The 72,089-nt window shown below is 38.7% G+C and overlaps 2 protein-coding genes across 5 annotated transcripts in view; one reads left to right on the forward strand and one right to left on the reverse strand.

The window, feature by feature from the left end:
- Nucleotides 1–74, forward strand: part of NOB1 (NIN1/RPN12 binding protein 1 homolog (S. cerevisiae)) — a 7,295-nt gene extending 7,221 nt beyond the window's left edge. Inside the window, exon 9 of the transcript XR_775152.1 lies at nucleotides 1–74. This exon is cut by the window's left edge and continues 3,528 nt beyond it. The gene's annotated coding sequence lies outside the window, so the exon portion shown is untranslated.
- Nucleotides 75–3,508: 3,434 nt separating this feature from the next.
- NFAT5 (nuclear factor of activated T-cells 5, tonicity-responsive) lies at nucleotides 3,509–45,946 on the reverse strand. 4 transcript variants are annotated; one of them, XM_010579535.1, is made up of 15 exons: nucleotides 45,825–45,894; nucleotides 38,414–38,526; nucleotides 33,261–33,322; nucleotides 32,242–32,800; nucleotides 27,061–27,253; nucleotides 22,204–22,394; nucleotides 20,044–20,216; nucleotides 16,034–16,168; nucleotides 15,809–15,861; nucleotides 13,666–13,798; nucleotides 12,936–13,031; nucleotides 9,333–9,481; nucleotides 6,393–8,832; nucleotides 4,953–5,199; nucleotides 3,509–4,034 (listed from the first exon to the last, which is right to left on the reverse strand). In XM_010579535.1, exons 4-14 carry the CDS (start codon nucleotides 32,769–32,771, stop codon nucleotides 4,961–4,963), a joined length of 4,332 nt encoding a protein of 1,443 aa, XP_010577837.1. In that variant the 5' UTR covers nucleotides 32,772–32,800; nucleotides 33,261–33,322; nucleotides 38,414–38,526; nucleotides 45,825–45,894; the 3' UTR covers nucleotides 3,509–4,034; nucleotides 4,953–4,960. The 4 variants fall into 4 exon arrangements, with proteins under 4 accessions (XP_010577837.1, XP_010577836.1, XP_010577835.1 ...); XM_010579534.1 differs by lacking the exon at nucleotides 38,414–38,526 and having other exon boundaries at nucleotides 45,825–45,912; XM_010579533.1 differs by lacking the exons at nucleotides 33,261–33,322; nucleotides 38,414–38,526 and having other exon boundaries at nucleotides 12,936–13,013; nucleotides 45,825–45,946.
- Nucleotides 45,947–72,089: the final 26,143 nt, after the last annotated feature.

Here is a 72,089-nt window from a genome sequence, read left to right on the forward strand (position 1 = left end):
CAGTAACTTCCTGCCAGAGGAGATGTTTACCTAATAACTGCGTATTATGTGTTATTCACATGGGGGTTTTTTATATATATATATACACACACACATAGTGTATAAGCGGACAAGAGAATGTATGCAGAAGTCACAACTGGTGGCTAGCAGGTACGATTCCCTAGATTTTAATCTGCACCAGCAAATCGCTGTTCTGTAAACCACCATGCACTACGGACGCTGTGCAGATAGTGGACCATGGGTGCTTTAGAGGTATATACAGCTGAAGAGTATAGCCCACATCTAACATGAAGGTTTAGCTTTAACAATTCTTTTAAGAGCGAGCTCAAGCAGCAGAAAAAAAACCAAGATACAGAAAACCCATCCCAGCAATGCAGCTCTACAGTTTTTCATTTTTCACCTAGTAATATCTTCTGTACTTAATTGCTGCTTTGTGGATATAATAGTAACTTCTCCTTTATAATAATGTCAGAAACTTGATATTTATAGAGACTACTATCTCAGTATCTTCTAACTTTCTCAACCAAAATGGACTAGATGTGATGCCACCGCCTCATCTCTGTAGGCAAGCACTCCATCTGCTCAGAGCTAACAGGCATGCCAGTGTGAGCATGCAGAGGAGTAAACACAAAGATTTTAAAAAAAAAAAAAAAAAGCAGAGTAAGCTCCAATTATCAGTATCAACTGCTTAAATTACAAAAGTAAATGTCCAGGACTGATAAAATACAGATGTGGCTCACGCTGTTCTTGGGTCTTTCTGCCATGAAATCCTGCAGCCTGTCTTTAAGCTCTTTATTGGCTTATCAAACCTCTCTTTATCCTCTGTAACAGCTGTTTGCAAGCAGCAGTTCAAGCACTAATCAACCACTGAGCAATCTCTTCATTCATAAGACAAATACTTTTTGTAACCAAATCACATGTTCAAAGTGTTGTACATTTAAACATTGACCTAAAATGAACAAGATAAATTTAACATAAGAAAAGAAAGGTGTTATCCGGAAGTGAAAAATGGGATAGCACAGCCCTTTTTTTTTTTTGTAACTTTTTTTTTTTCTCTCTTCTCTTCATAAGCGACCTAAAATACACACACAATTCAAACATACCCTCCCCCTGGAGCTGTAGCAGTCTTGGTATGAAGTTCTCTTTTGGACACCCATTGTTAAATGGAGAATTGGTCCCTGGTGACTTGGCACTGACCAACAGCACTTCAACGTAAGGATACACCCCTTCAGAACAACGGAACAAATTGAAGCAGCACACAAGTGAATTTATAATTCCTATTACTTCTGTGTATGAAGGCCCCAGATGACACCCAACAGCTTGTCCTGGGACTGCGATCCTGCAAAAGCCACCAGTTCATTTTCGAATAACTGGCTATCGACTTCCACAACCATCTGGAAGTTGTTTCGGTCCATAATTCTCAGTCTTCTACATAGCCTCATATAGCTTTTAGTCAATGCTGCAAGATTGCTGTTTTCATGTCATGAACCATAACAAGATTTTGTTAATATTTTGTCTTAGCGGGAAAAAGAAAAAAAAAAATCACAGAAAGAAAAAGTATGGTTCAGGGTTAAAGCAGCTCTGGACATTATGAAGCAGGGAATTCTTTTTATCATGATTAAAATTTTAAACATTTTAGCATAATCATAAATTAAGAGTTAAAACACAGAGGCGCTAATAATAAAATATTAAATAGACAATGATAGTGGATAAAAGCTGAATGGCTCATTCTGAATGAAACCCCATTATTTTATATATGCCTAAATGCCTACGGGTTTCCTTACTAGATCGTATTGCTGAGTGACAGACACATCAAAACACGCAGTGAAGCTTCTCATAGCCAGCTGGAACAATAAATTGCCTGATGGAATGGCGAGAGATGAACAAGTTATTTATGTTGCAAAAAGTACTTAAATACTCAATAAAGACATAACAAACCCCACCCCACCCCACTGTTATCAGACGCCACGTTGTGGTAGAACATCAGACAAACTCACAAATTTACCACAAAAATGTGTGGCAAAAAGAATATTTTATATATATGTATATATATAAATTTTTATATTTATGCCAATGTACTCACTCAGTACAAATAGCAAAATAGTATACCATTTCCTAAATACAAAATATAGCTTTCCAAAAAAATGAAACACACATTAGATATAAACCATCCAAAACTTGAACGATTGAAAACTGTATTCAAAATTAAATGACCCAGAGCAGGTCTCTTTCTGAAAAGTTCCCTTCATATCGGCAAGAAGCCTTACTACTGAAAACGTAATTCAATGCCTCTCAATGAGAGAGAGAAAGAGAGAGACAGAAAGAGAAAGTGAACGTTATGACAGACTGACGAACAGGAAAATCCATTAAAACAAACAAAAACTCTACACGGCTCAACTAAGCACACACGTTAAGGGAAAAACACACAGTAAACAGACTAGAGTAACTTAAAAACCATTTACAGACTATTCTTTGTTATTTAAAATAACAAAAATGAAAAATGACATGATACCAACTACACTCTACCAAGGCATAATCGCCATACATGACAGCTGTTGGGCTCTAACTGCAGCAACAGCTTTCTACGTGCAGAAGGAGAAGAAACAAATGTCTGAATGAGGCTGTAGTGAGATATCACAAAACTGTCTGGATAGTTGGAGCACCCAAAAAATTCACATGCCTCACAATACAACTGCATGGTCTGGAGTGGGTTGTTTTTACATTCTGTAACATCAGTCAATTATTATTTTTTTTTAAATTGAGACATGACAATCTAGAAACTAGACGTGGGGACTGTTGGTAGAAAAAAGAAAATCACTTCAAAACTGCAGTGAGCTCAATATGCTACAAAGATGCAACAGCTCAGGATGAAGTGAAATTTTCAAGAATGTTTAAAAATGATCTAGTTTGCCCCCTACTTGGACTAAAGTTAAGCTGAAGATTTACATCAGTAACAGCTGGAAAATGACTGGTTATAGGGGATTCCTGCATTTAGAAGGTGGTAGAGAAATTGCTTCCTCTCTCCTTAATCCTTGATTATTTGTCAAAGCTTCTACTGACTAAGCAATTTAATGCCATGGATTCCTAAAAGCTGCTTCTGATCTTTAAAGCCAGTAGGATATTTATGTCTCTCTTAAAAACGCAATATGAAACTGAGGGAGAGAGAAGGAAAACCATGAAGAGAATGAAAGGGAGAAGGCTGGTTTGAGAATGGCTAATGCAGCTTTACAGAGTTCTAACCCATACAGTCAGAGTGAGAGACACAGAGGAGTTCCTTCCTCAGCCAGGCAGAAAGTTCTTTTCAAGTTGACGGTATTTTAGAGGGTAAGATTTTAAAAGTAAAATTTAACTGAAAGTTCCCCTTCATTTCTTCATTTTGTTAGAGCCACCAAACCCTTGCTCTATATACAGTTACATGTAAGAGACATGGAAAACCGTTAATCACATTCTCAGATGGGAAGCACCCACCTCTGGCTATCTACAGCAGCAAGCAATTCTCTGCTCATTACATTGCCACCTACTGCAATTAACAAATCGCAGTATTAGCTCTCCCACTCAACTGTAAAACATGCGATCCCTTCACTTACTGACAGTTATGAGTCATGGCTCATGTCACAGGCATTTGATGTTTCTGCTTCACAAGCTTTTCTAGTCAAAAGAGGGGATGTCAAGAAGGAAGAGGAGGAAAAAAAGTAAACGTGGTAATGTGTATTACCTTCTAACAACAATAACAACTGACCAGATATGCTTTAAATTCAAAGAGCACCCCACTGTTAATGAGGTTCAGGAATCTGGTAACAGTACAATCCCATGCCCTAGTAAAACAAAGCATAGCTTTTCAGCATTATTGGCACTACAAAACCCAAATACTATGGTCACGGCCTTAGGTGCTAGACGCTGCAATTGGCCATGTGTGTGCTCTTGAGAGAAGAGGGCCACTTTTTGACAGAAGCAATCAGTTCCACATGGCCTAATCCAGAGGCGGAAGGTCTGACAGGATCTGGAAAATCATCGCTTTTTTCTTCACAGAATTTCTGCAGGAAAAAACATGCAAGCAAAAAAAATTAGGCATAACTAACAAAAGTAATTCTCTTACTTCTATGTAGTTCCTTCATCTTGAAAGTGTTCCTCACAAGCAGACATGAAACTATGAGTGACTATCAGAATGCAGCACTCTTTCATAGAGGCAGATTACTGTCCTTCCACTTTTTTTTTTTTTTAAAGTTCATGACTTCATATGCAAAACAGTTCAGATTAGAAAATGAAGTGTATCACTTAAGTGAAACTTATGGGGGATTTAGGACGGCAACACAATTAACTAGAGCCAAGTTACACACTGTGGACAATACTACATTGCAGAGTCGTCCTGGTTCTTGGTACTCATTTGTAGTCAAAGCCTTTCACCTCTCTGAAAAAGGCACCTTCTAAAAGCAGAATGTTTCCTAGTAACAGCTGATCGTTGCAGCTCATTTTTAACAAAGACTCAGCACGTAGCACACTCTCAATAACTGCCATATTCTACCGAAACTTGTTTTCACATTACATTATTGTAACCCAGGAGGCAACTTCAGAATAGTACAGAATTGAGGTGTTATTTACTCGGTAAGCCTTAAGTTTTTAACTACAGCCATATTTTGTAACGCTTTTATCTGCCAAGCTGTCAAGTGATCTACTCTCCTTCCTAACAAAGTACTATATCGTAACAGCAGATGACAAAACATACAGCAACTGAACAACAAGACCCAGTCTCAACCAACCGTTTCATACAAATTCTGACCTCTAACTGTTTTTAAAAACTCTTTATTCTAGACACTGGTATTATATTCTTAATTCAGCATTACCGGTATTTTGGCTAACCTATTAAAGCTCGGTAATACATTCTGAAGTAAAGACTTACTGAACAGAAGTATGCATGGCAGCAAAGAACCCAGAAACCCAAACACATTACTTACTTGACTAATTAAAATGAGCCAGCCATATTGTTCCCCTGGTTTTGCAATGACACAAGCAGATCATCTATTTTCTCAATATTCTGATTGGTTGCCATAGCTGAAGGTAGCGGAGAAGTCTCAGATATCTGCTGGGAGAGAAGCGTTGGCACTGCTGCTTGTCCTTCGCTCTGTGGCTGACCTGGCTGACTTATAGCCATCAACTCATCCGGCAACGTAGCTGGTCCAGAAGTTAGCAGCTGACCACAGTCTGTTAAGCAGTAAGTGAGGAACAAAGGACCATTTAAATTAGGTTAGTACATGCAGTGAATTAGCCAACTTCTTTACATATATCCACATTGACTATAAACTGTGTAGAAAGTTACACGTGCTTTTGTTCACGTGACCACCTTTGCTCACCAATCCCTCAGGGTAGCAGAGGTTCAAGGTGTACGTATTGAATAGATGGCCTCTGTACTATGACCAAACGCTATTAACATCCCAGAGGACTACACTTAGCTAGAAGAAAAACAAAATGCATAGCATAAGAGAAGTACTGAATATGCCTATCCTTTGTCTGTCTTAATTGCAGATGTGTCTTTCGAAGTTCAGCCAAGGTATCCACTAGCTCCTTCTATAAATCTGTAAATTGTGTCTCACCTCCTAGCATTAGCATTATCTTCAGCTTCATGGAAAGGCTTGGCTGTATATGGCCTGACTGTCAAAGAGTCCACACAGCAAAGCACAGACCAAGTACACAGCTATGGCTTCCCGTCCAGATCTTTTACAAGCTGTTGCAATCATTATCTGCATCTCTTACTTCTGGAGCTTCCCAGGTATCTACAGCTCTTTACAGACAGATGAAAGGATCTACGTCCCAAAGAACTTGTCAGAGAGGCTAGATTCAGAGATGAGATATGGAAAACTGCAGGCTTATAAAGTTAAAGGGGTTTCAAAGGCACTTCAGGAGACACTTTTCTGGACTACACAGCTTCAAAATCTTTGCTTTTCTTCAACAAAGTGTGGAGAAAGCCTCTGCATAAATTGTGGAAACCAAATGCAGCAAGAGAAAGATTACTGGAGCTGTCTTAAGCAGGAATAACCTTTTTTTCCTTTTAACGTGTGCATACATGTATTTTATATATTATTTGTGTGTTGTTAATAATATTATATATATACACACTTATTTCTATATAGATATACACACAATTCTAAGGTGGTTTTGTCACGTGTTTATCTTAAGTGTAAGACAACCAAGAACTATTTAAGCTAAGTTCTCATGCACAATCAGCAACATTCAGAGCAACACAATGAGTATATATATTCTTAATTGTAGTGCTACATTACCTATTCCAGAATTATTTATTTTTTTTAATATCTTAGAATTGAACAAACATTGTCTTGTGGACTCCAATGAGTAGCTCTTCTAAATTGTAAACTCAGAATAGGGCATCTATCACTTACTGTTTTGAATGCCAAACAGGAATATTCCTGATGTTTGCTGAGATGAAGCAGGAGAATTCTGCAGCTGGTTGATAGCACCTCCTGCTGTGTTGTGAAATAAAGAAGCTTGTTGCTGTGGAGGAGAAGCAGTTCCTTGCATTCCTGCCATGCTGTTTTGAGAAGAGTACATAGGAGACTGCTGCAGCTCTTGCTGGCTCATACTATTCTGCAAGGCAGACATGGAAGCTGAAGAGATGAAGAGGGTGACTTGTTGCTCTTGAGAACTTGGTGACCCTTGGACCAACTGAATCTGGGGCGAGTTATGGAAGATGGCTGGCTGCTGTGTTTCAGCCTGGTTGGATCCAGGATTCTGAAGAGAAGACACTGTAGTCTGACTCTGGAATTGCATGGGCTGCTGCTCCTGGTTCATTGATGCCATGTTAGTCTGTGGATGAAAAATAGACTGGCCTTGCTGCTCCTGGTTGGTAACTGGGTTTTGATTTGGATTGAAAATCATGTTTTGCTTTTGAGAAGCAATTGTACTCATTGCATTTTGATTACTGAACATAATGTTCTGCTGTTGTTGCTGCTGCTGCTCTTGAGACGGAGGACTACTCTGAATAGCAACTATTGAATGCTGAGGCTGGAAGATAGCTCCTTGTTGGTTCTGAGGAATTGAACTGGACTGGATGGAGCCTAATGACACTTGAGACTGAAACAAACCTTGCTGAGCAGGCTGAGTCTGGGGCTGTTCTTGGGGAAGCATAGAACTCTGGATATGAGAGATCTGTGTCTGCTGTTGGAAAGAAGTCTGCTGTTCAGTATTTGTTGCTGTCTGAAGAGGAGAGATGGAATTTGGGCTTGTAAAGAATGACATCTGTTCTTCCTGAGTTGCAGGGTTGCTCATTGAACTCTGGGAAAGGAACATGTTGGCAGACTGCTGGTCTTGAGGAACTGAAGAGCTCTGTAATACACCCATGGCGTTCTGCGAGTGGAACATTGGAGGCTGCAGTTGGTCTGAGGAATTAGTACTGGTCTGGTTGTGAACAATGGAATTTGGACTGTGAAAAATAGAGCCTTGTGTTTCCTGTGATATATTCTGAGTATCACCAATAGCATTCTGAGTGTGAAAAAGCTGAGCTTGTGAATGTGGAGACTGCTGCATAAAGCTTCCCGACTGAATAGACATGATTTCTCCGCCTTGCTGGAACAGACCACCTCCTTGTTGTTGAGTTCCACTTGCCTGAACAGTCATCATGTTTTTGGTAGATGAAAAGATATTAACTTGAGATTGACTTTCTCCACTATGCTGCATTTGAACCATGGTCTGAAATACAGTACTTTGCATCTGTTTACTCTGTCCTGAAGCTTCTTCTCCATCTGCAGAATTTGATGCCTGAAACATAGTAGGTCCATTGTTGGAGACCTGCTGCTGAGCAGTAGGAGTAGTCTCACTTCCAGAAACACCAGGAGATGAAGAGAATAATTCACACTGCATTTGCATGTCTTCGCTTGTTGATAACCCACTCATGATGTGAGAAGCCTGCTGGTAAACAGGTGACTGTTGGAGGGCTCCATTCCCTGAAGTTGTTGAAGAGAACAAATCAGACTGCATCTGTGTTGCAGCTTGGCAAATGTTTTGTTGGATTCCTATCACCATTGCTGCAGAAGTCTCCATTGCCTGCTGCTGCTGCTGCTGCTGTTGTTGTTGCTGTTGGTTGGACAATGCATTTTCAGGCTGTGAATGAACATTTTCAGCTCGTCCAGGCAAAAGGTTCTCTGGTCTGGAATGGACAGTTGTGTCTGATGAGGAAAATATCCCAGGATTTACGCTATTTTGTATCTGGCTAACTTGCTGAAAGATATCTGCATTTAGCTGATCTTGAACATCCTCACTGCTGTCTGAACCAGAAAACAAAACAGAAGATAACTGCTGTTGAGCTTCCAATACCTGCTGCACCAAGTCAACATTTCTATTGCTGCCAGTGGCAGTGTTTGTTGGAAAATTTCCAGCTTGCAGTTGCTGTATAGTGTTCTGTAACTGACTCACACCACTTGCTGATGAGAAAATACTTGATGAAATCTGTTGCTGCAATGCCTGTGCTGGTTCTGAGAGCGTAGACTGTTGTTGTTGTGATGCATCGGTTAATTGTGACAAAGTGACTACTGTGCCATCTGATTGCAAGACTTCCCTGGTTTGGGAATCTCTTGTTTGGAACTGTGCAGCTTGCTGCAATAATGCATCACTGTTCTGCAGCGGACCCGGAGTAGAAACTGCTGAAAAGCTACCAGGCTGGGAAATGTCCTGCGTTTGGATAGTAGTTAGTGTCTCTGGATTATACACCTTCGGCTGTATTTGTTGCTGGTTTTCATTTTCAGAAGGTAAATGGGAAGCAGAAGTTGATATGCCAGACATACTGTTTTCCAATGTTTGTTGAGTTGGTCCAACCACATTTGAAGCCTGAAAAGAGCAATACATGTAGCAATTCGTAAGCTTACTCAGGTTATGCTTATAAAATCTCCACCAATCCACTACGTTCAGGGAAGATCAGACATAAGGTTTGATGGCTACGTATCTCTCCATACATAATCAAACAAGTATGCAAATGACTAGCAGTGGAAATGCTACTTCAGGGAAGGAGTCAAGGTAAAATTTAATGAAAACAATACTGGGAAGTGATTGAAAAAATATTCTTACAGTAATTTACTAGTTCTGTGTCACAAGATAAAAAAATTCATCATGGTATCACTAGCCAATCAATCTGTTTGAAGATAAGTTACTTTCAAAGGAAATTATCTATTATTTTAATCATGCTCTGTGATCATATGTTTTGCCCAGACCGACATCAGACATGACTTTTTCCCTTGTGTTACTCTTCTCCACTATTAGACCATGGACTGATGGGTAGATGTAACTATGACTATTAAAAGCTACTATCTGCAGATCACAATCAAACTTACCTTGAAGACAGGGGGAGATCTTTTTTCTGCACTTACTTCCATTGGAGCCACATCTTCATTCTTAATCATACTGCTTGGCATGAGTGGAGTTATCAAGGCACTAGGAAGAATGTTTACCTTCTCTAGGTTACAACCAGTGGCTTTCACTGCTGCAGTCACAAATAAAAATAAAAGGAGGGCAATGGAATGTTAATGTTCACTATACAAAGAGTGGGTTTCTAGTGGTGGCCTGCTTCCTGTTTCACTTTTCAGCCCTACCATTAAGAACTCCCATCCTCATATAAGATGCTAATATGCAGAGAGATCATTGCAAACATTTCAATACTTCAAATAATCCTAGAAAACCTGAAACTTTCAGAGGTTATTTTTAAGACCAACAGCAATGCCACAGTTTTGTTTTTCTTCCATTTCTTATCTTCCTAGACCAGGACAGCCATCCACCAACTGCTTAAACTACAAACATAAAAGCTTAAGACATCTTTCCACAGATTATCAGATTTTAAATTTTACTGCACTTTTAACTATACAACTTCTCTATTTAATTTTGAAAAAATATCTGTTTTCAGATAACCATGTGAACAGAGTGCTCAAAGCATTCATACTGTACTTTTATCCTGTTAAAGGACTAATCAAGCAAAAACTTGATAAATCTGCATGCCAGATCTGTAGCAAGAGCAAGTTTTTATTTTGCCGTTGCAGTGCCTATTTTTTTTTTAAAGTAGAAAGGTAGCTTCTTAAAATGAATTGCATCTTTTTAGTTTTAATTTTTCCTGATCCACGTAAAAAATATTACATAAGCTGAGATCTTTGCTGTAAATGAAATAAACTTCCTTAATTTCAAATACTGCTGAAATTGAGCTTAAACAAACCAATGGGAAAGCCCATAAAAAGCCAATGGGAAAGCCCGTAAAAACCACAGTTCCCTAAGTACTTATAAGTAAATTAAAGAATTACTCTTCAACATAAAGCAACCGATCCGCATGTTTTTAACAAATTTAAATCTTACAATAACATAGCAGTAAAATTTCTACAAATTTACATCAACAGTATGCCATGTCCTCAGTAACAGTACGGTATGTTTATTCTATGTAAAACCAAAGACAGTCTCCTGAAATGTTGTTTTCTGTCTTCAGCAATAAATTCTCAGCCATCAGTATGGCAACAGTTGTCAATATACCAACCGCCAAATAAGCTCTTTCCTTCCTTCTGTTAACTCACAGGTTTGGGGTGCCTCCAGAAATACAAGCCCCATGACCAGACACGTTAGGCTGTGCTGCTGGCAGGGAATGCAAATTGAGTGAGACTATTCTAAAATACATCTACTCCAGGACAGCTAGTCATACAGTGTATTTAAAGACAGCAGTCAGTGTTTTTCTACACCATAGTCACAATTTACAAGCTTTTCTCTTCTATGTGCTTAATCATGTTGTGTTCATCAGAAACAATTTTTAAAAATTATGTAAGTAATTAAAAAAAATCCTAATTGTATCCAGATTAGATTCTAGCAATGGTATGTTTGTTCACAGTAACATATTTGGTTGGAAGAATGAAAAAAAGAAGCGAGATTAATAATGAAAAAGAAGTTTCAAAAGCAGAGAAACACTGTTGTTTTGGTGCTTTACTATGTTTTTGTAATACACTTAGTTTAGAACTTCTGAATAGTTACCATCTTATCAAGGCATACACACCCTCTTTCCCTTTTCTGCCAAAGATGGAAACTGAAACTATCACTAACCACTTAAAAACAAGGCTCCAGCACTACTTCAGTGTTAGAAGGCAAAGACCTGAACTACATGGTTGTCCATACCCCTCCATCTTCCTCAAGTTTTACAGAACAGCTTAAATTATACATTTGTTGTCTTGAAATGTAACTTGTCATTTAAGTCTGTCAAATCTGCGGTCTCTTAAAATGTTAGAGCTAGGAATCTGTAATGGCATTGGGAAGCCACGTTTTGGTTTCTTTATATACACTGATGTTGTCAGAGAAATTATTTTAAGGAATATTCACAGATACCTGAGACAAAGATTAAAATTGCCTGCGATAGGAAGAAAAAGGCCTTGTAGCTCAATACCTAACTGTACACATCCCTGGCAGCAACAGTTCATTCCATTTGGCCAGGGCTGCTGGAAATGATGCCACTTAAGAAATTATGAATTCTAGGATTTTGCTCCCAGTGAAAGGAAACAGAAAGGAAGTAGCATCCTGCTGGATCCCCACCTGGTCTTTATCATTTCAGAACACTGAGTAAGGATGGGCTGGCACATATGCAGAGACAAAGTACATTAAGCAGACAAAATTGTCTGACCTCTGGTTCATGATCAGCCTAGAGTATAATAGGTACAGGAATGAACCATCAAAAAAGAGCTGGCTAGCAGAAAACCCACACAAGAAAGTAAATTAAGATTTATTGCATAAATTACATGGAGGAGATGAAGCAACAGAAATAGCACATTGCGTTCTTATGAACAGCAGATGTTCTCCTGAAGCAGTTGGTATCTTCCTTTGGTTAAGCCTCCATACTCAATTAGATGGATGTCAGGCTTGCCCCAATACATTAGTTATTATCTTACTCATCTTTTTAATCTTGCTACTAGAAGTCTTACCAGTCCTTTTATCAGCTTGTTTCACTGCCCTAAATACTTTTGCATATTTCTCCCCCAAATATTCTCTGCAGGTTTAAACTCATCATACCTTGTATTATCATCCCTAACAAGTTGTAAAGTCAGCTTGTAAATATATCCCCTGCCAAGACCAAGCTATTAACTTCAAACATGAGCTTCATGATTTTAACCTGAAGCTATGGATTCCTATCAAACTTGTGATCACATTGTTAATTTGCTTACCTTTCAACCTGCTTTCATCAGAGCAGGCTATGGAAATTTCCATTAACCTTTGTACACTACCATAGTTTCAACAATCAACTAAGAAACATTTCCTTCCTCTACTTTACTTCAATATCAGAAGGATCAATTCACTTCACACTTAAAAACCAGGCAAACCTAAAACTTGCTCCCTTGGAACAAAACAACAAACTTCGCATGGACAGAATGGTCAGGGGAAAAAAAAAAAAATCACTGAGGGAATTAAGTTGAAATTGCCAGAATTAGCATTCTTAACTAGACCCACTGAAAGCAGTCTTATAAAACCACTGGACAGCTTCCGAAAAATACCAAGTTGGAATGTTTGTGTTTTTCAGTACTCAGTTCTTCCCCACCACTACCTTTATGTGTGTTTTTTTTCTTAAATTAACACTACACGGTTTCTATATCCTTTGTATTAACTGCCATCTTAGGCTTCTTCCTTTTTTCTTCTTCACTTGCAAGCATATTAAATAAAGATTAGACTGCAGGGCCTGACACATGAAAAACAGAAATTTTTTTTAATATTTTTTTTTCAAATTCTTCGTTCTATAGTAGCTCATGTTAAAATATACTGTTATAAAGTAACATATTCAGAATCAGAAAAAAAACCTTGCTGTAAGAATATGGCCAGATTTTATAAGCACAGACTTATCTTCACAGGACGTCTGATTCATTCCTCCAAATTTGGGTAGGAATTTATAGTTAAATTATTAACAACAATGATAAGAATCAATTTAGTACCTTTTATAGCCTCTTCAAAAGAACAATGTTGGGCTGGGCTGGAGATTTCCTTCTTCACATTAACATTCAGAGTACCAGCTGTTGAGACAAAACACACTGAAAACTTCCTTATGTTAAAACAACAAACAAGAAAAAAAAAAGGCGGGGGGGGACGGGACCAAAACAGTTACTTATACCTTAAAGAAATTAAGGTTCTTTGAAACCCAGAGAAACTTTCTGAGTTGTACATAAGCTTTCTGTTTGTGGTTGTGAATGCACCAATGATCACAGTGCCCAAAATACCATTTTCACTTCCAAAAATGTGAGCCAGTCAGCAATTGTACTGTGTATTGTAATATGAATAAATAAAAATACACAATGTGGTTAAATGTCAACATTCCTTAGGATAAAGCTTGGTGCTATTTTTGGTTATATTTAGTGCACTCTATTTAGTATGTCTAGTTTTTTTCCTGCTCGGCTTCATTCTGAACCTTATACTAGAAATGGATGCTACTTTGTAAGAACAGCTGTCTCCATGCAGCTGAAATTTGAACTACTTGTCACGTAAATGAGAAATGCCAAGCCTTTAGATTTTATTATTTAACATAGCAAACCTTGCCAGCAAGAGGACTTTAAAAAGATCCATGTTACTTCAAATTTCTGTTGTTTGGCTAAATACTAAGAAATCAGAAATGAGATGTTTAGCAGGTAAAACTGTCCATTCCTTCCCCCAGTCTTCTATTTTACATACATGTATCTGGAGTGTACGTAAATGGTTGCACATCGTGTGATCTTCCAGCATTGGTCACCACATATATTCCCACAGAAACAGCTGAGGTTATTTGCTGGTCATGATATGGTGGCACTTTCACAATAAGGTGATTCTGCAATACAAAAACAATTTTTAAAATCACATTAGAAACCTTACTTCATTACTATTGACCTTAATTTTATTTACATCCACCAAAACAAAGAAACAGACTGATAAAACACCACAAGAAATAAAGACATTGGGGGAAATGTGATCAAGTTACACTTTGTGAAGTAAACTGATAACTAACTTGTGGTAGAAGAGAGATTTGAATAATCTGCCTATATGATGCTCATTGGCAACTTACAGCTCAAATGGAAGGTGCAGAAAGGAAAGACATATAAAGTCCAGTACTTTAAATATAAGCTTATGCCTAACATGCCTTACTGAATTGCAATCAGTTTGCCATCAAATTCTGCTGGACTCAGACACTTCACTGTTCTGCTGAATCAGGTCTTTGTATTCAGTGTGAACAGATGGAGGATGCAGTTTCATGTTACACTTAAGCAGATTTAACACTGAGCAGACATCAAGAAATAGGACTTCAATCATTCATCAACAGTAATAGTGATGAGTGGTCTGTTTATTCCCCAACTACCTCTCTATCCCACTAGAAGTGAGAAATCACTTCTACCAGTGCATGCATGGAACACAGCCTTCAGAGGTGGGAGCAAGACGATATTTGTCAGACATCACTTACATCTAATAATTTCTCTAATTTCAGTCAAATAGTCCATAAAGACACTTAGTTGCATCAAAAAGAACAAACAAATATTTTGTAAAACATTTCAGAGTGGAACAGAAATTCAGCCAGGTATAAAGACTATGGCATACACACAATCTATTTCCACTCAGTAGTAATCTAATGTGTCCTTAGGAAAGCTACTGGAAAAATCATACTAGGCCTTTTAATTACACTGTATGTAAGGGCGAAGACTTACTCACCAAGTTCATATACTACACTCCTACTGTGGTATCTAAGTTCTCCATTAAAAATGGAACAATTATACTTGTGTAAACCCCAAACAATGATCGTTCGTAGAATCACAGAATGGTTTACGTTGGAAGGGACCTTAAAGACCACCTAGTTCCAACTCCCCTGCCATGGGCAGGGACACCTTGCACTAGACCAGGTTGCTCAAAGCCCCATCCAACCTGGCCTTGAACATTTCCAGGGATGGGGCACTGTCCTGGTTTCGGCTGGGATAGAGTTAATTTTTTTCCAGCAGCTGGTATAGTGTTATGTCTTGGATTCAGTATGAGAAGAATGTTGATAACACACTGATGTTTTCACTTGTTGCTAAGTAGTGTTTATACCAAGTCAAGGATTTTTCAGCTTCTCATGCCCAGCCAGCAAGAAGGCTGGAGTGGCACAAGAAGTTGGTGGGGACATAGCCGGGACAGCTGACCCAAACTGGGCTCAGGGGTATTCCATACCAGGTGACATCAGGCCCAGTAGAGAAACTGGGGGGGAGTTGGCTGGGGGCAGAGGGGGGCAGGATCACTGCTCAGGAACTAACTGGGCATTGGTCAGCGAGTGGTGAGCAATTGCATTGTGCATCACTTGTTTTGTATATTCCAATCCTTTTATTATTATTGTCATTTTATTATTGTTGTTATTATCATTATTAGTTTCTTCCTTTCTGTTCTATTAAACTGTTCTTATCTCAACCCACGAGTTTTACCTTTTTCCTTCTGATTCTCTCCCCCCATCCCACTGGGTGGGGGGAAACCGAGTGAGCAGCTGCATGATGCTTAGTTGCTGGCTGGGGTTAAACCACAACAGGCATACACAACTTCTCTGGGCCAACTGTTCCTGTGCCTCACCACCTTCACAGTGAAGAACTTCTTCCTTACGTCTAATCTAAATCTACCCTCTTTAAGTTTAAAGCCATTACTCCTTGTCCTATCTGATATTCAACCAGACTCACTAAAGAACTTATTTGAAGAAAAGTAATATTATTTCTAGAAATGCCTAGGAAGAGGTAAAGGATTATTCGATTTTTCTTTGGAGACAGATTCAGTCTTTTTTTATTTATTAGAATATAACAACAAATAATAATAACAAATAATACAAAAGTACCTGATGAAATAATTCCATGTCTATTTCAGCTTCTGCCTTCCAAGAATTCTCATCTAAATGAAAGTTAAAAGGCATCATTTATTGCACATCAATATAAAGCAATTTATTTTAGTGCCTTTGATCCTGCTTCTCAGTTTGCTCTCTAGAACTAAACTTTATCAACCAATGTAAACCCAAATATCATGCTCTCTTCAGCACCCAAGCCTTTATTGCTTTCACACTAACCAGAAACATTCTCTTGGAAAATCACTTTTGTTCCCTTTAGAAAGTTCTTGCCAATCAGAAAAACTTCCTCTTCACCCTTCACTGAACAACTGTGCAGACTTTTCTTTAGGATCTCTGGAACTCCTGCTGGTTGAGCTGAAATTGAAAAAACACATAGTTTGAAATCAAGAAAATATCAACAACCAAAATAAAAAGCTTTTACTGACAGGATTATAAAGGAAAGAACAAATTAATTCCTGAGCTTCTTCCTTTACTGTATCATTCATTACAAACTTTTCAGAAGATAACTGTTTCTGTTATTTCCTCACTAAATGTAATGACCTCATAAAAATCACATTTAGTAAATGATCCATAAATAATCTTTCCCCTTTTCTCCTGCATTTATTTAATCTTTAAAATGAAACTTTCAGTGTTTGAGCTAAAGCAAAGTGTTCAAAAAGAGAAGAAAATTTAGTTCTGCAATTTCCTGGCACAGAGTGCGATAGACAAATGCATCAGCCCTTAGATGCAGCTGAAGCACACCTTGAATTTTACCCTTAAGCTCATAAAAACATTTTTCTAATGAAGCTTATTTTGTTCTGCTATACAAAAGGATAGAAGCAGTAATTCCCAGATTACCTGTTTTTTATAGATTTTTTTTTTTTTAAATGACATAGCTTTCTGGCTTGTGGGAGAACTAACCCAGGGCTTTGAGTAACCTGGTCTAGTGGAAGGTATCCCTGCCCATACCAGGGGGGTTGGAATTAGATGATCTTTAACGTCCCCTCCAACCCAAACCATTCTGATTCTATGACTTTCTAGACCTATATACTTCAGCTAATACAAATCCTTGCAAAAGTCACACCTCTGTAGTTGGGGATTATAGCAATTTATATCCTATAAACTAGCAAAGAGAATGCGGCTTACAGATACACATCCCTGGAAACCTCTGCCTCTCAGCTAGTGATTCAGATGATGATTTATATAACACATATTACAAATTGTCTTTGCTGCAAACTACTTCTATGCTTCTTAAAGCATAAATCAAGTAAGACCATGTGTGTTAAATGAAAATGAGCACCAAAGACAATTTAAATAGACATACATTTTAAAATAATGTATTTTGAGTCTGCCACATTTAATATGTTATAAAATAATTTCAGTTTCTAATACAGGTTTCTCAACCACCTTTTGTAATCACCATAAAATCCTAGTGGCATAAGCTTGTACTTGTGCTTTGTATTTATGTGGCCCAATTTTAGTGTTTAATAACAGTATTCTCTGGGCTTACGACATAGAACATCATACATATTGTAACACTCCAAATTATTTAATGACCTTTCAGAAAGGATTTTTCTACAACTGTTGCAGCAGGTTCCTAGGCAACCATTACGCAACTACTAAATATGCTCAAGGCACTTGAACTTCTGAAAAGAGTAACTGGATTTAGGTTTGCTAGCAAGTTAACAAAGCCTATTTAAAACATAGGCCTTAAATAAAGAGCCTGCACCTACTTAATGTCTTTCCTATAGCTTCCGGAACATTATTGCAACTTTGACAGCAATATTAGTTATAAAACACAACATAAACAGGCTCTGATGAGTGAAAATTTAAACATTATGAGAAGGTACAGTATACATCTGTAATAAGATGTATGCAGCAAACAAACCAGATGTAATGTGCTGGAGAAGATGATTTACATAAATAACTTAAACAACAACAAAATTTTATGCCATATTGATCAGCCAGCATATGTGTACCAGTGCTATTCAGTTGTTTAAGGTCTACTGACAGTCACCATAACTGCAGAGTAAGTTAAGACAGCAGAACCACAGAATCCTGGAATGCAAGCCTGGAAAGAGCCTCAGGAATTCTCTGAACCTTCACATCATGATCAGTTTTACCCACATCATTCCTCAAAGATACAAGTCTAACCAGAGCATTTTGTTTCTTTGTTTTAGACTTCCAGCAATGGAGATGCTGTAAAATTCCTGGGCAATCTCTTAGCAGCTTACACAATTAGGAAGATTTTCTTATCAACTGACCAAAACCCACCTTGCTAAAAACTAAACCAATTTACTCCTTACTGTATTTTTTTTTTAGAACTTTATTTATGTAAGGATAACTTTTATTTCCTTCTTTCTTCCTTCCTTTGCTCTAATGTCCCTTCCTTTTTCTAATGTCCCCATCACTCTCATATATTCTGCTTTTTACTCCCTGCCCAGGTCTCAAAACATAGCTACTAATGTTACAGGTATAAATGGATACATTCAACAAACAGAATGAAGACTACAAGGGACCCTCATAAACCAATACTGGAATGGCCTTACCAAAAAGCTAAGCAGGAAGTGCATCAAATACAGCTTTTTTTTAGCTAAATAGCCTATTTTAAAATGGGTCTCTCAAACAACTCAGACTCTCAGCTTCTACTTAGAGTAGCAAGTTTTGGATTGTTATGTGTTTAAGAAAACACCAGATGATTTCCATTCCCATTTCTGCTCCGATTTAAATAATTTTATCTTTAACCAGTAAGTTAATGATACAAACAAAATGTATACAGAAATAGCTTTCAGAGATTCTACAGAAAATGTTGTTTTCTTAAATCTGAAAATTAATATCAGATACTACAATGCTATACTGACTAGAATGGAGCTACAGAGACAACCATATTTCTAGCAGATGTATTTATGCATTTTCCAACAACATAAATGCAATAAATCTGAGAACTTCACCAGTTTAAAAAACACTGGAAAAAGAAAGATTTAGCAAAAAGTGGCAGGAGAAGGGAAAAGAGGGACGGGAACACCTCAAGCTGACCTTTGTGGAAGAGCACCCCAAATGTCAAGCTATTGCCTAAAGCATAGAACATCGCTGAAGAGAGGAGAGTCCTTCCCTGCATCAACAGTGACACGTCTTTGGTTATCAGCCTTTTCAGGGTTTCTGCAGGGTTCCCGCTCTCTCTAAATCTTGCAGAGGGATTCTATGTGAGAGCAGAATACTGGAAGGAGAGACGGGCTACATGCCACATCTGCCAAATCGCCTGTTGCCTGCAGCACTGGAATGGCATGGTGGTATCTGATGTGGAAACTCACATGTTTCGAATTATCTCCCCTTCCAATCTGTTCTTTCGCAGGCAACAAAGCTGCAGGTTCTGATGAGTTGAATAGGAGCCCTGACACAATAGGTACTGACAGTTTGGGGGGGGGGGGACGGGGGGACGGGACACACCAAACCCCAAACCCCAGTAATTTTTATACAATGGAAAGAGCACAACACAAGCACCCAGGAGCTTGCATTATCATACTATTTTCCACGCATGGAGAAAAAGCTCTCCTATCTTCTTGTTCGTCAGTATCAGTAATCCCATCAACAGCTGTATTAAACACATTTCCCGATCTTTTCTCTTTGACAGATGAGCAGAATTCCCCGTAACTGGAAGTCACTACTGACTCTATAGGCACAGGCAGCCCCTGATGTACTGCAGCCTCCTCTGATTTCATTTTCCCTGTTGTTCAGTGTAACCTAACCAGTGAATGCAGCCATCTGTGCTCAGTGCTAAACAGAGCATTTAATAAATAGCTACAAAATGCTTCATTCTTGCACTGAACCAGAATAGATTCAGCCTCTGGCCCAACAAACTACCACAACTGTAAAGCACCATGCTTACTAACTTTTAGAAGTTCTTTCTGTCACTGAAAGCTGACAGATAAACATGACAATACAGAAGAGATTAAAACCTGTATCAAAAAGGTCATTTAAGTTCAAAGCAATCATGGCAAAAATTGTGACCTTCTAAAAGGCAAAAATTCGTTTAATAAAAGGTCAGGAAATGTATAACTACTTTTAACTACTGGTCAGTCATTTAACTAGCACCCCACCCGAAATAAAAATCAATCCATGTGATCTTAACCATAGAAATTCTGAAATAATCACAGATTAACACTGGGTTGTTTTTTTCCCCCAAGGCATTTTACGGCAATCAGACTAAAATCCAGAGTCCTCTGATAACAACCTTTTATTTTGATACTTACTGCACAAAATTGGGGAAGAAGGTGTCTGAAGAGTCAAAGTTGAGCCATCTTTACGAGTGATGTTAACACGAAATACCAGCCTAGCACGTGTGCTTTTTTTCTTGGAACCAGCAATCCCTATCCTAGCTTCAACATCAGCATTTCTCAGCTTCAGTATTCCCACGCAATCAACCCTAACAACACAAAATAGTTGACAGTTTAATAGTTTAATACGTTCAGCATCTTTCACAATCTTTTGACTAGTTACATAAGCCACAAAGTCAAAACTCTTGAAGTAATTACTGAAATAGTATTAAATTTTTTTTTTATTATTTACATGAAATCTCTATATGACCTTTCTCATTATATAGTCCGGTTTTCAATTCAACCCTGCATAATTTGGATGATGAATCATGGGAGGAAGGAATATGAAAGTAGTATGAATAAAACAGAAAATGCAACGTAACAAAGTAATTCTGGTAAGCATTCAATTTATAATCACAGATCTTCATTCTTCCATTCCTAGGGCTAGATCTGGGTTTGTAGGATTATCACTACAAAATATTCTGCATTCACTTAAAGCAGTAGTAGAAGAAAACTTACTGTAGTCATATTATTTTTTATGCTCAGTGGAACTTGGAAGTGATAGATACGTCATACCATAACTGTGGTCCTACGGGAAATGTATACAGGGCCAGGGTGAGAGAGAGATGCAGTGCTAACTTTCAGAAAGACATGCTAGATGCAAAATAATTTCAAGCAAAAAACAAACAAAAACAAAACAAAAACTCAAAAAACAAACAAACAAAAAAACCAAACACAGCCTGATGTGTTAAGAAGTAGGATATTATAATTTTACCAGGATCTTAGGCCCTACATCTAAAAAGCACAGGGACCATCTGATATCTGAGTAGAACAAATTTTTGTGCTGCATGAGGGCCAGTAAGCAACAGCTAGGGAGCAGAGAGGAGACCGTGATTCAGAACTGGCATTACCATCAATAGAGAGGTGCTACAGTATCACTGAAATACTAGGAAGATTTCTTTTGAGACATCAAGATACCTTTTGAGAAAACAGCCTAGGCAAAACTTTTCTTCCTAGATAATTCCAAATTCATCTTTCTGGTATCTCTATACTTATATGGTTTTACATCAACACTTGAGGACAATTATAAAATTACTCTCCAAGAGGCAGTTTCCAAACTCAGCATGGGAATATATTTTATATTAAAAAAATCAAAGTGATTCAGTCTATTAGCAAACTGCATTATCCTGCTTGAGAAGTAGACACTTTAAGTTGAAGAAATGTTTCTTCTCTTGAAACAAGACAAGCTTCTAAGTAGAGTGGCAGCTTTTAACCACCTACCTATTAAAAAAAAAAAAAAAAAGACCTTCTACTGAAAAGAATACATTGAAAGAGGATCAATTCCCTTTCTATATATTAACATACACACGAAAAGCTTTTTAGGGAATCACTTATATCTAAAGTTTCTTGTGAGATCCAAACCACATAGGCAGATGAGGCCACTTGCTCAGAAATCTACTGCAGTTAATGACTGCCATCAGAGCACATCCCTTCTCAGCAGCAGCTGTGCACTGCTGACATGCGTCTGTAAACTGTATCCAAAACATTGCCTATACTTGACCAGACAAGCTCTGTAAAGACAGCAAAGCAGGAAGCTTCCGTGACAAAGGACTATCTGGTGGAAATGACAGAAATGGAACCAGCAAAACAAGAGAGGAGAAAAGCCAGAGTTTAGCCTCATAATCAACTCCCAGCCTTTTGGGCCCAAAGGGATCTGAAGGTCCCAATATTCTCCTTCCCTCTTCTGATTAGCAATTCTGTACTTGTTAAAAGACAAGACAACCAGCAGAACCAGTCACCAGTTTATAGTTCATGTAATGCTTGAATATGCACATTATTGATCAAACAGAACATGAAACTAATGTAACAAAGTTAATTGATAAAGTTTAAGGAAGACCTGATTAAGCATTAAGTATAATAAACAAACTGAGAACGTGATTTAAAAGTTTTTCTTATACACGTAGCTTCACTAAGTGCCTGGTGTGTGCCAAGATGTTTGGACTTTTAACTACTAATCAATTCAATTGAAAAAGGCAAATCAGTTTCTGAAAACAAGCTAATAAATGAAAATATATTATAAAAAAAAAAGCTACTCACGCAAGTGTCATATTGTTGCTTGGGTCCAGTCCGACCTCAATAACAGTAGTCCCCTCTATATCCACTTCTTTACAGGGAGTAGTATTTCTCCCAGTAACTCTGCAGGCCTGGTAGAACCCATGTGGCTTCACTCGACCGGAGTCATTACCCACAAATACCTGCAGCACCACCGGCTCGTTGTGACCTTCCAGCTGAAACACAGCAACACAAATTTAAAATTTCAATTGGCCAGCAATGCCTCTTAATTAAAACAGGAAACATCTTATACAGTTGAATTTGAAGTGAATCTGCTCCCAGTGTTGCTGGAAACAATCCCAAGGGAGGCAGGAAAAAAACCAAAATTTTCATCTAGTTTATAAACAAAATGCTAATATTTTTTATCTTTTGTCATTTGTTCTTCCATTAAAAGACAAGTCAGTCATTTAACACAGGTGAAGAATTTTTTATTTTTTTTTAAACCAGCTTGAATCCTATCTATCTTCACACAGAATTATCCCAACTTCAACTTTCAGATCCCTTATGACCCCTTACTCTCACCCCAACCATAACTACTTCCCCATCTCTTCCCAGGATCCTCCTTCCTCACCAGCATCTACACCCACCAGTCAGCTGAGAAAGAGAATGTTTGCTGTGGATGATTCCAAAATTTATGAGAATTTGTTGTTCAGTATGTGCATGCCGATCAATCAACTAGCATGCTGTGTTTCTAGGATCCCATCTTCACACCAGCCGCAGGGCTTGCAACCTTTGTGAAACCAGATAAAAACTGTCTAACACTTACAAAACCCCTGGATGAGTCAGAACAGGATGAGGGGGAAAGCAAAGGGAGGAATGGTCTGAATGATTGTATGGTCCAACCATGCACACCTAGTTTTCCTTCAGACACCAAAATAAAAATAAAAAATGGCAAGTTGGCATCTCCTACTTAAAGTTTATGAACAGTGTTAGGATTCACTGAAACACTTAATAAATAAAAGCAGGTCAGACATACATTTCACATAATGATTTAGCAGTCCTCCTGCAATCCAGTGTGCAAGCCATAATTATCCCAGAACATGTTAGTGAAAAATGCATTCATTTTTCTAACATCGACATCCCAGCATGAAAGGGTTTGTGTCCTTTTAATACTTTTTTTATTAGCAGAAACCCACTGTGGTGCTACATACTAAAAATACTCTGATGTAAAAGTAAAAGTAGTCCTAAAATTAACCTCAATGTTGTATTACAAAGTAACCTCTGTTACTCTTTTTAGGTAACAGAAGAAAAATACTCCAAGTAAAAAGAAACACTAGATTGCTGCCAAATTCCCAGGCCAGAGATGGAAATTCTTTGCCACAGCATTCTAGGAGGAGATAAAATGAGTATTTTTAATGTTTACATTAAGCCACAATTGTTGCTAGAGGATTTCTGGGTGACAATGTTAGGTTTCATCCTAGGCCTGGAAGCCCAGTCAATACTTGCAGAATACTTGCTCCATGTTTATTAGTAAGGAGATGCAAATGAGAGCAGAATCCTCCAGAGGATCTCTTAAGGGATTCATCCCTGACACACTTAGAAAATTTACTTCTGCGGTTCTTGCCAAGTTTGAAAAAAGAAAAGGAAAAAAAAAAAAAAATCAGCAAATACTGATAAAATCATAGTACACTTCTCATGTCAAAAAGGAGCAATTAGCTTACAGTTCTGACTGTCATGGATGGGCAAAGCCAAAAGATTTCTGGAGGTAGCCTACTACAGGCTCCCATGTACGAACCATAGGCTAACAGCTATAGTTCATATCAAAGAGCTCAAAAGCCAAGAGAGCACGAATAAACAAGAGACCATGAAAAGAGCCAACGAGAGGACTTAATTTCACCAGGTGGTCAAAAGGAAGTGGGGCATAAAGGGTACTCTGATATTCTACTATTGAAACTCTTTTACACAGAAAGCTGAACGAACGGTCTTTGTGTCATATCACCAAGGTCTCCTTGGCTAGAAACAGCATCACCACAGCTAAACAGAGTTGCTTTTCTTCCTCAGTGTTTGTGTTAGAAGAAGATATGAAAGATGTGCAAGACCATCATCTCATCATCTGGATGGTAACTGTTCCAGCTTTGCAATACTGTTAGTAAGAAAACATGAAAATCTGCTAGTGATCGCTGGAATACCTCTGCTGACACTTCGCATTCAGGATAATCTTTCTTTTGCCAGACAAGTCACTTGACTAAGGTTTGTTTATACAATTTTAATGTTGCATATTGATTGTAGGCTCTCTAGTTCTAAGTCATCAAGTAAAATGGTGTTCTTTAATGGGCCACAGAACCTGCTTCTCCTCCTCAGTCTGCTTAAGAGTGATGCATCTGAATGGTTGCCTGTCACAGATGCTGCTGGAGAAGAGCAAGCACCAGATCTCTACCGGACTAGCAACATTTTTACACTCTTCTTCCCCATCTTTAAAACACCCCCCAAAAACCCCAAACAGAATAAAAAGCCCTCTTATCCTTTACATATTTTTTCCACTAGCTCAGATTCCCTGAAGATCCACTGGCTCACTTTGTCTGTCCAACCCAGGCAGGCTTTTATATACAGGGTATGAACTAGTTTGCCTACTGGTAAAGCAAGCTCGAACTTCCAGGAATTCAGTAACGTGAGACTCTTTGAAACAGAATTTTCACTGATGGGTGCTTAAGGGTAACTGAGAAAGAAATTAAAAGGAAATTCAGATGAACAAAGGCCCATTAAGAAAATTCACATAAATGAGCACTAAATCGCCATAGCAACAGGACCATATGAATGGATTCTTTTCTTATGAAACTTTACTGGATTTCTACATTACTCAGGAGGACTGAGTGAAGTGTCGGAGATGTTTCTAACATTACTGAACAGGACTTTAAAGATAAGTATACTTCTGGACTCTGTCAGCAGTAGCCAGCACAAATTTTAAGGGCTGTATCATAAACAAACATGTCTTTGTGGACCTGGTAAATTAGTTTGGATTGAGCGCTGCCTTGCTGATTTCTCAAAGTGGCATAACTAAGGAAAAGTATGAAAGGAAATGCCTTTTATCTTTCTTGTTTGTACATTAATAAATATAGTCGCCTGCTCACTCAACCTGCTGGCCACACTCCTCCCAATATAACAAGGACGGCATTTGCCTTGGCTCCAACGAGTGTGCAATGCTGGGTTGTATTCAATTCAGTGTCCACTCTCGCATTCATACTGTGGTTGCTGCAACTTTTGTGATGCTATTTGATATCAGTTCTTCTGTTTGTCTTCTGTGTAAGTACAACATTACTCCTGGTAAGCCTCTCTACCGTTTGCATTAGGAAACCTTCACAAGCACAGTCATAAAGTTCATCAATTGCTTCCTCCAGGCTATGTAGCATTCCCTGCAAGATGGACAAATGGCTGAAACCTTTCACGACGAGAGGTCTGTGAGCAGGAGACTCCTGTTAGTTACCTATAGAAAGCGCCATCTATTATCTTCTCAGTCATGCAGTCTGTAACAGATACCAACACGTTATCCCAGAGCTTCCTCCCTCCTCTGACCTCAACGGGCCAGTCTCCAATTTCATGCTGGATGTCTGTGCAGTCAGGGAGCTCCTTATGATACATGATGTCCTCTTTCCTTTCTACACAGCTGCTGCACATCCACAACTGCATTCCAGCCACGTACGCTACCTCAAGTCTCTGTGATTCCAGTCAAGTCACAACCCTGTGACTACACAAGGGAAGAAACAAGATCTGTAAATTCACACTCTGGGCATCAGTGTGCAGTCACTGGAGAACAGCCTCTGAATGTTTTCCCTTTTGAGCAGGAATGTGAAAGACCTCTTTGTAGCCGCCTTCTTCATGTTCCTCCTCTATTTGTAGCTCCTCCTTCCCTTCTGTGCTTTGGTCCCCATTCTCTGACGAACTTACAGTAAAGCCCTCCTCACCAAGCTGGCAACAATTTTTCCTCTCTTTGAGCAAGGTTAATTACATCAGTCGTCCTTTTCTCCCCTCCAAATGAAGCAAGACAAACAAAGAAGCTAAATGCTTGCTGGAGACAGCAGCTACGCAACCAGACCCTGGATTCCTGACTGCATCTGCTCCATCCAGATCTTTCCCCTTGATCAGAAGATTGAGGACACCATTCAGTCCTATGTGCCACTCATCCCTGCCTCAGAGCAAGTGACCATCAACACCTAAACTTTAAGGCATCAAAGTCTATACAGGAAACAGTCTGCATTTGTTAAGTGTGCATACAACTGCTTCCTCTTTTCTCCCCCCCCCTTCTCCAGTTCTACTAATCCACACGAACTTCACTACTGCTAACCATACTGAGCAGGACAACCCATAAAGTACACCTCAGTTAGATCTTTATGACTCTACTTGAAAGACAGACACTGGATATGTGGATTCAGATACTTATTTAAAAAAAACCAACCAAAAACAAAAACCAAAAAGCCAAAAACCCCACCACTTTGAATTTATTTTTTTTTAATGAAACCGAGTTTTATGTCCTTACCAGTAAGCCATAATGATGTCCCACTGTTATCAGCAATCAGTTACAGCATTTCACTATCCTAGTTTTGTATGTTTCAAGTGTCTATTTTCACAGTTTGTATAATTGTAGTCTAACAGGACATGCATCACAGATTATACATCATTGCCTTGGCATAAAGCTTCCTTCCTCCTGTAACTCTGTGATACAAATAAGACTTCCTGTTACCTGCAAGAAGAGGTACAGTACAGTCTCCACAGCAAAGAGACTGCAAAGTCTCTCCCCTTCCCTCTAAAAATAGAGATTCTAAGCCTACTTGAACCGAACCAGTTCCCATTCTACTAAAGTATCCCTTGGAAAAGAGTCCCCATAACACCTAACACTAAACAGCCTACCTTTACAGTTGGAAAGCCTTGCTGTGTACGGTCTTTCACCGAGCCTCGGCTGCCTTCAGTCAGATAACGAGCCCTGTGCTGGGTTTCTGGCTGTACCACTATCTTCAGCTCCTTCCCCTCACTCTTAGTCGGATACTGACCACACAACATTGGGGTCTTCTTCCCTCCAGCTCCTTTCTGGTTCTCTGATGCTCTGGGAAGTCAAAGCAGACCATTAAAAAGATATTATAAGCAGTTCCCCAATAAAAACAAACTAAATCACAGAAAAGCTAAAAAGATAAAGAGTATATATTAATGGATAGAAGATTTAGAGTTGAGAGCAAACTTTGGAATTCTCTTTCTGACAGAGAAGGAAACCTGCAGGATGAAGAGGAACGGTGCTTCCCTGCCTCCTTCATCCACTGAAATAGGAACTGCTTTTCAGAGAGTAAACATAAAGGAAGGGAAAAGCAATTAGCATTAAACTATGTTAACAAACAGAAGAAGGCTCATAACCTGCTCTTTCATAGTCTGTGATACAGCCTGATATTATCTGAATAAGCTGTTTCGCTTCTGTAACAAATATACATATGTACACACACACACTGAATGGATTTAAGGTTAAATGATGCTTCTTTAAATAGGAAAACAGCCTCATGCCTGTCTCCACCTGAACTTGCATAGCCATGCAAACTCAAATACTAATTTCTGTCAAAACAGATTGATAAATTTATGTTAAAACCAAATTAGTTATTGTAAAAAGCTCTGACATAATTGCACCAATTTTAAATCTGCAGTGTATGAAAAAAGATTGTTTCTTTCCAGGTGCATACCTTAAGATGTACTGTATCTTGTGTTCAGTTCCATAATTAAAACCGAAATGAAGAAGCCCTCCAAAGTATAACATCATGTGATGCATTCTGTGATCACTTTAAAGCACAATGGAAAATAACTCTTCATCTTACACAGAGTAGGTTTGTATCTTGAACCTGAATGGAAGTCTAATAAACTCATTTAACACTAGCAAATGTAAACATGCCCTGGCAAATGGTACAGGCAGAAAAAGGGCTTAATGAATTTGTGCCAACATGGTATTCTTTGTTACTACCAAGAAGTAGTTTCTAACAGCTAATGACTCTGAAGAAAGCAGTTTAAAATAACAAGTGTGAATTGCTGAAAAAACAAATCCTGTTTCAGTGTGCAACACACGGAGGTAATTTATCCAGGATTTTTTCTTCTCAGGGAGAAGTGTGCAAGAAATGCTTTTTCTTCAAAACTGTTTACTGAGAGCTTTGCCACTGCATGTGTTTTTCACTGACCTGAAGGCTGAGGTAGCCCGTAGGGCTCTCTTTCCAATTACCAGGTGATTTATACTAACAAACATTATCAGGACCTTTCCTAAAACTCCTACTGTGCAATGAATAAATAGCACGAGGCCACACAGTACGCAAATACTTCCAAGTCATCCCCTAGCCCCTGCACAGCCTGGCCCAGCACTGTTCCTACAGAAGGGCCTTCTCCTGCCCCATGGAAGGTCAGGCATTTTGCCCCGATTCCACCACATATCATACCCCAGGAAGTCGTATTTGCCACACTCTTATTTCTGCTACGCCTTCCAAAACCTTTTCATACCTGTAACAAAGGGTTAAAATGCTGAGCCCTTACGAGGTCTGTGCTTTGTATGAATTTCATTCATGTTTTTCTGTTCGTGAAGGTTACCCACTTCACCATGGACTGCCCAGTGAGCCTCCTGCTCATCCAGCTGAGCCCAGGACGGACGCCCAGTGCGTGTCCCTGTGCAGCCGTGCCCTGCACGCTTGTTTTCAACCCAGTAACAGCAGAGAGGCAGGATCTACATAAAAAACTAGTATAAAAAAACCTGCAAGAGTATCATCTTTCTGCCAAGGAGTCCCGATTACTCTGCCACAGTCTAGTCAAACATACTGTTAAAAAAAATGAAAACGCTATGGAAAAACATACCTTCTTTTAGGAAAATAAAAGGGACAAAATTCTTCCTCAGTGTAGCATATACAAAACCTGTGATAGACTAATTAAACTGTAATTAACATCACTATGCTCTTCACTCCTGTACAAGTTAAGCAAAAACGCTACTCAAACTCAAGCTCATTAGATAATCACTTTCTCTATTCTTCCTGTCAGGACATTACTCCAATGGACTAGTAATTAAAAGGAATACTTTCAGGGAGTATCTTCTTTTCTCACTCGGAATTTTAAATCACACAGCTACTACCTCTTAGCTTCCCACAGGGACCATGAGAAGGAACGCTGGGCAACCTCAGCTACCGCAACCACTGCCAAACTACTCCCAACACTGTCCCTGGGACCCGTGCTTTCTGCACCTCAGTTAGGCACTGGAACGTCATGGGAGAACACTCCGTGCAAAGACACCACATGGGACGCTTCATCTGACCTTGTCACGCTTGGAAGTTCCAGCTCCGCAAATTAATACGGGACACTGAGATATTATTGGATTTTGAAGGGAAGCATTAGAGGCAGCCATCAAAATGGAATTTTCTTTTAACACGCAAAATGCGAAGTTTTAGCAGTGTGATGTTAACACTTTGGCCTCTCCAACATAGCTCTGTTTTCCTGAGAATACTTTACTCTTAAAGCTCAAGGTACCTTAATTGTCAACATACTAGTATTTTATATATTGTCATATTTATGTGAAGAGATGCTGCCTAACAATTATTCTGAAAGCCTTCCCTCTAGAAACCTCAAGTAATCATTACTTTCAATCAGATTAGCTGAACTTGAAAGCAATTGTAAAGCCTTCACCAGAACTTCAGTGGCCTTTATTCTCAAATTATGAGGATATATCATTTACACATCCTTTTAATTTACTTTATTTACAATACTAATATTCATGCACATACAAATAGTGAAATATTTCAAACACGCACACACATTTATTTATTTATTAGCTTAACTGTTACCAGACAATGTCTCCTCAAAGCTAGCACTTCTTTTTTAGAAAAGAAATGTAAGTGGCAAAACCCACAATTCTATTAAAACAGATTTCCGGAGTTAAGGTTTGCCCGGTCCTGCACTGCCATCAGGGCTGTTCCCAGTGAAGACCTGAAAGTGGAAGTGAGACCAAGGATGTTCGAAATCTGAGAGTCTTTGCCCTAAATCATCATCAATTCATCCATTTCTAAAAAGGCTTTCAAAAATTCCAACAGTTTCCATAGGAATATATTCTTTTCCTTCTTAGGTTTTGAAGTCAACTGACTAGAAGCCTCTTTTAGGGCAAACGCTATTTCCACTTTACAATTTAGCAAGGGTGCTTTCCTTGCTCTTTTCTTAAAGCCAAAAGCAAATGAACTCCCTTGGCTGAACTCCATCAGGCCGGAAAGGTTTTTTAAAAAAAAGTCACTACAGTGACCTAGATTTGTAACGCTAAATCTCCATATTCTAACTGCAAAACTAAATTTTCTAATATCTTGGCCATTTCTTACCCCTGAGCTTTTATTTAGAAGGACAATTCTGTTATATAAGAGTTTTTCTGCAGTTCAATCTAGTCTGTATATGACACACTAGGAAAAAAAAATATGCTTCTCTCTACCCCCGAGTTCACAGAGTATTGCTGACAGTACCAATGAACATTCACTGGTTAGCCCCTAATATTTTAGGGAATGTTATAGTCTTGTGATGTTTTAGATTGGGAATGTACCTACTGTTCCAGAGTTTAATAAAACTCCCCTTTCTGTCCAGAGATCACATATACAGTCATACAGTTCTTGCCTTTCGATAAAGTTTCTTCCCTTTGTAAGGGAGAGCCTGACCTCCTTTGTGCTCAGTGGAAGCAGTTTCCTAGTTCCAAGCAGCTGCTTTACATATGCTAATTTGCTTCTTTGGCTCTACCATGTACTAATGTTCTACTTTATTATCAATTTCAGCTGGTGAATACAAAAGATGCTGGACAACTGCGGTTGTTGTAAGGAAATACTAGAAGACCCAGAGGTCCAAGGAGACAGGAGTGGTCGGCAGAGCCAACACTCCTGGTACCAGCCCGCTCCACTTTTCCCGGTGCGGTGCCCAGGCTGGCAGGAAGCAGCAGCACACTCTGGAGAGTTTCTCAGAATCACTTTCTCACAGTGAAATTTTAAGTATGGAACTGCAATGACCCTGGGAATACAGACTCCAGGCTCTTTCCCTTTGGAATATGAGAAGTTCATAATCTTTCCCATCAGTCAAATTTTAATATTCACCATCACTGTGATGAACATTAGAACGTACTGCAAGCACATACATAAGAGTAAAAACAAACAAAGTCCACTCCCCCCTCCCCCAAAAAACCCACAATAAAAAAGCCAAATCTATCTACTTGACCATCTTAAAAGTACTAAAGAAGCTACAAGTTAAAAAATAAATTAAAAAAAAAAGTATCCACATACTATTGTAAACTGATGGACTTTTTCCTCTTTAAGCAACTACTGAAATGCATTTAGTGAACAGTGTGAAGTGGGAGAGATGAGAGACCACCACCCAGGCGTGCCCATGTACAGACACACGCATGCACACAACCCAGAAGCACAGAGAGAAACAGGATTAGAGATTTATTTCTGAAAAAATCAAATACAGAAGTGAATTCACAAGGAAAAACAAAATCTGGTTCACCATATCATCTTAACATTGTATAAAAAAGTAAAGCATGTGTTAATTTAAATGATGAGAAATCCTAACAAGGCATTAACTTCTACTCCCATCACTCTCTCTATTTATCAAATAGAGAAAGAGACAAACAGAAGTAGGTAAAGTGTACAGACTGAAATCCTCACATAAAATCCTGCAAAAAAAATTAAGATTTAGAGTGCGTCCAGTCCAATTCTGCCTTTCTTTTTAAATACAGTAACATCTTCATTGCCATTTTATAAATGGAATTGTGCAATCTTTTAGGAATTTCACTTAAACAATAATACAGGTGAGCTCATCAGTGCTGCATCCAATTGTTTCAGGAAAGTTTACCTTTATCTTCTAAATAAAGATTAACAAGTCTAATGAGACCTTATCATGGGCTAGGACACAAAAGGGAAGAGTAGAGAAGGGATTTATGTGAGAACCTGAGCAGAACACTTGACGGGGCATGGGGGGAGTTTTATTAGTTTGGTTTTACATATGGTGATAGAACTTTTTAAAAAACAAAACAAAAAAAAAAACAAAAATCAAACAGATACCAACCCATTTCCTGCTTTTGAGTTGCCTTTGCTGTCCGTGCTGAGCTGAGAAAGGACATAGTGAGGCGCTTTGGCACTGTCGGCATCAAATATATCCATGTTGGACTCTTCGCAATCTCGACGTTTGATCCCTGGCCTCTGCTTTGGATTTCGTTTGCGTGATTTACGTGGCACCTCAGTGTTATCATTGTAGGAACTGGTACTCATGTTACTGAAGTTGGAGGGTGAATCCTCCATCCACATACTGCAGCTCTGTTCTGACTCCAATCCACAGCCCTCATCCTGGCAGGACATCCGACTGTTGTCCAGCAAGTCCTCAGGTGGTGGCGAGATGTACAGGACTGTGTGTCTCTTCGGCGTTGACTGCTGCTGCTGGACTGTGTTACTGGTTAACTGCTTTTCACTTACCCCTCGGGTACTTACCCCCACGGCTGAGGAGCAGCTCTCCACTTGCATAGCCTTGCTGTCGGTGACTGAGGTAGAGTAAATGGTAGGACTGGAAGAGGTGGTAAAGGAGCTGCAAGCACCGCCCATGGAGGAAGAGGAAGGAGCTGAAGAAGCATCTGCGGTGTATAATTCAGAAGTAAATACAAGATACACGGTTCTGTGTGTGCTGGCTATAGCAGTCCCATTGAAATAAAGTGATTTATGAACCGATTTATTTCCCCCAACAAATATTTGGAATTTGGTAAGTTTTAGAATGTAAATGCTTAAAGCAATACAGCCTAACCAATACAGTACTTTGGAAATGTCCAAATAAGACTTAGTATGATCCACTGTAATCAACTTTTTTAAAACTTAATGTTAATTCATAAAAATGGCTGCAAGTAAACATAGCTTTCATTGCCTCAGCTGGACTAATTATTTGTGTAGAAGCCATTTCATCTAAAATAATGGAAGCCCCAATGCAAAATGCTTATAATCCATATTCAATGCCAATTAAACCATTTATTGTTGGAAATTTTTATTTTTGAAAAAGACGGGACTGTGCTTAGCCACAAAATATTAAAATAAGTTTCTAACCTATGAAGCAGAGAACTACAGGTCATTTTTAATGCAGACACTCCCTGCTTCAGAGGCAAATCCTGGAATAAAAATATGAGAAAATAAATGAGAAAAAGAGCTGCTGATTATTCCATCATAAATGAGAAATAAAATATAAAATCAACTGAGTTGGTAGGCAAAATGGAACTGGTATCAGTCAGTATGACATAGCTGTTTATTTTGAAGGTTCAAAACAGGGATGAAATACCTGTATTGGTGACATGCTGATACAAGGAGACATGAAATTTCTGTAATTTGACTCTTTCAGTCAACGAGACTGATTTCTCTCAGACTTTATTAGCCGAGTCCCTTATGCATACAGGGACAGCTTGGGACAGGTATCTGAAAAATTCACATTAAGCGGGATATTTTAAACAATGTGATTGTGACTTCTCCGGAGGTGACACAGATCAATCTGTTTTAGAAACATGAGAGGACAGCAAAACGCTTCAAACAAAACCCTGAAGATTTCTGGAGAACACCACAATCATTTCCACTACGGAATTATGGACAAATCAGCTGAAAACATAGGCTAAAACATTTCACAGGAAGCAGTATGGACAAACATAGGTATTTATTTATTTAAATTAGCTGTAGCTCACTGAGGAATAACTAACTGAATTTTATATTCAGATTTAAGCTTCCTAGGGGGGAGATTTCCTGTATTTCTGCACTGCTGACCACAGCTTAGACAATAAACCGGAACCACAAAAATAATCTAATTTGAGAAACAAATTGTACATACATACGTACGTAATTTTACAGTATGTTTGTTCAGCTAGTTACTGGTGTCATAGAGGTAATACCTATTAAGAGGAACATGATGTTTTCCTTTTTGTTGTTTGGAATTTTTTTTAAATCCAAAATATATTAGTTTCTCAGGTCTAAAAGGTTTAGAGATAGTTGAACTGTTTTATCCAGTTTAAGCCATTTAAAAGTAACAGAATAAAGTATGTTCAGCATGACAATACATTTAACTAAAGCAAAACTTAGCAAACCTTCCTATAAATCAGCCTGCTTCTAATTGTCAGGGGTATCAATGACTGATGATGAATTTTTAAACCGTTACTGTTTCTTACAGCTTTTCTGTGCTAAATGAATTTAAAAGTAAACATACACTACTTCAGATTGTAAAATTTAGTGGTCATTACACTTTATCAATAGACTATTCTGCTTTTATCTTCGTCGGAAGTCCCTTCCCCGAACCTCCCAGTAAATCAGGAACAGATGAATGATACCAGTTCCATTTCCCAGTTTGTTCTTTGGCAAATATAGTGGCTGAAATTGGAGAATTCAGTCACTTTGAACTGCATTCCAATTTAAAGGCAAGTTTATCCTTTCTACATCATGCATTAATGCAATGCTTTTTTCAAAAACATTTATAGGATTGGCAAGAACCATTAAATCTAGGTATTAATTTCAGTGACAATATTTAGGAGCTGATTTGCAGCCACTTTGAGTTGAGAAAGATCGTTGCTATTTGGGATGAATACTATGGTTTGTTAAAATAGAATTAGTTTCCATTCATCATTTATACACTCAAAGAAATATGCAGCATGCATACAGCATATATGCTGCATGCAAGTATTTGCAAACAGAATACATGGAGCACACAGCAGTAATGCTGCAGATCTGGATTACTGAACAGCAATATTTCCCCCATTTAAAATGAATTCTTCTTTTAATGGATGAAACTGAGTATCATGCATAGTACAACGCAGTGTATGCACGTCTCTTGTTTGCCTGTGCGTGACAAAGACTTTGACAAATAAATAATTACGTACATTGAACCAGGTAGCAGGGCTCTAGAATTGGAAGACTTCTCCTCCAATAGATTAATACCAAAGATCTATCTTTTTGCAGCAAATTCTAGGAATGTTTTAGAAAGGTCTTTTAAAAGACCTAGAAGAAAAACTTAAAGTGACAATCCATACACAGGTCTGCATTAGAACAGATATGCCAAACACTGATCGTATCCCTGCTTATCAAATGGTTCAATGCATACCCTGTCCAGAAATGCAACAATTGTACTTTTCCTTCACTTTCCTAAGAAAAAATAAATAAATAAATCACTAACCAGAATACTTTTCAGTATAAAGCTAAAAGAGCTGCTAATGGTATCATTATTTTAGGTTGCAGCATTCTGCAATATTTAAGTTGCTATCATTATTGCTATCCAAAACAATTTCTCCTCCAGTTTCTTTTCCTAGAAGTTAAAAAGCATGTATGTGTATGAACATGTGCATATGTTTTTCCTTTATACATTTAAAAAGGAAAGAAACACTGTCCATTATAAATTTGCTATACTTGCCTCCATTTACCAGAGACGCCCCTGTGTAACAGTAAGTTTAGATTATCAAAACAATATCAAGCTAAATAGTAATGGCAAGAAAACCTTTCTCTTTAGCCTTATATATTCCCAAATGAATGCCATTACCATCCATAAACATGCAAGTGTTTTAGAGCATGTACAGGCCAGCATCTTCTCCATTATAATAGTTAAAAATATGTAAGAAAGTGTGACAAATATTGCAGCCAATGAAATCAACTGGCTATATTAGAACAATCAAATGCACAAATTTAAAATCTATTTTAGGGGGATAAATTAGTAATTGCTTTAGTAACATTTTAAGTTATGCAAATACTAAGAAACATAGTAAAATTTATGTTTTCTCACAGAGTCTGCAGGCCTTTAGCCAACTCTTCTTCCATTGAACTAATAAACAAACAAGTAGGGTCAATCAAATAAGAATTCACAAAGTTACTATAATGAATAAACCACTGTATGTTTTACATGGCTCCCATTTTGTTTTATCAATTTATTCTAAAGCTTGTGACAACACATTATCTGATACCCAAAGGAGATCTCTTGGTTGAATATGCTGCATTTTGAAATAATAAGTTTATTCTAAAGTTTCAGGAACTCAAACTTGACTGGTATTGCTTTAAAAGGTGAGAGCATTTTGCATTTCCTGGGCTTGAGGAATGACGTTTTCCCCAACATGCAGATAATAAACAAAATATAACCAGTGGACATTCAGTGGGAGGGGTGTACCTGGTTGCTGGTCTGTCAAGTTAGAGTGGAAACATACACACACCTTTCCCAGTTTAAGCATTTTTTTTTTATTTGAGGTTACTTTCTTTAGACACATATTAATGGGAATTGTTACAGGTGGCTCTTTCATTTGCAATTTAACAGTGCTTGCAGTGACAAATATATAGTTTAAATAAGTATGCACATTTTGAAATATAAGACTGAATATATTTTAACACAGCCTCAAAATAAAAATTGCTTTCAGAGCAACAACACTGAATAGAAGCCAAGTGCATATTATGGCAAGTATGCAGCCACAGTATTATAAATGAAACGTGCACCAGCATCACAAGGTGGGGTTTTTTTTTCCTTTTTCTTAATTAAAAAAAATGAAAGAGAAAAGAAAACTATTTCTGCATTAGAGCAACTTTGATCACTGTTGAAACTAAACCTCCTGAATCTATTCATTGCCATCACTGCGACATGTAAGGTAGTTGAAATAAGTAATTCAGAATTTGTTGCCTGTCCTACAAGCTTTTTTTTCCTCTAAGAGAGGCAGAATGGTATCAAACAGTTCAGCATAAGGAAGTCCTGGTTCTCTTTTGGACATCGTAATTTACACATCAGTAACAAGCAATTCTGTAACATGTAAATGAAAGATAGAAAATAACCAAGAACTAACAAACTATGTGGTTAGTGCTGGAGTTCAGAATGCAAATAAAGATAACCAATTACTCTGCACTACTCCTAGGAAGACTAAATTTCAAAGAAATTCCATTTGTTCACGATACCAGTCATTTTTACTTTTACTTCCCAGAAAGTCTAAAAAGGTGCCTACCACTCCCAAACATTTACCTCACTTCCAGGCAGTGAACAGAATTACATTCACAACCAAGAGACTGAATAATTCAGGTTCTTTCTGAAAACAAAAAGCAGCCAAAAAGCAGGCAGTGGAAGAAGGGATGCAACACGCATGTGGCACAAATGCATGCTGCTAAAAATCACAGGCTAATATAATATCAGAGACTAAGGGAACACGCAGCAAAGAGCATCCCCATGAGCAAATCAGTGCAGTCTTTTTCTTTTCAATAACATAAAGCATTGTACAAAGAAAATTTATTACCTCCTGAGTTATCAACTAAGGCAATGACATATATTTCTATATCCTATTATCTCGTGAAGTGAAACAAGGCATTCAGCCTCTAAAAAAAAGTCTGAAAGGCAGGAGAAAGAAAAAAAAAAAATCACTACTTGGCACTGAGGGAGTCTTGTCTTTAGGTAACACTTACGTGGAGCCAATCCTGAAATCCTTGTTCATTCTTTCCAAAGAGATCCTTAAATACAACAAGGATTACCAAGTCCTCAAAAAGAAACAAACAGCATCCTGATGTCTTTTTTTTTTTTTTTTTTTAATTGCAGCTGAAGTGCTAAGTAAGTCACTTCCCAGACTGGAAAGCTTAAGATTGCAAATGCAAATAAATTGGAGATATTTTTGTTTTCACAGGTTTTTCAGCCACCTGTGCATGAACAGCCAGGACTAGCAAAAGCCATCAGAGAACCCGTCTTTTTCTCAGAACCTAGCCTGCATCCCATGCAATCTCCTATGCTATCTTCAGAATACAATTAATTGTCAAAAATGAAAACTCACTACACAGGGTGAGGTTTAGGTGGTGTATAAGCTTAATATATGAAGTATACCCATTTATTAAATTCGTTAATTTATCTAACATGTCATGTTCTTGGTAAGAGTTTTGTATGTTAATTGATTTATTTGAACCACTGCACACAGAAGAACAATTTCAGTGTAAAACCAGAAGGATACTATGTGCAAAATTTCCAGCATCAACCCTTGTGTTGCCAAAAGGTTTTGAAGGTAAAAAACAGAACTTACAAAGTGGCTGCAAACCTGCTTTCAACACCTCACATGCCAAACCTGGGTTTCTACTTTTCTTCTTCTTGTATTACTGATGTAATGTCAAAAACTTTTCCAAAAAGTTTAGTTTCAAATCAGTATCAATCCACTATTTAGAAATAAAACAAAACAAAAAAAAAAGAAAGAAAGAAGAGACTTATGAAGAAGTCTGAAAACAAGACCGACCTATACCCTGGGTGAGATTGGATGGGTTAAGTGTCTCTGGCACTATTTGTCTTCACTATTGACAGACATTGTCACACAACCCACCACTCGATGCCTGTCTCTGAATGGCGAAGCTAGAATGCAAGTTAAGTGTATTAATAGAGAAAAAAACTAGCATCCCAGCAAATATAATAAAGCAATCCAATTCACCAGTTATTAAAAACACTCAGATTCAAGATAGGTAGGTTAATTTAATTTACATTAAGCCCAACAGTGTAAATTCCCCTTAAATTCACATGCTGAACCAAGCAGTGTATTATACTTTGGGTAAATACATCAATCAATCTTTTTTTGTTATAAATGACATCTGTTATTAAATTAACACTCAAGTTTAGGTATCTGAGTAGAACTTTTGTTAGTGGCTCGCACACCCCAATTCCACGTATCTTAGATCCTCCCCACTCAGAGCGATAACCAGCTGCGTACAAGCAAGTCAGAACTCTAGCACCCTTAGCTGCTCTCTTCAAGCTCTACCTGTCATCTCCTCAGCTCCCTCCACAGCCCACTACCCTAAAAGAGTGACTGTACAATGATCTAACAGAACAACACTTCCGTTTAAGGAACAGACGGTTTTGTTCTTCAGATACACAGTTGGTTTTTTTCCTAAGAAATCAAGAACTCCTCTTGGCCTTCATGAAGCCTTTGATGCTGCTACTGCAAGGAGGTGCCTGAACAATAGTACAATAAGACTGTTCTCTTTTTGCCCTTCACTGGCTTAGTTTTTCATTATTTGCTAAGGAACAGGGAATTCTCTTGCCACAAAGTAATTCTCAAGCCTTTTTGATGTAAGAATAGGAGCCACTTAATGCAAGAATTTGCCATAAAAAAATCTCTCAGAATGATAAAACAGCTGGTGTTTGAGCAGTTCTGGAAAATATATGAGATTCAGGAAGACTGAAAATAAACTTAATTTAGAAAAAAAAAGAGATGATCTAGAGTACATCTATACAATCCTTTATAGGTAATTATAAGGAAGCTCTGCTCCATGCAGAGGAGCAGGTATGCACTCAATGCACATTCAATCCCACACAACTACAATTTTTAATTGAATTTGCAGAGAACGTGTTGTCTAAAGTTTCCATAAAATGGAAACAGTAAGAGCAATCTTTATCTTTCATGTTTCCCAGCAATGACTTCTCACCAGCAGAGGGTTCTGAATGATGAAGGAACCTCTCCACCACCCCTGAGCCATACCTAATCACAGCCAGCCTCTCCCAGACTAATGCAATTAGCTCCACCATAGCACACACTATTGCCAGAAGTAATAAACTTGTTCACATATAGGCTAGTGCTAACAAGCCAGAGTTGCCAGGGCACTGTATTAATATACAGCACCAGGAAGATGCATTTTTAAAGAGCATTAGGACCTGGTTTAAATTAATTCTGTAAGAAGTACTTGACGCATGACCGAAACAAGCACACTGCAGACAGAAATCCCTGGAAGACATCCTCCTAGGAAATTACAGGAAGGCATTTCCAACTGGGAGGGCGGTTGGAATAGGAAAGGAAAAGCCTACAAAGAAATGGAAGTTTTTACAGGCATTGGAGACCAACTACAAAGAAAAATCTTTTTTTTCTGATAATTTGTTTACAACATGTAGTTATAAGCCCAGGATAATAGAATTAGTAGCAGCACTGATATGCCCTTTGAAATCTCTGGTAATTATTTCTGTATCAACAGGAAAAACTGACTAATGACACCAGGAAGGATGATAAATTGACAAAATATTTTCATTAAAAATAAAAATTAAGAAGCCTGACTCTAGCTATTCAGAAAAAAACAAAACAAAACCAAAACAAGACTCCACACATCTCCATTTTGAGGCTTTATTAGAATCTTTAGCTTGAGAATGATGAAAAAGCCTTATCTTGGCAATAGAAAACATGACCCATACCTGTCAGCACCTGGTCTCTACCCCATAGATGATGCAAGTGTTTTTTTCCAGTTCTCTAGAGTAGCATTTGAGAAGCAAAGCCTTATTTTCATAATTAAAATGACCATAAATGCTTACGGCAAGCATTTCAATAACAACTCTGATCAAAAAAGCCAATTATGCCTGTTTGGGACAAGCAGTCTGTCCCTTTAATTAAAAAAGGAGCACAAAATTGACACAACCACAAAAAGGTAAAGCTTCATCGTTTACCAAATATTTTCCCAGGATACAATCATAGATGTTCAGGAGCCAGAAAAATTCAATGCATCACAGATTAATTGTATCCAAATATGAAGAATGCAAAAAGAGATCAGTAAATACATTTCAGTGGCATAAAATGTTCCCCTTTTGTTACAGCAAGAATACCACTCTATGGAGAATTCAATCTGAGATAAGAACTAGAAACTGTCAGAATGGAAACGATGCAGGAAATACTGTCCTGGGGAGCAATAAAAAAAAAAAATATGGAAAGATATATATTTGCTGCTGTGGAAAATGGAAAGCAGCTTAAGAGATCATCAACAAGCTGAAGAAGCTCATTCCAAGATCTGCTACAGAAAGAACAAACAGATGATAAGCAGAGAAGCAAGTTTCTGTAACAGTATTCTTCACTGGGGTTCAGAAGGTTTGAGCATTCCTGTTACTGGAGATGAAAGATGAAAATGCAACACTTGTTTTAAGTACATGGTCACAAATACTCCTGAACCATGCCCAAAAGACAAGAATAAGGTGTTAAACTACCAACTAGAAAGACATCTGTGACAAAGGACTTAAATTAGCAGTGTGAATTTTAAGCATCTGAAGCACTTGTTCAATGTGTCTCGACCAACGTGAAAAAAACTGGTCAACCTTTAAGAACCAACTGAAAAGAATCAAGCATCCCTCCTTGCAACTGGAGCTTAGAAATACTGTGTAGAAGGCATTATTAAAGCTTCAGGCACATTTATTTCATATAAGAAATCTCCAGACACAGCTTACAAAGACATTTCTTAGCATGACACCCTCCATGCATTTCAAGAGTCAAGAAGATGATTCATATTTAATGTGTTTATGGTACTGCACAAGGCAAAATCCTCCTTTTCCTGTCCCCTGAACAAAGACACTTGTAATTCAAATAGCAAGCACAGAGAATAGTTTCTAGTGGTAAAACCAGATCCTTTTCCTCCCTTCTGCTTTCCAGAAGAATAACAGAATTAGAAGCTTGAGATAGCAGCTTAGGTTGTGAACATCACAGCTCAAAATCCTAGAGTTCTATTAAATTATACTTGCCTGTTTGATATTCAGAGAGTGGGTAATACCTCTTTTGTCTGGATTAATGAATGAGATACACATTTATTAACAAATTAATGAAAATCCAATCAGCAACATTCCATTTTAATACTCTTAAAACTGTTCTGTAAATCACAAAACAAATTTCCAAATGGAAGAACTAGAAGTCTGCCCCGCAAGGTCATCACTGCTAAGAACAGCCCATCCTGCTCCTCCAAAAAAACCAGATAAGTTAACTGCAGCAACATATATTTCTCACCTATAATGTGATCTATATGGAAGAAAACCCCACAGCAAAGTGACTGACAGAAAACCCTCAAGTTAAGTTGACTATCAGCCAGATACTACCTTACTCTGTGTTTTGGGAAACAGAGAACAAACTGTGTTAATTACTACAGGAGTAGTAAAAAACTCACACCACTTCAGATCATTCCCTGTAACATAATCCTCTCATTATCAAGAGTAATCATATCTGCAATTGACTTCTACATACAGTGTGCTAGCAGCATTTCAAATTAGCCCTTCCTTTTAAAAACAAGAGTAAATGAGATTACCTACAACACTATGGAGACTGAACTATCATTTCCCAAAAAAGTGAGGTTTTAGAGCAAGTGAAAGCTGACATAAAAATTAAAGAGAGAGAGAGAGAGACTCTTACACAAAACAAGGGAAAGATTTCAGATACAGGAACACCCACTTGAAGTCATCCTTCCTCCTCACGCTATCATCTGTACAGCATCAGCTCCCTGAAAATGTGCCTATAGTCTGCTATTAAGGACTTGATACATGCAAATGAATAGTCAGTCTCGGTCTTTTCAAATATAAATGTAAAATACGTACTTATGTTTTCCTGTATAAGCATATAGACATGCACAAAGCCCAGGCTGATTTTCCTCTTATTTTTTCTGTTAAGAAATCAGAGCCCAGCCCAGCCAGACTTCTCATTACTACACAGGCAAGGTGACAGGGCTTGAAAATGTGGTAGCAACTTTTCAAAGACACTGTAACAATCCTAAAACAAAGAAAATAGTAAAAGGTGATACACCCTTTTATCTAGAAACATGGTACAGCTACAGCAAGAATGCAGCCAAAACACTTGTATCCTATTCTCTTGAGAAAGTGGAGAGACTTGGGTGCAGAAGAAACACGCAGCTAACCTCAGTGAAAAGCAAAAGCACTCCCGCGATTCTGGAAGTCAACTGAGAACACCGGAGAACACTCCCACTCCAAGGTAGCCATGTGCTGAGGGTACCAGCATCAGTTCGGAAGTGCTGCGTTCAAGACAGCTTAGAGGAGGAATCCTAATCAGCCACAGCACAGCAGGAATTTGTGGGAGGGGGGGACTATGACTATAAAACAATCCACTGAGATCCACTGCAAAGAGCAAATTGACCTCTCCCACCTACAACTTTTGTAGACACTGATGTTCCTTCCTCTGTTCCTAAGAGTTTGTCCCCAGCTTTAAAGAGAAAAAAAAGCCTTGCCTCAGACCTACCAGAAATACCCAAGCACCTGTCCACCCTTGGGTTATAATATATCTCTTACATATATGTATCTTATCTCCCAACATGAGAGGGAGGAGGAGCATGGACTGTTCAGCTTTCTGCTCTGTCTGTCTAGTTTTGGAACACAGCCTATGGACCTGTTTTGCAGGTAAACATTTATCTAGGATGCATATATTTTCTTTCAAGGATGTGGTGGTGGAGTGGAAAAAAACCAAAACCAAACAAAAACCCCACTAAGATGCTACAATAAAACTATCTATGTGACACCATTCATTGGCCAAAATGCTGAGGTTGCACCTTCCCAGACACCTACGGAAGTTAGGCACCCACTCCCCTTAACTGCACCAGCTACATCATTTGGACTGGGAGCTCACCTCTCCTTGCATGTGTACACAGCACAACTCACCGTTGAATGATCCTGATCATCACAATCATGTATTTACAGAAGACCAAGACTCAATTGTTCTTGCCCTCACTCTAGTGGACACTGACATAAGTGATGAAAACAAAACCAGTCTTTGCTCCGTTTGGGGTTTTTTTGTCTGGTTGGTTAGGTTTTTTTAAACACAATATTTAACAACCTGGAGAACAGTAGTTGCTTGTGCTTAATACTTCTGATCCTGATTTTAACAGCACCCAGAAACTTAACTGTCTTATCACAACACTGATGGAAGGTCTCCAAAGCCACAGTTCAGTAAACAATTTAAACCAGCACAAACTGACAGCCATTGAGAGAAGCTAGCTCCACCTTTTCTGAACGCTCCTTCCTCGCCACATTACTCCTTTCCTTGTGCCACCACAAGCATTTCTGCAGACCTGCAGTGAACCCATCAGAGCCAAGTCTAACCTGGAGCAGCAGGTCCTTGACCCAATGCACTCTGCAGCACACACATGAAAAGCTCTTCTTTCAGCAGCGGTATCAGCAAAAAGTCTTTGTGAAACTACGTCATCTCTGACACTCAAAAGCGTTCTTAACTGAATGAGTAAGTCTCGTTTCAGTGTTAACAAAAAAATCTCAACACTATTTTTTGAAGTTTTTCATTCAAGAAAATTGTGCTGCAGTTTAACCCAAACACAGCTAACAGATTCTTAGGTTTTTTTTAAAAGGAACTGGACTGGCTGTTAGCAGACACTAAATACCTGGAGGTAACAGACATTTAGTTCCATTCAAGTTTTTTAAGTCTTTTCTGTTAGATACAGAATTAATTAGCAGTTCATGTCTATCTGTGGATTTAGAGTGTAACAGGGTTTGTGGGATTTCTTTTGTTCGCTTGTTTTTAAGACACATGTTTCTACAGGATTTGGTTGCTGCTATGTCTTTGAATCAAACTGATTAAGTATCTTGATTTTAGAAATATACGCCCAAATTATTTTTTGAATAAGTGATATAAAAATATCAAATCCTTCCAATATAATAAATAAAAACATCAAATTCTTTGAATGACCGAAGTTCCACTGTGCACAGTTAAATCCACAGGTTCTCTCAGAAGAGGTCTGGCAAAACATGAATGGTGAGCAGTGCTGTAAAGTTTCTCTGACAAGTCTACAATCACTTCAGTTTCTGATAAAGATTCCTGTACCAGGCAAATCTGGGAAACATTCTCACACAAACATTTAATGCATATGAACTCATAGAGAGAAAAAAGAATAATGCAGCTATCTGAATCCTCACCTTAAATATATACATTTTTCTCAAGCAACAATTTAAGGCCAATTAGGGAAGTGGAACATGACCTTGTAAGAAATATGGGGATCAAATTATGCAAAAAAAAAAAAAACCCCAACACCCAGTGAAGAAAGATGCATCTATCATAAGTGTAATGATCATTTTTTTTTCTTCATAGCACAGATGTTTACTAATGTATACAAGTTACTGACAAGAATTCCAGATGCAAACCAGCACTAAGGCTAACCTCACAAATCAGAACTTTGTCCTTAAATCCTCAGTTTATGTTTAATGAAGATCAATGACAGAGTCTTTAGACTGAAGTCTAAAACACGGCTGGGAGTTAAGATAAAGACAAAGATTAAAAGGTCATGCCTCATTTTTATATGCTGTCAATTAGAAAAATAACTAATTTAAAATTATCTGTTTATAAAAGTGCCATCCTGACATCTATTACATTCTCATGTATTTGAGAATTTCATAATACATTACAATAGAGAGCTATGTGTGAATGGGGTTTAAATACTAAGCTTCCTAAGACCTCTTAAAGGAAAACATGATTTTTCTTCTTCCTTACAGTTTGGTAGAAGCTTCATGGCCCAAAATGTAATCTCCCATTTCATTTTTTATCCTAGCTAGAATTCGCTGTTTCAGTCGGTCAGCATTCTGCCTTCGTTCCAAATTGGTATTTATCACCTCTGAAGACAGAGTACATTCTAGGAGTTAACGGGCCTGTGCCGTGTAGTAACAGAATAGCAAAACAGGTAACTTGGTTCTTATGAAGTTATAGATATGAAATACAGCAATCATTAACATAGAACACCTGATAATTTAGATAACCCAGTTTAGTTTAATTTATATTACCTAAATTCTCCTAGAATGAACTCTGTTACTTCTCCACAAGCTCTTTTTTACAGTCAAAACTTTGCCAGCACTGTTCATGTTGGCCAGAACATTACAAACCTTAACAAAGCAACTGAATAAATGAGAATGCTTACCAGCAGCAACTACAGCTGGAGGCGGCGAACCTGCCTCGCCACCACTTGTTTGGCTCATGGATGCTACAGATGTTTCTCTGGAAGGTGGTAACTGCAGCTCCTTTGGGAGAAGGTCATAGACAGATTCTGTTGAACAAAAAGCATTTAATCAAAAATTTATTCATGCTCTGTAAGAGAAAAGAAATAATGTTTTTGCCTAAAAGACACAAATGATAATCCAACCTTTTCAGAACCTTTTGAAAAAGTTACATTAAGTACTTGGAGATCTTAACATCATGGAATAAAGTTATTTCAGAAAACAAACCAACCACGAAAACATTAAGATACACATTCTCAAGACTGAAACAAAAGGACACAAACTTGTCCAAACAAAGAAATAATTCATGAACTTCCACAGAAACTGTACTCATTTAGAATGAAGGGGCTGACAACATGTACACATCACATGAGAAACAAAGACAAACCTGTTCTCAGAATTCAAACTGTGCAACTGACTTCCAAAAGAGCCTAATATAGTACTGTCATCCACAGAACATCCTATAAAGTCTTCCCATGTACTAAGTGCCAATTCTTGTTATGCAAGATCCTTTACTTCCATTTATCTGCAACATTTCTTTTTGCCTCAAACTCTCCTGTAAACTCAAGCAGACGCTCCAGAGAAAGCAGTCTCCGCTAACAGAATGGCCAGTGCCAGTCCATTTTACACGTAAAGCTCTTTAATGTAACTGTGGCAGATCCTGTACAGTAGTAGAACACCTAAGAAAATTTTTTGTGACTTCTCTACTGTGAAGCAGCTGTGGCCACCATACATGGCTCACCTGATGGCTTCAGCAGCCAAGACACAAGAAGTGAAGTCAACATCCTCACATTCAACCTGCTTCTCCACGCTTGCTGACAGTTCCCAGCAGTCACTGCCTACAGTCAGATGGCTACCTCTGCGTTCAGTTAGCAAGAGCTCTCACTGCACCCAACAACTGAGAATGTATCACTGAGTTATTCTGAGATAACAACTCCACTCGGGCATGAGCACACAGGCGTATATGCACCTCTTCCAGGAGATACACCAAAGCTGCATCATTTCAAACACCTGATCTGGAGATATAAGGAACCTAGGTTAAGAGCTATAAGCTGAATCAACAATTCTACACCACAAAACTTTATGAAATTCCTTTATATGTATTATTTAGGTGCCTGAGACAGATATGGAAAACTCAATGTGCATTTTTAAAGTTTTTTTCCCCCCGTGAAGCAACATTTATACTCAATTGATCCTAAGGTAAAATATCTTTGTGCAACAATTCTGTAAAAATTAGGAAACCCTGAGTTATTAACTAAAAAGTTTTAACTGCATTAGGCCCTATAAAAAATGAAGCATACTCAAGACATCTACAGGTATACAACACCTAGCAACATATAATTGTATTTAAAATATAACACATAGCAAATGCTGGCTATGCCACAAACCAGAACAGTTACCATACTGGGTAACAGGGCAAATACTCCCACCACTAACTGGCATAAAAAGAGCCCAAGAAAACTTTAATGCTGTTTACAGGATACTACTTGTCTGTTATGTACAAAATCACAAGCAACTACCAACAACGGCTGGGAACTGGTGGTGAGCTGTAATGTGAGTTAGCTCTGCAGCCCGTCAAACTTCCCATCTGCTGCAAGATTTTTTAAATTTTTTTCAGTTACACCCACTTTTTGGAGAACTAACTTTTCAGTACTGTGACAAATAAACTTTTTTTTTTTTTAATTTAAGCTGATGATCAAAATATTAGCAACCAGAGGCTGCAATCCAAATCCCAAGCAGAAATCTCTGCAAAGGTTTTCTATAAGAGTTACCCATAATGCTCAGACAACGTCCAAGTAAAATATTTTGAGACAGCTCAAGTTCACTAACCATAAACTCATAGTTTTATTCTTTGGAATAATCAGCAGGGAAAAAAAAAATTACTTATCCTTACTGAAGATCTTAAAAGGTACAAAAGGTAAAGGGAAAAGGCATAGATATTTTTTCATACTTTTGCTCCTGTTTTTACTAGGAGGAACAGCTGCATTAGCATTTCCCTCAAAGATGAGTTCCCTTCTAAAATTAACTTTTTCCTCAGCTATTATGGTCTGATTTCTCACTCTTCTGAACTAGTGATTTTCAACACCATAAAATTGGCTTTCAAAGTAAAATAAATTAGAGCAGTTTAAAATTGGTTATGTAAAGATATGATTACAGTGATGCTTCTCATTTTCTTTCCCCCAAAAAAGGTTAGTTCTTTTTTAGTGATGTCCTGGTTTCAGCTGGGATAGAGTTAATTTTGTTTCCAGTAGTTGGTATAGTGTTATGTTTTGGGTTCAGTATGAGAACTGATAACACACTGATGTTTTCACTTGTTGCTAAGTAGTGCTTATACCAAGTCAAGGATTTTTCAGCTTCTCGTGCCCCGCCGGCAAGAAGGCCAGCGGGGCACAAGAAGTTGGGAGGGGACACAGCCAGGACAGCTGACCCAAACTGGCCACAGAGGTATTCCATACCAGGTGACATCATGCCCAGTACATAAACTGGGGGAGTTGGCCTGGGGGGGGCAGATCACTGCTCAGGAACTAACTGAGCATCAGTCAGCAAGGGGTGAGCAATTGCATTGTGCGTCACTTGTTTTGTATATTCCAATCCTTTTATTATTATTGTCATTTTACTATTGTTATTATCATTACTAGTTTCTTCCTTTCTGTCCTTTTAACTGTTCTTACCTCAACCCAGGAGTTTTACTTCTTTTTTTTTGTTTCTGCCCCAATTCTCTCCCCCATCCTACTGGGTGGGAGGGAAGTAAGTGAGCAGCTGCATGGTGCTTAGTTGCTGGCTGGGGTTAAACCATGACAAATCATAACATATTACACTTTATTAAGCAGGACTATTGTGTACTTTTTGTGTGTATGAGCACTTACATAGATTAATCATACTCTAAATTTTAGCTTTTATTAAAAAAGGCGAATCATGCCTTTATTTTTTATCTTATAATTTTTACTTAAGTTACAGGTGCATACAGACTTGAATCCAATTAAAAAATTAAAACCCAAACTAAATTGCATTTAAAATTGTTACTAGCCAAATACCATCTCCCTATGCCTGCTGTGCCAATGAGGGGGAAGAAAGGGGGTTATCAAGGCACAGTTCTTCTTAAGAAGCGAAGAGAGAGCAGGAAGTAAAAGGGGGGGCGAACAAATCATCTGAGGAAGGTAAAGGAAGTAGAGAATTTTTTATTTTTTTTTTTTTTAATTGCATTGAATATACTTCCGCCAGTGAATCACGAGTGCTAAATTCATGGGAAAGAGATGCAACAGGTATTCACTCTTAGAACAGCAGGAGCAAACAGGGCGCTGGAAGATCAACTGTAACCTACTCTGCCTTGGGTAAAAAAATTTAAATATCTACCAGCCAAGTTCTAGCTGGACCATCCACTGAAGAAGAGTAGAGAGGTTGTACATTATCTGGCTTGCAAAAAGGAGCACGTTTGACCTAACAGAATTTAAGACCCTATGCAGTTGTGTTCACAGCTTTAACAACAGGGAAGACAGTGTAAGATCCAGAACTGGGAAACCAAAAAGCTCAGCTACTACTTCATGTTGCCACTGTCAGGCAGTTTCTGCACTGGCACTATAAGGACAATACAATTTATCAACAGGTGTCATTGTAAATTCAGATCTGCTTTAATACATGGAAGCATTAGAGCAAGAACCCTGTTAACGTACTTATACTGACTGCTATTGGGGACTTCCAGTCTCAGTTCTCCTCTTTCTTTCCTAAGCTGTGAATTCAGTCCTCATGTACAAAGCCCAGGGAAGTTATATGAAAGAACGAAACCTATGTGTTTGTACCTTTCTAAAAACAAGCCAGTGTAACTCATGCTCCCAAGCCACTTCACATTCTACCAGCACAGAAACACAGCCAGCGCTGCCTATTTTGCAGACATTTATTTGTCACGCTCCATTCTGAGAAGGCTTCCGTGAACCACAAAATCCCAAGCAGTTTTCAGTGAAAATTTTTACTTATTTCCATGTTGAATGGCTCCCATAAGCTCAGACGCTGGCATAGCTATCAATACATCAAAAAAATCCTCCAAATAAAATGTGGCGTTTGGAAACCACAAGATATGTGTGGGTGTATTTTCTGCTGAACTACAAGTTTTCTTCAAGATGAATATCTCAATTCAAGAGACTGAAGAATGAAAGGTTCAGATTTTGTCCCAACAATGAAAAGCACAAATACCAGCTGAAGAAAAATACAATTACGATGTGAGAAACTACTTCCCTACTTGACATCCCTGTGCCTCTAAGTATTATTGCCCCTGCAGCCAGCAGTTTGTGCAACAGCTCCAGACAGCAATCCCTCATAAATTAGCACCAGCCTTTATTCTGGCTGGCACTGATACTACTACCTGCAGGAGGTTAGTAAAATCCAAGCTCACTTCTGTCAAAAAAACAGCCATAGGCAGATGTTGAGCACTGAAGCAGCTGCTGCACTGTAATTACCAGCCAAGGTATCCATCGCAACCTGTCGTATAGAAAATTATGCCCATTCAGCTTTGTTGACAAAAAGTGATTTTAGTTCAAAGTGCACCCTGCAACAAATTCATCCTACTGAGCCACCTAAGAAACTCACACGCTCCACTGTGCCAGAGCTGGGAAGGCTGCTGCCCCTGGAGGAGTAGTAGCAGTATTTAAAGCTGCTGCAGTCACTTGACAGGCAGCTCTACTTATGCTGAATATTCTTTTACACCTAAGACACTGGAAGTAACTCACCAAGTATTTCTGTTATGCAAAATGTTTATTGATGAGCCCCAAAATGAGGGATCATAACACAGCATGTGTGCGTGCATGTAAGTGGAGAAAACTTTATATTTTTAGGTTTGTGTTGCATATATATACATACACTTTCATTTCTTTCTGTTGTCTCTCAAGAAATCCTCTTTGAGGAGAGAGCTGCTCATCATTATAATTCTGTCATGACTCAGAATATATTTGGTGCTGATTACAAAGCCTCATTTCCAAAAGCCAAGTTATTAGGTAAGAGTGAGCTTTTCTCTTTGGGTTGGTAGTTGGTTTGGGGGTTTTTTGTTTAACAAATTTATTTTTTAACTCTCAAACATGATGAAGGTTCTGTCAAGTTTGCTGCTTCAAAAGGGATGCTCAGATCCAAAACTCCTACAGCATATTTTTTTCTCAGGGAACACATAATTTTAGCAGTAATCCTAACAAGCACAATTATAATCTTTGTGAATAATTCTAACAATACAATAAAGAGAGGGAGGGAGGGAAAAGCTAGAATTAGAATTGAAGCACATTCCCAAAGATCACAAGACCATGAAGAGCAAATCTTTAATTTCATGCTTCATTGATAAAATACCAAACTACCTGAAACATGGTCTAAAACATGACACCCATTTTTTATCCCAATATGCTTGGCTACCACACCTAAAATTGAAGATGCACCCTACACTAGGAAAAGAAGCTGACATTAGCCTTGACAGCTGTAAATATGAGAAGACAGAGCAAGCTATTAGGAGGGAAGAGAACGCTGCTGAAGAAGTCACAGTGAGGTGCAGCCAAGAGAACACAGATGTGGTGGAAGAGGACAACAAACAGCACCACGAAGGTCCAAAACAGACAGCACAGGCCAGACCACCATCAATGCCTCCTCTGCCTCCCCAGTTCTTCCAGGCCTATCTTCCCCTCTGCTCTCATGGCTCCCCATAACTTCCCTCCCCTCCCAGCAGCGTGAGAAATACCACTTAAGAATGTCCCAAACAGAAGGGAGGGAAAACATGGGAGGTCTGCTGGGTAGCACATAAGGAGGAAAAAGAGATCAAAACCATGGCATTAACACAATACAGGAAAGACATGGACCTGTTGGAATGGGTCCAGAGGAGAGCCACGAAGATGATCAGAGGGCTGGAGCACCTCTCCTGCGAAGACAGGCTGAGAGAGTTGGGGTTGTTCAGCCTGGAGAAGAGAAGGGAGACCTCACAGCGGCCTTCCAGTACTTAAAGGGGGCCTACAGGAAAGATGGGGAGGGACTCTTTATCAGGGAGTGTAGTGATAGGACAAGGGGTAATGGCTTTAAACTGAAAGAGGGTAGATTTAGATTGGGTGTAAGGAAGATGATCTTCACTGTGAGGGCGGTGAGGCACTGGAACAGGTTGCCCAGGGAAGCTGTGGATGCTCCATCCCTGGAAGTGTCCAAGGCCAGGTTGGATGGGGCTTTGAGCAACCTGGTCTAGTGGAAGGTGTCCCTGCCCATGGCAGGGGGTTTGGAATTAGGTGATCTTTAAAGGTCCCACCCAAGCCAAACCATTCTATGATTCTATGAACACATGGCACAAGTTTAAGGTCAAATCCAAACTTTAAGAAAAAAACAAATCCTGGCTTTTCTTCAGAACAGATGTAGCTTCATAGTCTAAAACACTTCTTTAGTGAACTGGATTACTAGGAGCTATCATTTCAACACTTCTCTGAAGAATCCAAAATTGTTTGGGTACCTTTAAGAAAGCTTGCTGCAACAAGCCTGCTCTTCACAAATCAGACTTCAAATGAAACTTTGTGTTTTCACCTAAACACAGGCCAATGTTTATATATGCTGCACTATAAATAGCATTAAAGCAAAAACTGACAAATTCCAGAAAGATTAGAGTTGTTGCAAGGAAACTAATTCTTCCCCAGAGGATACAGTTTTGCTCCATGCCTGATAGCATATTTAAATAGCTAAAGCTCCCTCCCCTATTGATCAGCTCACCTCCATCACCATGTTTTACATGTGTGCATGCACACACAAATACTGAGTATATGAAGTTTTCTGCTACGATTTTACATTTATTCATGTGGAAAACACCCACAAAAAGAAAAGGCTGTTATATAAATGCAGTACTGCATTTGAAGGCAAAAATAAAAATTCAGCATCATTATGTATTTTTGCCTAATTAGCAAGAATAAGTATATAGACAGAATTCCTGGTTTCAGCAGCCACTGTGTTGAATCAAGGAGTCAAGTTTCAGCCAGCTGACAGCACAGTGTCCTGTAACTTATTGCTGATTTCAAATCCCCTTGATGAATATATTAGTTGATCTCAAGTTTCTAGGGGTTTTTTTGCAAGAAGTAGCTCCATTTATACCCAACATCTCCCCTAAACACATATTCTTTGTCCATATAGGAAGAGAGGAATGTACATTTCAGGATTACTGTTATTATGAAATATAAAGAAGATTGAGACACAAACAAAATACTAATGATCAGCCAAGAGTCACACACACTCATTTCCACAAACCTTCACCTGCCCTCTGTCACATGCACTCATGTAATCAGTTATTAGATATCTTATTTATAATAAACTTCTGCATCTTGTATCTTCCCTCAAAATACCTCAACTAGACTAACTAGATGAGCTCAAGCTTTGCAAATTCTACTACTGAAGGACACACAGGGACAGGCAGATTTGCAAAAAGTATTTTAAAAAGTGTCAAATTTCTTCAACTGCTCTTTATCCGATTATCCTACTCCTATAATCTCTCATCTGAGATCAGCTGCTTGTAACTTTGATCTTCCTGCCAGTTATACTGACAGTTCAGAAAATTATATTTCACGTGGCTTTACTGACCAGAACAGCACCAAACATTAGGTCAATGTCCAACACCACAAAATCTTAAATCTGGGGAGGACAAGATTTTGTTAGTGTACTGCTTGACACTGCACAAAACATTCAGAATTGAAATGTTAATGAAAAATAATCAAGTAACATGATACTGGACTTGCTCGTTATTGCAGCACATCAAAAACAGCGCACCCGAGCCAAACAATAGGCATTCCAGTACACTTGGCTATCGGCGCGAACCGAGCCAGCATCGACTCTCAGGTGAAAGGTATTCACCACCACTTTTTTGGAAAAAAAAAAAAAAAAACAGCAAGAGCAGCAACAAATCCTGAAGGAACACAAAAGGATATACAACACTGATAGAAGGGATGCTAGTATAAACTGCTACACACAACCAAAAATCAGTTCATTTTAAATTAAAAGAACTGAACAAAAGCCATCTGTGAAAGGGCTGGATGCATTATGATCAGTCTACACAAAAACATATCCTTGGGTCAACATGTATCTGTATCACTCCCAGCTGCTGGTGACAGGAGCTCTATCTTTGAAGGAGAGGAAAGGCCACAGAAAGATTTAGGCAAAATAACTCGGAGAAGGTAGGAAACGGTGGGTGAAGCTGATCTGATGATATTACAGTGGAAGTACAAAAGGCTGGTGGCTCGTGATGGCAAACTGAAATTACTAAGTGCTGCTCCTTTTCCTATTTTACTCACTTTACCGTAGGGCACACACACACACAGTTGCCCCTTAGGCACGTTTTTAGATTTCTACATACAGACTAACCAAGCTAAATTACAGGCATCTGGGCTTACAGCAAAATCTAAGTACTCCAGGCTTCCCCCATCACCACCAACAGAAAATACTATACTGAAATTTGTAAACGATTCTCAACAACACAGTATCAAAGGAGCTTTCAGAAACACACCATGCCTTGTGACCAGCCACATTAGATTCCTCCTTACTAACTAGGAAACTGTGATTGTATTTAAACTTTATTCTTAGAAACATAGCAGTTAAGCTTATGGAAACAAAGGGAACACAACACAACTGATTCCTGTTTGGGAGTGCTAAGACAACTGTAAGGTTCTGTGAGAAGTCACTGCAGCTTTGGACATGTCGCAAAGAAAGCCCCACTTTTTCCAAAGCATGCATATTCTCACCATGGAGAGTACTCTCCGTTGTAACGAAAAAGGAGAATTCTCATTTCAGAATTTCAGCTAACCTCCTACAGTCAGAACAGAAGCCACTTTCAAGTAAAAGGTCACTTGTTAAATAATCCAAGTTTAACCCTGAAACGGAGATAGATGCTGTCACTTCAAGAGGACAGAAGGCAGAAGAGGAAAGAGAAGTAGTTTCCCCAAAATAGCTAATGAAAGTAGTTGTAAATCATCAGTTCAGCTGTAATGGAGCAAACCAGGTACACATGGATCCAGTAGTCCATCACATGCAGCACTTGCAAGACTTTTCTGCAGCTACCAATCTTTAACGAAACTTGAATTACTTTTCGGTTGCATCTATGTAGGAATTTCAGCTATACAGATTAAGAACTGCAATTTCTAGTAATTTAGTGCCTTGTTAACTCGCACTGTGCTAGGACTGGTTCATGATGTTATAAAAGATCTTGTCTGTCCTCAAACTTTTGTGAGGCTTTCTTAGCCTACCAGCAAATTTAATTGAGATCCTTCTGGCTGGTTGACCAAAAAGCTGCTTCTTGTAACTCAGCACTTGGTGACACTGGGAGAACAGAAGATACAGAAACAGCAGAGAATACACGTTTCCAATGTTTAAGAGCAACAGCAGGCTCATCCATGATGAATGCAGGCATCCTCATTTTGCCAGTACCACCAAACACTTAAATGTTATGGAATGCTCTTTAGATATACCAGTGATTTCCTTACGCTTTGCTATGCTGTACCAGAAGCAAAGCCATGCCACCCACAACTTCCATGCATGGAAGCCAAGTTACAAACTTGATGGAGAACTTTGCCCTGACCTACTAGCAAATGAGGCCATAACTAACGTAGACGGAGATGGATATCATCATCTGAAAAGGTCATCTACTCCAGACTGCTACAGGTCCACAGAATCCTGCTACAGAACTAAGAAAGCAATATGCAGTAAAATAGCCATTTCTGCTTTCTAGGCATATAATTGCCCCTCAGCCCCCCCCCCTTTTTTTTTTTTAAGTAATCAATGTAAATTCAGTAGAATAACCAGTAAAACTTGTAATAGTGGGGAAATGTTGGCAGGTTATTTGTGACAACACATAGTTAAGAACACAAAAGAGGAACCCAGGAAAGAAGTATTGCTTCTGCCTTTAGCTGAAGCCATTCTTCCACTGCACATAATAGCCTCTAAATCAATGTCTGATCATGATGTGGAAAATCCCTCTTTTTGCTACAGTTTTCCACTTAACAACAAAGATGTCAGACATCACTTAATCTGGCTGCAGCTCCAACTCCTACTTCAATGCCACTTCTCCAGGTTGTTCCCCAAGCCTAGCCTTGAGGAGGTCATTGAAATACAGCCCCGGCTCTCTCCCAGCCCACCCGTCTGTCTCTTCCATCACAGTGATCTGTTCCTGTGACTTTACCCCCTCTAATGCTGAGGGCTTCTTCAGCAGCATCCCTTTTATCCCCACCACTAGACTAAAAGGTAATGACAGCCTTCCCACTCAAAAGGCAATCACACAGGAGAGCACGATCAGTAAACGGGTGATGATGTGAACAGCCAAATTGTTTGCAGTGGAGGCAAAGACAGGGCATTTTCCACTTGCAGCTGGCATTTTTTGCCTTTAAGGGTAGGTACATCCTGGAAATCCCTTACCACTTCTGTGACCTCATGAACAACAGCAAAGTTAATCCTTGTCTTTTAATAAGCTCCCTGCACTGAACGGCTGCCCATTTGATCCCCACTGATACCAGACTCCTCAACATGTTTTAATACCCATACAGATTTGGCTGCTTCTTCCAAAGCCATTTCCTTGCTGCAGCACATGACAGTCACACCAGAGATTAGACAAAACCTTGGTGTACTCTTCTAATCAGCTGGCAGCATCGAAGCAGAAATCTCTTCTAATGATGTACTCTAAGCTGATCAAAAAAACAAGCAAGCAAACAGGCAAAGAGAGTTGTTTGCATGGAACTAAGATTAAAAAACAATTAGAAATACATGAATCTGCAAGTACTCACACATGTGAGGCAGGTGAGAAAACTAAAGTGGAACACACATGCTCAGCAAATTAAAGAAACTCTATAAAGGAAAAAATAATTGTGTCCATATTCCACCACATACCCAGCTAAGCATACAAATTCAGGTGCAGAGTACCCATACACACATGTATAAAGATTCTATGATGCTGATCAGTTCATGTTAAGACACAGTTTTGGGCTAAACCTGTATTACCAAGGTTCCAAATGTCAAGTAAAGCCCTGACTGTCACTCCTCGCTCCAAAAGTAGCTGCATTTTAATAAAACTATATATGCAACTGAGTATCATCCAGAAACTTTTGTGGGTAAGAGATGCTAAAACCAAAATCTGTTCTACACCTGAAAAATCTAGGCCTCCGAATCTGCCAGAAGACCCTGTGGTTTGTTTGTTTAACTTGAAGTTCTGTTCTACTCGGAAGTCCAGTGTCTACAATAAACAATATAGTTTAGTGGTTGAGTCTGTTGTAAGCCACCGATTCTATCACAATACTTAAGTTCACAAAGAGTTTTTAAAGAATGATGGGGGTAATGGAGTGTTACATCAGCTCTAAATACTCAACATCTAATCAAAGCCTTGCTTTGTTGCAAAATGTTAGTGTCATGTGACTCTCATGGATTTTTCTGTATACAAAAGCTTGGGTGTGGGCATACTTTGAAGCCAACTATTTTACCTGTCAGGAAGAACCTGTAAGAGCCAGCTGATGAGCCCTCCAGTTCTCAGCGCTCCCCACAGCTCCCTCCATATATCCACCAAAGACAAACAGGTTCTCCTGCAGATCTCAGGAGAAGAATTTACTGAACAAGTTTGGTTATTACAGCACAGAGAACAGAGGATACATTTCAGAAACCTTAGCCCACCCTCAAGTATAACAGGTATTGGAACCAATACAGAAACTCCACATTCCACGACACAGTGACTGCTCTCACTTTATCTAGGCTAAACTGGGAGAAGTAACATCAGGACCCATTGGAGTAAATTCTGCAGTGAAAATATAGACAGTGTATTCCTTTTTTGTCTCCGAGTTAGCAAGATGAAACATTACTACAGCTACAATGAGAATACACACATATACCTTCATGCAGATGAAACAGAATTTGCATATAGCCAGTGGTGTATTTTAAGAATTGTTGCTGATAAGGGGGCTGGCACAGTGCATAGGAACAGGGACTGCACAGACGAGAAGCCAAAGCAGGATAACGAGCACTCAGTAAGAAGCTCAACAGAGGAAGCTTTGAGAGTCTGAGAAAGGCAACTAGAAGACAGACAGAGCGCCTAGTGCATAAAAACAGACGAGAAACAGACTGAGGTAGGCACAGGCCAGAAGAATCTGTGACCGCTAAAGTACTTTCTACTCCACTGTGGTGGTTTTGTTGTCATTGGGGTTTTGGGTTTGGGGGTTTTTTTCCTTTCTTTTTTTCTTTAGTTGGTTGGCTTTTTTGAGTACTCCATGGAAGATCCAAACTCTCACTCGCCGAAGTGAGAATCGCGCACAATAACTGCGGACAACGGCAGCTCTGCTTAAGGTACAGCAGAGATTTTATATGATAAAGTTACAAAAAAGACTTGAAAGATGGAAAGAAGAGACAACATAAAGAGTAAATCAGCTTTTGTTCTGTATCTGTCCAAAGAGGATTTGATATATTACAGACTATCATATCTTCATATTTCTTAACATCTTGGCAACTTCAGTAGACTTAACATAGGCTTGCTTAGCAGTAGTGAAAAATGAGGCAAACAGCCCTGAAGACAGGTTTAAGTTTCATACGGAGCAAGGGAAGACCCTACTTGAGCATACCTAAGAATAGATAAAACGCAGCGGCTGTTCAAAGAATGCAAAGTGCTTGTTGCATAGCTGTGTGGCAAAAGCCAAAGAGCAAGAAAAAGCCTATACTTAGTGACACTGAGCAAAAGGACACAATACATTACTAATAGTCTTGATGCAGACACCTTAAAACAGTTTACAAAGTTGTTAGTCTGATTACTCCTATTTTTGCAAGTGCAGAAACTGAGCCGTAGGAAGAACATAACTCGCAAGGCCCCCCAGCCAGCCCACCAGCAACAGGACACAATCAAATTTCGTGTACCCAGGCTGCAGTCCAGTGCTCAATCCACTAGGTAACATTTACTAAAACAATGCTTTTATTTCATGTCTTCGAGTACATCTCAGAATAAATGTGATTAAACATAGGACTTGGTTGAAATTGACAGTGTAACCTAAAATACATAAAGACTACTTCATTCTGTTCCTGTACACGTTAACGTATTGGACCACTATTTTTCACACAGCTCTCAAATGAGGGTATGTCAGCAAGACAGTTGGTACGCTTCCCGACACAAATTGTACTGGTGCTTTCATTTCAGTAGCACCTCTGAAATAGAGCACAGTGAAACAAACCATAGGGTACTATTCCCTCCCTCTTTATCTACCACACTGTATTCAGCGTATCTGTAGATGGCAAAGCAGTAAAAGACTGGAAGCAAGTCTTCCCGCCAGCACTCCTGTTATTGTCAATACTGGCAGAACGATATTGCTGCTACAGCAACAGTGGCAGGTTTTCAAAGGAACTGCAGTGTATACAAGGATGTTTTACACAGCCAAACAGAAAATCTTCCTTCCAGTCCCCTCTGGCTTCAGACAAAAGCAGCAAACCCTAAATCAACACGATTCATGAGCACATAGGGAAAGGCAGATGCCACGGTTCTGCCTGCACTAGAAAACTTTATGATTAAAGAGTTTGTGGTGGTGCAGCTCAGCTCTGAAGAATCAGCAGAGGATCTGAGCACTCCATGTTGATGATGTAGCACTGGACACTGTAAAATCCAAATCCTGTCTGCAAATGCTGCTACTCCAACACTGAAATGCACATTATAGTATGTTAGTGGAGAAGAGTTTGCTGGAAAGACAGCCACCTGTATTTTAAGGGCAGATGATCAGTAATATATTAACCACCAAAGTCATTAAAATTTTATCACAACTGTAATATCATTATTTCTTGTACTTAAAAATAAAAATGAAAGCTAAAAGTTGCTTCTTGCATTTTTTTTTAAAGGACAAGTGTTAGTACCAAAAATGCTAGTAATAAAAAGGTAATTTTGCAAGCAATTCATAACTGAACAAAAATCAGTTACTGCAGTATCCCACTAAACTTCAGGAAAACTGTTAAACTCAGTATTCAGGATTCTGCACAGCAGGGTAGGGTTGAGAAATTAATCCTTTTAAAGTTGAATTTCAACAACTGACAAAGGCATGTGTTAGCTGAATTCTATTTATGGCATTCATCCAAATATCAAATAAAGCTTTCCTGGCTGTGTTTCAGTCATCCCCATTCACAGCTCAAAGAGTACTTTTATAAATGTAGACAGGCAGTATAAATCCTGTGTCTTGTTTGCATCCAATTTTACACATCTCAGAAAGAGAGAACAACATTATTTAGTAATTGTCACTTCAAGAAATGGACCAGTAATGACTTACTGAAAAGTCTATCCTATGCAGTTGTAAACTCCAGACAAAAACCCAAGAACTCAAAAGATACTGCTAGAATACCACAATGGACAAGGCAGAGCAGCTAAGGACTGACAGAACTGCACGTACATGAACACAACAAGGTACCACCCCGCTAAACAGTTAAACCCTTCAGCAACATATTTGAAAGGCTTTACCACATACGATGAGTAGTATTTCAAGATGCACATTTTTCACATAAACATCCCGAAAGGGGAGGGGGGGAAAAAAGAAATTAACAAAAAAACAAAACAAACAAATCAATCCATTCACAATACCTTAAGAATTTAAAAAGAAATAAATCCAATGTTGCCATGTCTTCCAGTGTGCAGGAAACCAAGCTAAGCTTATGTTTGGAAAGAATCCAAACATGATAGGTATGAAAATTCAATTAAGGAATTCAAACAACCTCATTTTGCCATATAACAGTGTTATATACAGTTGTTATAACAATGGCATTTCTTTGTGATTCTATACTAAACTGAATTTTAAGGATAGTTGGGTTTTCTCCCCATCTTCACATTCTGTCACTACAAAGACTTAATTTCTCAAATGCTCAAAGAAACCCAAGTACAGTATGACCAAAGAATAGCTATTTATCAACCACTTTAAAACACTGCTATTGTTTCAAAATCAAAGTTCACCGGAAACACAGAGGTAATCAAGTGCTCCAGCCAGTTATGCTAGTTCTGTAGGTGCAATGCACCATCTGAATTCAGAGACACACAGAAGTCCACCTGACCCTCAATTTACTATTGTCTCAGAACAATGTTTCTCAGCCTTTTCAGGTTTGCAGTTCTTTCTGATGGGGTTATTTTTGCCATCTCTTACATTTGCTGTAGAACAAGAAATGCAACACCAGCAATGAAAAACATATGTGCTTTTTTTCTTTTGAGGCTATACCACAATATTTGACCTTGAAGAATAAAAGCATACAGGTATTCAGACACTTTCAATACATTGCAACCATCTCTCAGATTCAGTATTTTATTATAAACCTGGGTGTAGAGGCTATGTTCAGGAGACTTGACATGTCCTAGTAACTCCTAGAATGATGTCTAGCACCTTGAGCCCACAAACTATCTTCCTGCCTCCCTCCCTTTATTCATTTTATTGATACTGACATTAAAAGGCATTTTCTTTTGTCACCCCCAAAACTAAGAAATATTTATGCTTCCTACCATCATTTTGGTTTCTAGTTATAATTCAAGTACTATGTTTGATAATAAACATAATTTTTAAAAACAAACATGAAGTAATGTTTAACAAACAATATTCCTTGGCACAGCTAAAAGAAAGCTCTGCTGAAAGAAAGCCTGACATCTGTAACACAACTTGTAATAAACTGACTAATCAGGTGAAAGAGACTTGTGTGAGAGCAATGGAGCCCAAGACTCTTGTATCTCACCAACTTCTCTCTCTGGTATTGCAAGATACCAGCTTAGGAGGTAAAACCGCATCAATGTTAAAAAAACACTGAAAGTAATGAGAGACAGCCTGGATGCTCACACACATTTCCTACAGTCACAAGGCATCTCGGAGCACGGCACACGAGTCCCAGATTGCCTGCTCAGCTTTTTGTCACATTTAGCACCAACAGCAGCTACTCTGAACACACTCATGCCGGAAATTGGAAAAAAAAGAGGAAAGGGAAAAAGAAGATTATAAATAAAATCCTTTTAGTGAGCCTGAATGACATAGCAGAAGCATGTGTTATGGACAGCTTTTGTTCAAAGCAAGCTTTCATTAAGCACAAGGTGCTACAGTCCCATCCCAGGCTCTACATCTACAAGCCCTTTGTTCTTTCTAACAAGCGGTGCTGCTGATACACACCAAGGCTCCCTTAGACTGCAGATAAAGATAGATGCAACTAATGAGGTGCATCCTCAACCACAGGCAAACCTGTGTGATAAACACTGCACCTGGAAGGAATTCCTCAAGGAAATAAAGATTCAAGTTGTTTGTAAAAACAGGTTTTCAAACTATTAAGCAAGTTCTTCTCCAAATATGTTCACACATGACTCTCAGGAGACAAGCGGGAACCTAAGCCAACCATTTCATGGCAAAATGTGGATAAAAGATTCCTTTCTGTACTACAGAGCTAAAACCCCAATGGAATCAGAGGGAGACAGCAATGAAAGAATCAGTGGTGTAACTGCTCTGGAACTGCCAAGTTATGTAAAACTTAAGGATGGTCATAACAAATCAAACCAAGTATTGATTAGCCCATATCTTTTCTCTGATAGCAGCAAACTATAGGGAAAGGTTTACAAGAACCAGTAAGTTTAAAAGAGTATTTCTATTCTACCACCGTCCAAACTCTGACAATCGGCTACAGACCAACTCCCTAGTTTATGGGCTTCCCTAAATAGATATACCATCTACAAATCTAACAGCTTCTCAAACCATTTATCCTGTCACCACCCAAAACATCTGTCAATTGTTTCTGTAATTAAATGGTGTACAGAAAAAAGAAAAAGAAAAAGAACCAAAAAAACCCAAACTGTCTTTTGTTTTAAATTGCTGCCTGGACATTGCATTAGGTGTCTCTTATCTCTGAAGTCAGGAAAATAATAAATAAGCACGGCCTATTTATCTATGCTATACCATTCATGGCTTTTGTACTCCTCTCCCCTTCATTCAAATCTTCTTCAGTTTTGTACCTACAGTTAAACTGTGCAACACCTTGTATATGCTAAAGCGTGACATTGATTCAAGGAAAGACAATATAACGGAAGATAAGTTCACTGAGGGTTAGAGTTCATGGGGATAATTGGCAAGCATGTAGATAAAGACCGTATCTGGATGGATAAAGTGTACCTGTCAAAAGCTTTTAAGGATTCCAACATCCCTTGTCTAGGACTATCCCACCCCACTCCCCAATAAACTGAGTCATTATAGTCTGCTATGACCAGTTTCTCAAAAGTCATATTGTCCTGTTTTTGACTGGGATAGAGTTAATTTTGTTTCCAGTAGTTGGTATAGTGTTATGTTTTGGGTTCAGTATGAGAAGAATGTTGATAACACACTGATGTTTTCACTTGTTGCTAAGTAGTGTTTATACCAAGTCAAGGATTTTTCAGCTTCTCGTGCCCCGCCGGCAAGAAGGCCAGCGGGGCACAAGAAGTTGGGAGGGGACACAGCCAGGACAGCTGACCCAAACTGGCCACAGAGGTATTCCATACCAGATGACATCATGTCCAGTATATAAACTGGGGGGAGTTGGCCTGGGGGGGGCAGATCACTGCTCAGGAACTAACTGGGCATCAGTCAGCAAGGGGTGAGCAATTGCATTGTGCGTCACTTGTTTTGTATATTCCAATCCTTTTATTATTATTGTCATTTTACTATTGTTATTATCATTACTAGTTTCTTCCTTTCTGTCCTTTTAACTGTTCTTACCTCAACCCAGGAGTTTTACTTCTTTTTTTTTTTTCTGCCCCGATTCTCTCCCCCATCCTACTGGGGGGGAGGGAAGTAAGTGAGCAGCTGCGTGGTGCTTAGTTGCTGGCTGGGGTTAAACCACGACACATATGCTGTTATACTTAAAGATCTCTTCAGCTGATTAAGTTGTCTTTCCTTACTGGACTTCTAAAGGGGGGGGAAAAACCCTTGTACTCAGAGTTTCTTCAACAGGTAACTAGTATCCCACTATAGAAAGTGTTTGTTTTAAATGCTGAGAGTACTTCAGCTGTCTTTCCTCTATGTCTAAAAGCTGAATTCAGTAAAAATAAAGCCTGTAGACTCCTTGGCTCAGATGCAGAAAGGCAGTAATCTTCCTAAATGAATTCTTTTGCTATTGTATTAACGGATTGAAATACCTGCACGGCAAGGAGTACTTAAATTTACTCTAAACAATCTAATCCCTTCCTTGCTACCACACCTCCAAAAGCACCTTTTTTGCTTAACTGGCAGCAAATAACTGAATTACTGAAGCTTAAGCTGAATCCTTTCAGGTCACAAAATAAGAAACCAAATTATTTCCCCATCTGATTAAAGAGCAACTCCATTCCAGGTGTGGTTCAAGTTTCAAGGCAAGGCAGATGGCCCTGTCTAGAATTCAGATGCCCTAAAAAAAAACAAAGTAAGATTACTCCCAAATGAAATCTGCAGACAGGCTAAGGGCAGGCACTGATCACACTCACACAAATATACTTACAAGAAATGATGGAAGTTCTTTCTCTATCACTAACAAATGCAGAGAGGAGTTTAAAACTGCTAACGTGCTGAGTGTGCCTGGAGTACAGAACTCCAGGAATGTCCAGAAAGTCACTTTCAAAGGAACATGCTCTTGATAAACAAGTGTCACCCCCTTTCTTAAGGGAGTAACATGGCTTTCACACCTTGCAGTAGGTTTTAAACCTGCTAGATATCCTCAGCAAAACTGATAATAGGATACAAAATCTCAGTGTACAGGAAAATAAACTGCTATATTCAAGAGGAAAAACCTGACTTAGTGCCCCAATAAAAATATGACTGTGACACGGCACTAGACATGAGAATTTCTGATGTGGGAACTCACAAACGTCCCAACAATAGTAAAAGCTGTTCAGAACTCACAAATTGACAGGCATTTAGGGCCACGAAGATGAAAGGCCTGGAGCATCTTTCCCCCAAGGAGAAGCTGAGAGAGCTGGGACTATTCAGCTTGGGAAGAGAAGGCTCAGGGGGGTCTTACCCATGTGTAGAAATACCTGATGGGAGTGAATGAGAGGCTCTTCTCAGCAGTGCCCAGTGACAGGACAAAAGGCAACAGGCACCAATTAAAACACATTAAATTCCATCTTAATTATCTTAACCACAAAGGAAGCCAAACACTGGCACAGGTTGCCCAGAGAGGTTGTAGTGTCTCCATCCATGAAGACAGTCAAAACCCAACTGGACATGGTCCCAGGCAAACTGCTCTAGCTGGCGCAGCTTGAGCAGGGGGTTTGGATTAGATGATCTCAAGATGTCCCTGTCAACCTCAGTGATGGTGTGACTGAGAGCTGGCGCTGCCTCCAGAAGTATTCACCCTGTTCCTCTCTTACCCCCTGCACAACTGGGACATCTGATTCTATTCAGAAGTTTAACCTAAATCAGGTTCCTGGGGTCTGGAGCATTTACTTACAAGATACAAGGAAGACTAGCAGGAACTGTAATTATAAGTGCCTCAGTAATTCTGCTTTAATAGGAATACATATTCCAAGCTAAGCCACCTTTTTTCCCCCCTAAGAAACAAAAACATACTCAAATATTTTAAACCAGGAGACCTCCTAACATTAAACTGAAGAGAGAATAAACTTGAAGTGGAAGACAAATATTTCTTCACCAAGATCGGACTGTGGAATTTCTTGGTGAATCCAAAAACTAACCAAGAGTCAAAATAACTGCATAAGATTCTAGATACTCCTGTTATACCCCAAGTAGTTAAGCATATACACACATACATACAAAGGAACCTCACAGCAAAGGGAGATATACCCAAATTGTTAAACCTGTTGTTAGTGGGACTCGTGTTACTCAAACGTATAGATATGCGGTGCTGCTTGGCACAAGCTCTGCTATGGCCTGCAGAAGGAGCCGCTGCTGCCATCAACATTCTCTGAGGACAAGCACTGAGTGAGGGAAGTGGAATGTAATTTTAATGGAGGCAGATCGTCACTTACAACTCGCATCTTCCTGCCCCACTTTACAAAGCAGCTTGCATGACCACTATCAGTTAATAGTCACATTAGTAGGTCATGTTCCCCTATGCACAAGAAAACAGAAACTGTCATAGGGAACAGAAGCTACTGAACTCTACAGCTTATTATTTTCCAATCACTCTGTAGTGCTACTATCAAAACTTACAGATTCTGCTGCTGAGTGAATCCATTAAAAAAAAAAATCAGGTTTCTAGACAATGAGAGACTGAAACAACTGGCTTGTAATATCAGGTTTTCTGAACAGAAGTGGAACTCCAACATTTGAAAACTTTTTATTACTGTCTTTAAATCTCTTTCATTCCTATATGCTTCGTCTCATCTGGGCATTAATAGGAACTGCTATCCAACTTCCTTTTGTTTGCCAAACAGCCTGAACTTCACCACAACTCAAATCTGCTTTTAGTATCAAAACTTTGCATTACTTTGGCATATTGCGTTAGTTTTATAAACTTTGTAAAGTGACCTGAAGTTCTTTCTCATTATTTACAAAGCAACTGCAAAACCTTCCCAACTGCTGGAGGGACAAGTAATCAAGGGGAATTGGAGAATGATTCTTCAAAGTGTATTTACGTAAATAATGCAAACATTCCTCTTAGTCTGGTGCGGTGATATTCACTATACAGATCACTAACAACTACATAAGTTAATAACATAATATAACTGATGTTGAGCATTCCATTTCAAACACTGCTAAAGCACTGCATGCTTTTGGAAATAGCAGTTACTTAAGATTTTACTATGTGCCCATTAGAATCCGCTGTTACACCACTGTTCAAAGTTAGACCTGAGAGTTCGTTTCAGTCAGTTTCTAAAATAATTGCTGTTCTCGCTGATGAGAAAGCCAAAACCTGTCTGAATATTCATTCAATCTCATCAGTTTACTCTTTACATAAACACAGAGAAGATAACAAACATGATAAACTGCAAAGACATGACCACATACCTTACTTCACCTGCACTTTGGCCCTTCATCAATTCCTGCCAGGGTTTAGCAGCGTATCTAAACTTCAGAATGAGTTCAGGCCATTGCCTTTTTGTATGAAAGAAAGCATCACTTCTCCTCCATTTTCTCCAACTCAAAAGAAGTACATTTCCACGTAAAACTAAGTAATCTGTGTCCCGGTGCAAAAAATCAGATCAAGGCTCCAGGCTGACAATGATTTTTAGTCAACAGACCCTAAAAGGTAACTACGCTGTTGAAAACTTACAAAGACCAGATGCTTTACAAGAATTGAAAAATGTTAATCTGCAATCTAGGAAACACATGATAGAAAATTTACTTCTTGACTATACTAAACAACAGTATGCTATAGATTCCACTTATGAGCAGCTACAAAGTTATTTCAAATATGCAGGTCCTGAACTAATTGAAGCACAAGTACTCTTAACTCCTAATATTTTCATATTCTAAAAATTTTCAGATCTCTACTAAAGCAAGTGTCAAAACTGCAGAAAGAACTTTCCAGAACAAAGCAGAAGAGATGCCGAGTGGCATAACCTTTCGTCAACGAAGAATACGATCAATTGAAAAAAGAAAGGTGGGAGGAAAGAAAGTATTGGGGAAAGTGTCTTCCTCTAAAGGGTACCCACAATGAGAAATTATCTGCACAATAACTCAAGACAGTATTCCAACCTCTAAGTCCCTGAGAACCCCCCAACATTGCTGGATTAAAAGACAACGTAATAAAATGTACCCATTTGACTTTGCAAGTGGAAGAAGTCTGAACCCAACACATCTGATCACAGGTAACCACACGTTCATGGCCTGCAGGCTTCAACAGCACCCCTCCTCCAGGAGCAAGCCCAGCTGACGAAGCAGCAGAGCCCATTGCCTTGTGAAACGGATCACTGCAACACTTGCCATGCTCATGCCGAGATCTCACTAAATCAAGTCCAATCCAAGCTCCTCATTGCAATACTCAAATCCTTCCACGGGACTGAAATATATTCTCTCCAATTACGTTTTCTTTGAATATCTAAATTTAAATAGGACAAGAGAACTGGGCAATGTATGGAGATTCTCCAATAGAAAAAAATCTACTACTGTCATGGAACTATGTAAAGTATCCAAAACGAGTAAAATAGACAATGAAAAAAATCCAACTAGTCTTAGAACTAAAGAAAAAGCTTACTTAATCCATCTTCATTTCCCCTACTTCTTGATCCATACAACACATTTACACTCAGATACAAACAGGCAGCAAAGGAGAACCTAAGGCAGGAACACGGCCTCACACTCTTCCATCCACACCTGCAGCAGGAGAGGTGCTGCGGTGTCCTGCCCAGCTTCCCAAGCTCCAGAAATGGCTTCCCTCACCGATCCCCAAGAAACCAGCCCAGGCAGGAAGCCTGGCTTTCCTGGTCTCGGCACAAGAGCACAGGCACAGTAAATACAACAGAAGGCATGACGTGAGGGGCATTTCTTTCCATGGCTGAGCCAGTTTAGCAGTTCTACCTCATCTGCTACCTCCTCCACCATTTAATCCCAGTCCTCCATACCCCCTTTCTTGTCTTGACGCCACTACTTGTGCAGCTGCAGAGTAAACTAGACTAGGGAGCAGAACAGCGTTAGAAAATCCTATCAAAAGTACAATATACTCATTCTAGATTGATTTCCCAATCCTATTCATCTTGCAGCCACAAAAAACAATTGTGCTGGCACAATTCAGAGAACAGTACATGGGTGAGAACAGACGGCAGGGGAAAAAGGTCTGTTTAAACAGCTCTGTCACTGGAATATTCAAATTACGGTGTGAAAAGCTGTGAATTCAAAATCCTCCTCCCTACCCCCAGCACCACACATAATCATCTTGCAGCAACACATTCCATAGTTTTGTTTTTTAAAGCCAATAAACTGGTAAGATTCAAAGTAGAAATGGACATTTACAAGTGTGACGCAGAATTTAAGGAACTTTGGTAGAATCCCTTTCAGTTGACTTAAGTCAGAATGTCCCAGGGGCAGCTGGAAGAGCTGCAACAGGCGTATGTATGCAGTCCATCCCTCACATAACACCCAGCACTGCTTGTCCAGCATGGCACCTTCTGCGAGCTACAAAAAGAAGTTAAGAATTATTACAAAAAGAAGCTAAGTATTATTTCTATTCCTAAAAACTGCTAGTACTAATTCTAAAGTTCAAAACTAAGAGCAGGCTCTTACTATTTTTATAAAGCATCTGTTCCATCCCTCTTTGATAATTCAGTCACTGTCTTATTGGGGTTATCCCTTGGATCATGGAAAGAAAAAAGTTTTGGTAGGAAAAAAAAAATTCACCAAAAACCACGTGTTGTATCAACAATTATCAATAAACACAAGTAGATTACCATCATTTAACATTTAAGCATGGAGGAAAACTGAGTTTTGACTATATGACATTTTTAGGGCAAAAGAGCTATTTAAGAGACTACTAACATTTTTCTTGCTGCTTCCAAGTTCCAGAAAGTCTCACAGTTTTACAGTTACTGAGCTGAGTAAAGCAAAATCAGGGCGGGGGGATATGAATAAAAAGTTCTAAAGTTCTGATGATACTTGCTGCAGTGCAAAAATGCAACTTTATTAGTACACATACGTTACTTTGTAATTGTTCAAAAGGTATGTATTAGCTAACTTAATCACACATTTAATCAGTTCAGATTTAGTACCTGACATTTGATTAACTGCTTTAATCACAGTTTTTCACCTCTTCCTGTTTACAATGAATAGCTAACTTTACTATATTTGAATGTTGCATACGATATTCAACCACAGAACAACTAGCCTCAAGGTTTTAGGTTTTATGCTCCAGTGATTCTTCTACTACATTACTAATTTGTATGCACATTTGGGTTGTTTTATTTCAAAAAGGACAGTACGTTATGTAAAGGTGGGAATTAAACCTATTACATTCTAAACATTTTCAGCATTCAAAAATGCATGCATTTCCGTATATCTCTATTATCTTCTTATTAGGAGATACCATCCATCTGCAATGGTTACAAAGCATATACCTTTTTTAATATTGATTATACATAAAAAGATGGGGTTTAGTCCTTAGCACAGGTCAGTTCCTCAGGATCTACAGGGATGAGCTTCAGCAACAGGCCTTGGAATCAACACTTTGCTTTCCTCTTGTTTTTAACAGCTATAACCAGTCATATTCCAGAGGCCTGCAACTTAAGTACAGTTTCACTATTATTTTAAGCCAATATAAACTGGCACTGCTGCTGAAAGACATAGTCCCACCCTTCCCCACTGCTAGTTTTCACATGTCCTTTCCTTGAGTCAGCACAAGCCATTCACAAAGACCCACAGCAAACACGACCAGGATACTCACCTAGTTAAAAATCAACATTTCTCTTCCCCTTTTCCTTTTTGTTATTGGGGGGCAGGGTTGAGCAGGAATAAGGGAAAAGCTGAGTTAATTTTAACATGATCAGTTCCCCAATCCAGTTCACTGCATGGCCACGTAAGCATTGGCATGAGCAGAGCAGCAAAGAAAAAGATAGGGGACAAGACTGCTTTAACTCAGCAAGTGGGAATTCATACTGGCTGGAACTGCTCATGAAACCACACCTACAAGAGTAAAAACTGGAAGATAAAGTATTGAGGTACTCAAAGAAAAGTATTTTCTTTCCCAAGCTATGCATAAATGAAAAGAAATAACTCAAATTATCAGATCAAATTTTAAATTAACAACTCTCCCTTTGTCTGCGTTGCCATTTCACCTTAGGTCTGTGTGCTTTTAGAAGTTCTGCTTAACATTTTTAAAGGAATATGAACAACAAAAACCTTAACTGAAATGGCCATGCAAGCCAAAACTTTAACACATAGCACGGGGACAGACCGATGACATAACTCGGTCTGTCCAGGGAACGGGACAAAATCTACCATAAAAAAATTGCACTAGCGTAAGCTACATCTTGATTCACTGGGTTTTCAAATATAACTTCACTTTGAAGAGCAGGCAAGTACATTTTAATCAGCACACTAATAATCTTCTACTTTAATTTCAATAAACTAAAGTTTGTATGTTAGAAAACCTCAGTTACTCCCAAGACCACCCCAATCTTAACAGCTTCTCTCACCTTTGTGATCTCTGTATTTCCAAAACATCACAGTGATCACGAACGACAAACTTACAAGACCGGTATCATTAAACCGCAGCCATCCCAAAGCACACACAGGAATGCAATTCAGAGGAAAAGTTACTGGCCCCAATTCAATTTGGGAGTCGGATTCCAAACTGCAGGGTAGCTGCATTTCTAAAAGGAGACCAGTTACGAGAAACTACATGCTCCTAACACACCCTCATCACAAATGCATATTTGTGGCTTTCTCACTGTGTTCAGACCTTTCCCTTTATCTCATCAGTTGTATTCATATTCTGATCCAGAGCATTTGTCCACAGGATAAGTTTATCCGTTATCTATCTAGGAAAAAAAAAAAAAAGGCACACTGAAGTGTGTTCTGATTAATCAGATAACCACTAATACCTTTTCCTAAATCCAGCTAAAAACTGTACTAATATACCTCACGGCAAAGAGAAACACTTAATTATTCATTCTGTAAAAGTATATTCATTTGTTCTAAATTTTAATTTAAATTAAATTGCATTTCAACATCTCCTTGATCTTTTATTATGACAAAATATGAAAAGCAAACCTTGCTTTAACCTCTTTATAACCATTCACTGCTTTATACACCTCTATCATATGCCATCTTGTTTAGATCACGAAGCTCGTTATGGCCACTCCTAAGCATCAAACAACCTTCTCTGGACACTTTCTAGCTCTGAACCCACATCAACGCCACCAGAAGAAAAAATACACTCTTGATTAATCAGTGGAAGATCCTCTTCCTACATGAAACAGACACTCAACCATTCCACTAAATATAAAAAATTTTGAGAATTCACAGTAAGATTGGCGAGTTCACAAGTTCTGCTCAGTTAAGTATGAGTCCTTGAAGAGATTTCACAACTTACATGGAACCTTTTTTATTTTAAATGTTTTACCTATTACTTTAACAGTGCGCACTTTTCAAATATCCAGTATGATAAATTATAATTTTGATGGGGTTTTATCACCTGCATTTTTTTTTTAATTAGAACTGCCCTGTTTCAAAATACTCTTTCCCTTTTATTGCCCTCACTAGGGCTGAAACCAATTGGAATACCTACGTGTTGGATAACAGGAGAGCCTTAAACCCTTGTATTAACATCTTTAAAAAATTTTACAAACTGTTATACAC

The sequence above is a fragment of the Haliaeetus leucocephalus genome, unplaced genomic scaffold, assembly GCF_000737465.1.
Source record: "Haliaeetus leucocephalus isolate CR32 unplaced genomic scaffold, Haliaeetus_leucocephalus-4.0 Scaffold668, whole genome shotgun sequence".
In the NCBI taxonomy this organism is placed as follows: Eukaryota; Metazoa; Chordata; class Aves; order Accipitriformes; family Accipitridae; genus Haliaeetus; species Haliaeetus leucocephalus.

Coding starts and splice junctions, on each gene's coding strand:
- NFAT5 (XM_010579532.1), bottom strand. CDS start 45,882: ATGAGCCAAACAAGTGGTGGCGAGGCAGGTTCGCCGCCTCCAGCTGTA. Junction 27,254..32,241: donor AACTCAAAAGCAGGAAATGG/GTTGGTATCTGT, acceptor TTGACTTCCCAG/AGCATCAGAGAACCAGAAAG. Junction 22,395..27,060: donor AAGGCTTTCCAACTGTAAAG/GTAGGCTGTTTA, acceptor GCTGTGTTTCAG/CTGGAAGGTCACAACGAGCC.